This window comes from Lissotriton helveticus, chromosome 4_2 (assembly GCF_964261635.1).
Source record: "Lissotriton helveticus chromosome 4_2, aLisHel1.1, whole genome shotgun sequence".
NCBI lineage: Eukaryota > Metazoa > Chordata > Amphibia > Caudata > Salamandridae > Lissotriton > Lissotriton helveticus.
Window position 1 is genome coordinate 60,719,467 of NC_136064.1, and position 72,089 is coordinate 60,791,555.

Sequence of the window (72,089 nt, forward strand, 5' to 3'; positions counted from 1 at the left end):
ACCACTTGTCTCTACCTTGCGGTTAATACCGCTCCTCTCTCCCCAAACAGTGATGTAAAATGTAAAATGTAAATTGATACTTGAATAGCGCACTACTCACCCGCAAGGGTCTCAAGGCGCTTGTACGAATACCGCTGTGGAACCCATCCTGGCTTTCCCTGTGAGGTGTTCACTCCTGGGCACCCCCAAGGTGGAGGCCAGGCATCCTTAGCGTTGTGGGGGCCGTTGTGGAGATTAAGCAAGCTATTGCCCAGAGTTGCAGAGTGGGCCTCCATGATTGGAATAGGCACCGAGGCGAGAATGATCAGGTCCGTGGAATGTTTGAGCCCTAGACCCGCCGAGGCGGGGAATTGAACCCTGGTCCCGGGCTAGACCTCTGCATCAGGGTCTGCCGCTCTAACCATTGAGGCACACTTCTCCACTAAGATGTGACACCATGTGTTGATGAATCTGCATGGGGGGGCAACAGTATGTAGTTTCATACACAGTCCAAAGTATGCTGGCTCCCACGTTGCGGCATGATCTAGAGGGGCTGCCGGTATGCCAGTGCCTGCAATACTGGCTAACTATGCAGGCCAAATACCCACTCACTCCTAAGAACGGACACAACACCACCTGGTAGACACAGAAGGATTTATTCAGGATATTTTGTCAGCATAGGAATCTGTGGTTGAATGTAACCTCTAGGCAGATGCGTTTCAGCATGAGGGTTTTCTTCAGTGTCGGTTACAGAGGCAGGACCTCACAACTGGGGGCAGTTTCTAATCTTGCTGATGCCCCTCCCATTGGAGCCTCGTCACGACCCCTCCTCTGTCTCACAGCTGTGTTTTACGCTGTGGTAATATATATTTATACACACATACATATTTACAATATATATTCCAAAACATAAGCATACAGTAATTATGACCATGAAAATACCTTTTCCTTGTAGTCATGATAATAACAATACTTCTTCCACAAAAACTATGTTAAGAAATTCATATCTAGAAATGTTAAATAACTCCGTTTGGATTTGTGTACAGTCGTCTCCATCACTCAGATGTGGCAGGTGATAATTTATTATACAGATCTAGAGACTTTCCCTATTTCAATTGTAGTCTCCATGCTCATTGACCTTGCGATTTGCAGAATGTAAATGTGTGTAGATGATGAATCACCACATCTTCACAGAAAGTCCATGATGCTTTATGTCCTTTGGTATTTGTAGAGGGCAACCTTAGAAAATCATATGCTATATTTTCACAGACGTTGCACTTTATGATCTTGTAATAGAAAATACACAAAACTGATTTTTCATTTAACTTTTTAAATGTCTTTCCTCCAATGTACTCTGAAATGCCACTTTTTACACGAAAACCTTGTTTATTAAAATTTCAAGCTGAAGATGTGACATTAATTTTCCAAAACAGAAACTGCCCCAGGTGCTTCCTTATTACACCACATTTCTAAATGAGATACAACAATGAGATATTACTTTACAAATTGAAAAGTGATAGCATAAAACAGCACCATCATACATGACTCACTTTCATCCAACATGCATGATCTATTGCTGATGTTCTTATATGTATTCCACATGCCCTCATCAAATAATTATATAGATGGCACTAGCTATCTTTACAAGTGTGACACTTTCTTCACTACTCCAGCTGAAGAATATCCCTGACTCAGTGTTTACATAATTCATCCCATGAATTCTTAATCCTGGGCGTAGTTCGCGTAGTCATGCTCCGCGTAGCTCCGCGAAGTGCACTTCGCACTACGTAAGCTACGCAAAGCTACGCAAACTGCGTAGTGCGGAAGGAAAAATGCTGTTCACACTGATTGCACAGTGCCGGATGCTTGTCCGCACTGTGCAATCATTGCAAACGGCATCTTGCACAGTGCAAGAGGCCGTTTTCTGCCGCTCAAGTAGATTTGTTCTCGACTGGCAGTTTTCTTAACACGGACTGGTAGTTTCTCATCGCGAGCTTACGCGACCCCTCGCAATGAGAAACCTAACCTCCCCGTATTGAGAATCTCGTCTGGAGGTTTATTTTCCACGCTCGCGATCGGCAACTTGATGATGCTAATCGCGAGCGAGGAAAAAGTCTTGCCGGGATGTCATTTTGCTCGCTTGCGGTCGGCAACTTGACGTTGAGGACCGCGAGCAAGCAAAAAATGCCCGCTACGCATTTTTGCACTGTGCTACGTGCAATTCGCGTAGCACGTGGTTGTGCAAACTAAGCAAACTATGCGGTCCTACGCCCAGGGTTACCCATGATGTGACCCTCAAAATTCAAAGTATGGTGATGCAGTGGATAAATAATTTACTCCAGAGCATGTAGCAGTGATGCCAAAAATGTGAATTTTGTGTTGTTCCACATTTAAAGCTGTAAGGATCTGTCTGAAACTGTCCATGTCAACATTGTGCATAAAGGAGGCATATGAACATAAAGGTCTAATAATTTTCAAATTCCTTGTTACAATGGACTTGAAGATTATTTAGCTAATTTATCATCACCTGGGTACATCATGGGGCAAGGCTTTAACAATCCCTGGCCCTTCCAGATACACTGGCTCTTCTCTGTTAAAGGTTCTGGCTCTGTTAAATGACTAGCTTTGGAATGAAGTGGGCTGGCTAGGGTAGAGTTGGGGGCCAAATAGAGTTCTTCTGGCTGTGAGAGACTTCCATCCTATTCAAGTGTGTCTGAAAAGTACTCTGGAACAATTTTGATTTCATATGTCACTTTAGGGAAAGGGGAATGATAATTTTTCTAACTATATATGCATTGATTGTAAGGTCACTGGCTCACAGAATGTTACATATGCAGGTTAAGAATTAGTCAGCCATGTATACCTCCCAGTTAGCACTTTAATTGTGAAGAGTGGATGACCTCTTGCTCAGCTGCTAAGTAGAATGCATTCATGCTACCAGTAACATGTCCAAAACCTTTAGCTTCAATCTCTGTGCAGTAGCGGCTCCTGGAGGGAGTGCTGCGGGCAGTGAGGCAGGCGGGGGGTAGTAAACTCTGGAATATGGCCGAACGGAGGTAAGTGCAGAAGCTAATAATTAAAATGAACACATTGCGCACGCTGCGTCGCCAGTTAGTGTTACAGCATGCCAATTATAATTCGATTTATTTATTTATGTGCTTACCTCCGTTCTGGCGTGTGCCGGAGTTTAATACCCCCCACCCTGCCCCTACCCCGCCCGCCCCTCCACCCCGCAGCACTCTCTCGAGGAGCCGCTACTGTCTCTGTGTTAACATAGTTCTGAATGAATAATTGGGTCTAGTTGGGCAACACCTTCTTTTATATTAGGGAGGCTTCCTCCTACTTTCTAAATTTATGGGTCACTGGTAAAGTCATTATCCAGAGAATGGTCCTTTTCTCTGTGATTGCAATTAGCTCTTGTTCTACTGGGCCAGTATTATTAATGGCCGCAATGTCCATGCCTGCACCACAGCGCACAATTAACTAGGTGCACTGGGCGCGAACAAGGACAGTGCACCTTAATATAATTGATGCTCTGCCAAAAGGGCAGACAAGAACTAACGGCTGCCTTGAGGACTGTGTATTGGTGATAGACGGAGCGGCTGCTTTAAGCAGCTGCTCTGTTTCAAGGTGCAGGTGACATCCGACTTACACTTAAAGTGGTGACAGAGGTGAACCTACGGGTAGGTGCAGTGAGTGACTGTCTGCCTGATGAGTCCATGGGACTCCCTTTTGCTCCTCCGGCACTAGGAATGCACCACCTATACATAGTGCACTGTCAGTGTACCTACAAAGAGCCTGGTTGAAAGTGATTTCCTCATTTGCATGGGATAGGCCCCATGCAAATGAGTTAATGTCCTCTCAAGATATTACATGTGCTTCATGTGTGCTATCAGTATTATAGAAGAGATAACAAATGCTTTGGTTGCCCCCTTCTAAAATACCATAGTGCCCTGAAGTGAATATAAACACCTGTTTTGGATATTGGGAGACTCACTGGGGCCAGTTCAGAAGAAATGAGTGACATGAACAGCTTGTAAAAACTACTTTGCTTAATAATATACTCCCACAGGATATTCTCCATCTTTATGGCATATAAGAACAATCTTTTTTCATTCTGGGAGACCAAGGGATCCAAGGAGCATCTTTTTTAGGTCTCGCTGAGTCAGTGCATGCGCTGCTCTGCGAGATGCGCTGGCTCAGCATGGCATTTAGTGTACGGTTTTTCAAAGTGCTGCCACAGGCTTTTGGTGGCCTAGCGATTGCGTTCACGCGCGCAGCCGCCATCTGTCTTTTGATCGCAATCCCTTTCCTTTCACGTGCAGCGCGGCCGTGTCACTTTCACGACTGCGCGGCCAATGCTTGTTGTTAAGTTCCCTCCCCTTAAATAGCGCTCGCTGCGAGATGCCGACCTGTCCCACAATGACCGTGTTGTAATATGTCGACTTTACAAATCAATCGCACAGCAATGCTCTGTTTACTTTTGTGAGTTACTTAATGTGTGGGTACTTGTTCTACTGATTGGCAGTTTAGTGCGTTCTTAATGAGCAGCGCAATTTCCAGTGTGGCAATGGAATAACGAATTACAAATGTCTCCTTCTGAATAAATAGATCGGATGGAACCAGCGATTCTATCTTCCACAGACTGAAATCAGCGAAATGTTGACACATTACTTCATCCTGACGGTATAGATATTATTCACACCGCGCTTCTCTGTTTGACTTCCATTTTGAGCACCCTTGCTTTGTAAGCAGTGTATTAAGCCAAGGCATGTCCAGGCATGCGGATAGTTCTGCTTGTGACTTGTAAATACCACCTTCTACCTGTGTTCACAGCCTGCCATCAGTGCCAATGGAGCTGTGATTTATTTGCACTTGATTTTAACGTTCTCACCAACAGGCAGCATTAACTGTATGTTGTCCAAGACCTATTCGCGCCAATATAATAGAAGATCAATAAACATGGCGTGTGCATTGGGGGTTTCCTTTCTCATACTTGGATAACTGTAAATCCAAATTCTCCTTTCTATCATTTTGATTGGTCTAGTTATAGGCTTACCCTGCTGACATCATGTCATGTGACTATTTTTCATTAGACTTTTAGCTTTCCATATGAGCACCACCCTGCTCCTCTCTCTCTCTCTCTCTCTCTCTCCTTCTTTCCCTCTCTATCTAGTTAGATTTGTAATATTTGTATTGTGCAGACTGCTACTTCTTAAGTAGTGTCCCAGTGCTTGAGGTAGATATATGTTAGTGATCAAATCAGTGGGGTAGGAAGGGGGTTGCGCTGGGTTTGGCCGCCCCAGGTGTCATCACTGAGGAGGGAGACAAAAATATATATATATTTTTTCCGTTTAATAATTTCAATGTGGGGGGGGTGACATTTCAATGTGGGGTGAGGGAGTGACAAGAACCGCATGAGGTACCACCTGACCTTGCTACCCCCTGAATCAAATCAAAAAGAGGGTGAAGAACAGGGAAAAGATCCAGATGAATTCCATATTTTATGGCTACACAAGTCCCTGAATTTCAGGAGATGTGGTTGCAGCCGGATGGTTACGGAAGTGTTCCATATTCTTGCTGTCATGACACCCATAACTCTGTCTCTCTCTTTCTCTCCTCCTCCTCCAGATGCATTTGCTCATCTGTATTTCCCTGGTCACCTCCCGCACCTTTGACTTTATTCTTTTCTTTTATGTAAAACTGCATTTCGTTTTTTAAAATATATATTGAAGATACAAAGCCGTTTGTTACTTTAAAGGGTATCACGAATACTTATTTTGCTATTTCACCATTCTGAAGTGGGCATTAGAAGTTGTGGAATGGTAAATACAAGTTTCAAAGAAAATGACACAGCGGTTGCCAGCGCATACAGGTGCGCGAATATGCATGCTTCGCTGCCATCTCGGAATTCTTTATTCGATAAAAAAAATCCAGGATGGCCCGCCAAGTCTGCAAATGCATATGCCTGTCCCCAAAAATGAGAACCGGTGTCCCCCATCGGCAACCACTGACTCGAAATTATGCACTATGCCTACGTCACTAAGCGTCAACCATCAATTTGGAATTCTTTCTTTTTTTCCTTCAGCAAATGCAAAGAAGCTTTTGTAAAGTCTATAGCTCAGCCTTTAAAGGCAATATCTCTTGGCATTACCAATGCTTGCATCCTTTGCGATGACAACAAAGTACCTTATTCAGCAGGTTTTTTCTTTTCTTCTGAGTGGAATTATGCTTTCTATTTGGATACTAAGCCAAGCAAGCAATAGGTCTCGCTTTTGGGACCTTATAAGTATTTAGTTATGCAGCACAATATCATTGGTGCAACTCAATCAACCGTTGCATGGCTAAACACTTATAAGGTCCCAAAGGTCAAACCTATTGGCTATGCCAATGCTTGTTTAAAAATGGAAGTGGTTCAGACACAGGTCTATCCTTGTTCCACTTTTAATTGTGGAGTTCTGATCACTAAGAGGTCTGTGTAAACCTTTTCTGAGCACATATGGAAGGATCGCTTCAAGAAACAACAATTTCAGCTACATGGCCTGTCTTCCCCAAAACATGTTGCCTACTTGACTCCAATTTTTGCTGTAATTTGTTTCTGTTTGCCTTTGTACTCTGTGTACTTTACCGCTGCTAACAGTGCTAAAGTGCTTGTTCTCACGCCACTAAACATGGTTTGATTCGCATAAACCTAATTGGCATATCTAATTTACCTATAGGTTCCTTGTATAGCGATATACCACATACCCAGGGTCTGTAAACTAAATGCTACCAGAGGGCCTGAAGCACTTATTGTGCCACCCATTACAGAGGCACCCTAAAAAAATTCCCAGGTCTACCATTGCAGCATGAATGCAGTTTTAAACTGCCATGTCACCTTGAGATTCAACCCCCTTGCTAAGCCTTAAACTCTCCCTTTATTACATATGTCACCCCTAAGGTAGGCCCTAGGTAGCCCATAGTGAAGGGTGCTGTAGTTTAAAGGTATTTTAAGTTTTGCATGTGTTGGTAGTGAAAAATTCCTAAATGTATTATTCACTCCTGTGAGGCCTACCCATCCCATAGCATAACAGTGGGGATTCCGTATTACATTTATTAAGCTGTAATTCCTAATTGGTGCAGGTAGATATGTCATGTTTAGTATCCTATGAAATTGTAATGATAAAACCTCTTTAATGGTAAAGTTGTAGTTTTCATTACAATATTGAAAAATACACTTTTAGAAAAGTTGCCATTTTCCTGCCCTTAGCCCCTTTTGCCTGCAGCCTGTCCTGAGTCACATGACTGGGTGTATCTGAAAGTTAGAATTTGTTTCAGACAGTCACACAATAGAGAAATTAGGTGTGTCTCAATGCGCTATCAGTTGGCAGGATGGGGGGCGGAGATGAGCATAGCTGGTGCTCTGCCTTCACACAGAGGGCCTAACAACTCTGTATTGTAACTGCAGCCAGCTTGGAGTCTGAAAATTGCATGTACTTCAAAGAAGCTTTCCCAACTACCAGAAAAAATGTGTGCCAGTTGTAAAAACATTGAGTTGCTTATCTAGGCCATTATGTCTGTATGATATTTCCCCTTAAAAGTGTGCCTCTCTTTTATGTGTGCATTTCATTGCTATAATCAGACATTGTTGGTAAAAGGGCATAGTATCCAAATGTTATTGCCAAAGTGTCTGAAAATGCTTAGACTTGTAGTGCCCAATGCTTGTTGCTTGAGGTTGATGACTTGTACCATCAATAGGACTTGTGACACTTGATTCGTTACAACGTGTATGCAAAAGACCACGTTTCTGAGCTCATGCTAACCGCCTTCCCCAACGCGTGCAAGGAAGTCTATTTAAACCCCACCCGTCTCAAAGCTCAGCGCTTCGCTTTGTGCCGTCAAAGCGTCTCTCACCTGTTTCCGTGTTTCCTCTGTACCACGTCTCTAGTCCCCAGGAGTAGGCATCCGGCTGGATCCATTTTTCGCCTGGCGCACTTCTCTCGATTCGGCTGCTCTTCCCCTGCAGGACTTCCGGTTGTTTTTTTCTTATTCCTATGGAAAGACAAAAGCAAGAAAAGCAAAACTAAGGGTTTCCAGGCAACGGAGTGCGAATCGCGGTACTGCAATCATCACTCCTGAGAATTCTGGTAAGGTTTTTGAGCTTGTTTAAAAAATAACTCTTATTATTATTATTATTATTATTATTATTATTATTAAGGCTTTTATATCGCGCTCTATTACTAAAAAAATAGTATCCTGGCGCGTTGAAGGCCGAGCAGTGTGGGAGAGAACAAATGACTGGAATTACTAAAAAAGGGGAGTTTTAGACAGTGATATTGAAGAGGTAAGTTTTAAGGCCTTTCTTGAAAGCACTAAGAGTCGAAGCAGTTTTTAAGGAAAGAGGAAGAGTGTTCCAGGATTTTGCTGCTCTCACTGAGATTGATTGGCCGCCGAGTCTGCAGTATTTGAATTTGGGAACAGACATTTGACACAGATTGGTCGATCGCAGAGGGCGGTTAGGGACATACAGGTAGAACCTTTTTCTAAGGTAGACAGGGCCAGTTTGGTGGATAGCTCGATATGCCAGTACTAGAATTTTAAACAGAATCCTGTGGGCAACTGGAAGCCAGTGAAGAGCATGGAGAAGGGGACGAGCACTGGAACGCCTTGGGACATTAAACAAAAGTCTGGCAGCGGCATTCTGAATAACCTGAAGACGGTAGATCAGGTAAGCCGGCAAACCAGAAAACAGTCCGTTAGCGTAATCCAACCTAGAGAGTATTAAAGCCCGAATAACAGTCTCTTTGGCTTCTTTTGGTAACACGGGAAAGAACCTGCGCAGAGTTTTTAAGGTAGCAAAGCAGACCCCAGTGACTTTATTTATGTGGTCCTCAAACTTAAGGTTCTTACCGAACCACACCCCCAAATTTTTTACCGGACCCGATGCGGCTTTTGGAGGAGGTGGGTCGGTAGGCCAAAGACACACACTAAAATCTTCAGGAAAAGAGCCATAGAGCAGGATCTCGGATTTGCTTTCGTTACATTTTAGTTGGGCTTTGGCTAACCATTGAAAGACAGAGGATAGGCAAAGTTGGGCCGCCGACGTATCTAAATTATCTTTGGGCCAGGTAAACAAAAGTTGAGTATCGTCGGCGTATGCCATAATTTTTGCTCCTAGCTGTTCAGCAAGGTAAATCAAGGGGGTAAGATAAATGTTAAAAAGCAGGGGGCTTAACATAGATCCCTGAGGGACACCAGTAGAAAGTAATTTGGGGGTGGAAGCAAAGGGAGGCAACCAAACTTGTTGCGTGCGGTTATTAAGAAAAGAAGTAAGCCAGTCAAATGCAGAGCCAATGATACCTATGTCAGCTAGTCTAGAGAGTAGAAGGGAGTGAGGCACCGTATCGAAGGCAGCAGAGAGGTCCAGTAAAACCAGAGCCGCTCTGCCACCTCCGTCGAGACACTCCCGAATAGCCTCCGATATTTCGACTAAAGCTGTCTCGGTACTATAGGCGGCCCTAAAGCCAGACTGAGCTGGGTGTAGGACCTCCGTAGTTTCCACAAATTTCTCCAGCTGATTAAAAACAATTTTTTCACATACCTTTGCAAGCGCTGGAAGCAATGATATTGGTCGAAAATTGGACGGAGTAGCCGGGTCTAATCCATTTTTTTTTAACAGTGGGAGCAATTTTGCTTGCTTCCAGCAGTCGGGGACAGTAGCCGTGTGAAGCGAGAGGTTAATGATCTGAGTTACCTCATTTCCCACCGTTTCTGCTACTCCCGCAAATACTCTGGCCGGGCATGGATCAGAGGGGGATCCAGATTTTAAAGCAGCAACAATAGCAGTGATGTCCGAATTTAGTTGGGGGGTGAATTTAGCTAATTGGGCGGTACGCCTGGGCATTAAAGGAAGCGGAGTTGTAAGGAGAGATGAAGGGCCATTACAAACATTTTGCAAGTCCACCTGAATTTTGGCAATTTTTTCGACAAAGAACTTAGATAGTTCTTCACACCATTCCTCTGATGCAAGCAGCAGAGGTTTAGACGCGCATGGAGATACAAAGCTTTTAACAATCGCAAATATTTCCTTACTATTGTTATTAGCTTTGCTAATGCGCCCAGCATAGTAGCTACTCTTAGCAGATCTGATGGCTGCATAATACTTTTTTTGTGCAGTCCGCAAGTCCTGCTTTTTCTCAGGAAGGTAATCTTGTCTCCACAACCTCTCCAGCTTTTTACAGCCTGATTTGAGGTCACGGAGGGCATGAGAAAACCAGGGTTTAGAAGGGGTGAAAACCAGGGTTTAGAAGGGGTCGAACGAAGTCTACAAACCAGACTACTCTTAATTGTTGCAGCAGTCGCGCACTCCACCCATAGGTTGAATGTGCTGGCAGCAGCCTCAATATCGGGAGGGAGCAGTGGGCGAGAAGCAGCAAGACCATCTGAAAGAATATTTATATTAATCTTCTGTGTATGGGCAATTTGGGGATGGGTCGCAGTTGAAGTCACTAGAGGCCAGGAGAATCTGATAAGTTTATGGTCCGACCAGGTTACTGGCTCAGGATTGACCATGTTGATCTCAAAATTCGTGCATACCAGATCCAGAATATGGCCTCCTAGATGCGTTGGAGCCACCACCCATTGTTTTAGCTGGGCCATAGAGAGAGTTTCAGCTAGGCGAGCCACCTCAGGTAGGTCCAAACTATCAACATGAATATTGAAGTCCCCCAGAAGAAGGTACCGGGAATGACGTAAAATCCTAGGGATTATAGTTTCCTCTAAGACCTGTACAAAATTGCCGATATAGCCAGGAGGGCGGTAAACCAGCGTGCCACCAGTGGATGAGTGAGCATTAAATATCAGAGAAAAGTGGAGCATCTCCGCTTCTGCCAGTTGTTCTTGGGCATCAAAGGAAAAAGTCCACTGTTCTCTGAAGACCACTGCGGTCCCGCCTCCTCTGCCCAAAGAACATCGGAACAAAGACTCTGCATACCTTACTTGGCAAAAAGACTTTTGGACAATATCAAAAGAGAAGGTCAGAATTTTCAATTGGACAACAAATCAAAAGACTCATGTTGAGTTCAAGAGTTTGTAAAGGCTGCAAGAGAATTAATATTGTCAACCTTTGGAACAAGTACAGCTTATTTATGATAGTTGTTGTCACTTGAATATTTTATATACATATTTCTTTCAGAACCCCCTCAAGAGGCCAGAATCTGGTGCTGAGAAGGTACTATAAATCCTTGATGTATATTTTAATGTTTTTTGCGCTACTACTGCATAATTGACAAATGCAATTGCATATTATTGTTTTATGTTTCTGAAAGGTCAAAGCTCAAGAAAGAATTCACTTTTGTGCTCAAGTTCATTAGAAGTACAGGTAATTCTGAGTGAGAAGTGTAAGAGCATCTAAAAGACTCGCTATTGGGTATGTTATAAGTGTGTAGTGATAATGATAACACATCTGGAAATCTAGTTGTCATTTAGAAGATACCAATTTGTATGTTGTTTCTTTTAGAGCACATTTCTATGCGTTTGACCGAAGATAAGCACCAGAGAAGTCAAGACCCACTCCCTAGAACCCAGAGAGGCAAAAGCTAGAAGTCATTCCCAAAAAACTCCATCAAGTTCGCAGTGTTTGTCTCTCTCTATCCCATTCCTCCCTTCACCCAGGAATCAAGCTGGGGCAGCAAGTGAATAGTTATCTTGCTGTCTCCGATTCTTTTCAGGTGGAGTTGGGGGTCAGCAGCATTATTAAAGGAACAAAACAACGGATTGCAGGGGAGAGCTAGTTGTGACAGTGCCAGGGTATAAAAATAGGACCTTCAGACCCACTCTTCAGTTCACTACTGGACCTGGGAAGGACTGACTGCTGCTGTGACCTGCTGGGCACTCTGCCACACTGCTGCTGTATCTGGAAGGAGCCTGGAGCCTACCTTGAGTCCTCAGAAGCCAGCCCTGCTATTGAGCCATCTCCACCGGCAGCCGACTACCAGAAATAACATCCTAGGGCTAGTTTGCTGGCCTCCTGTTCAGAGCCACAGGGGCATTAAAGGCTCCTGGACCCAGCCTGAGTGTTCCCGGTTCAAGGACGACCTCGCCTGGAAATTCCGACTGGACTGTTCCAATGGGGAGCAGGGTCAAGACTGATTTGCATAGGGCTGGGGCCAAACTGGAAAGGTGTGGTGAGCAAAAAACAATGGATTTACGCCCACACTGGGGAGAGTGTTTGGCATTGTTCAGCATTCCATCAATCAATTGTTCTTTTTACATTTGTCACCCCAAGTGGGACTGGTATGCCCAGGTGTTGGTCGCATGCTCACCATGCCACTGGATTCAAGCTATCCTGGCTGATGTGGAGTGATACCCTGAAACTAGTCTAGGGATGCTTGTTTCCAGTCAAGGGAGGACCTGGCCTGGCAATTGAGGCTGGACTGTTCCCATGGGGAGCAGAATCAAGACTGGTTTGCTTATGGATGGGTCCAAACTAGAATGGCGTGGTAAGCAAAAAAACGATGAATTTTGGCCCAAATCTCGGACTGGGGTTAGTGTTTAAAATTGTTCAGCATTCCATCCATCAATTGTTATTTTTGCATTGGTCACTCATAGTGGGACGAGTATGCCCAGATGTCAGTTCTATGCTTGCCATGCCACTTGATTCAAGCTATCCTGGCAGAGGAGGGGTGATACCCCGAAACTGGTTCTGGTATGCTTATTTGCAGTCCAGGGAGGACCCGGCCTGGCAGTTCAGGCTGGGCTGTTCTTATGGGCTAGTCTGTTCCTATGGGAAGCAGGGTCAAGACTGATTTGCATATGGCTGGTCAAACTGGAATACCATGTTGAGCAGAAAACAATGGATTTAGGCCCAGATTAATGTTTGACATTGTTCAGCATTCTGTCCATCAATTGTCCTTTTTGCATTTGTCAAGCGAAGTTGGACTGGTATGCCCAGATGTGGTTCCTGTGCTCGCCATGCCATTGGATTTAAGCTATTCTGGCTAATTAGGGTGATACCCTGAAACTGGTCCAGGGATGCTTGTTTCAGGTCCAGGGAGGACGTAGCCTTACAGTTTGGGCTGGACTGTTCCCATGGGGAGTAGGGTCAACACTGATTTGCATATGGCTGGGTCAAAACTGAAATGGCATGGTGAGCAAAATATAATGGATTTAGACCCAGTTCTCTGACTGGGAATGAGTGTTTGACATTGTTCAGCATGGTGTCCATCAATTTTTATTTTTCATTGTCCCCCCAACTTTCCTGAGATGGGTTTTGATAAATTCCTTTCTAACTGTTTTGTCTTATAAACTCGACATTATGCCATAAATATTTTCCTGGTGATCAAATTATTTGTGATAAGGCCATACCTCATGGTGTTAGAAAGAAAGCCTATTGCAGTTTTCAATGCTGCTTTATTGAAATAGGTCCTAAAACTATCCCAAGCAGAACTCATAATTATCTGTCTTATTGTGGGCAAAGGAGGTCGGAGAGAAGAAAAACACATTGATTTACCATCCCTTCTTTGGCAACATCTGATTGCCAGCTCTTTTAGACATCAACTACTAGCAATAAGATTACCACTCTTTCCAGACTGATGCGCTCCTTGTCTTATATGCATGCTTTCACTGTTAAGTTCTTTTTGCATGCACCCCACCCACATTGAGAGGTGGATTCAGGACTACAAATTATTGGTACTTGTTAGACCTGGCTTTTTCAGCGGGTTTACCTCCAGACCTCTTGCTTTTTGGCCTCCTGTTCCTGGCCTGTTTTTGTTGGTTTTCTATCTCTGGGCACTTTACCACTGCTCATCGGTGCTAAAGTGCACCTGCTCTCCCTGTAAATTGCGTTTATGGACGGGCATTTCCATGACTGGCTTATTTAATTTACTACAAAGTCCCTAGTACAGTGCACTGTTTGTGCCCAGGGCCTGTAAATCAAATGCTGCTAGTGGGTTAGCACCCCAGAATTTTAGAATACTTCTGGACTCAAGAGGAACCTCTGCCAAGGAGAAGAGCTGGAAACACTGAAGAAGTACTCCCACTTTGCTGTCTGTTGTCTTATGTTGGCCTGCAGTGGCTGTTTCTGCCAAGGAGAGGGTACAGACTTTGCAGTGTGCTGTGTATCCTGCTTGAAGAAAATCTCCAAGGACTTGAAGTATAGCTTGCCTCCTGTTCTGAAGTCTCAGGGACACAAAGACTTCACTACCAGCACCCCTGAACTTCCCTGCTGTGAGTTATGACCTGCCAAGAGGTGCCTGTTGCTGTGTTGGGCCTCTGGAGTATGTTCAAGGTGTTGGGAGCTGGAAAAGAGACACAACTAAGAGAGGCGCGACACATCCGCACTGGTTTCCGCCGCATCGCCGGTGTGCCGCTGAAGAATCTGATGCATCGTCTACCCCGGCTGAAGATATCACCGCACACCACTGAATCCTGTGCGATTATTATAGTCAGATTTGTATTGCGCGTAGCAGCCCCAGTGAAGGGGCGTCCCAGCGCCACCAAAGACCATAGACGTGAGCCAAGAGGGAGAAAGATGAAATGTTAGACAGGAAAAAGCAAGGTCTTTATGGCTTTACGGAAAGCAAGGTGGTTCTGGATCGCTCTGATAGAAGCAGGGAGCGCATTCCAGAGTTTCGCAGCAATGCTACGAAAAGAACGGCCACCAGCTCTAGCTTTCAAAACTTGAGGAATACAGACCAATGCTTGGTCGGCAGATCTGAGGGTGCGCCACGTAGAACTCTAACAAATCAGCCAACCCCAAAGGTGCCTGTAGGGTCAAGATCCTGTGCGACACACAAAGGGACTTGAACTGTATGGGCTTTTCAACAGGGAGCCAGTGAAGCTTAGGAAGGACATGGGACACCAAGCAAGATTTCGGAAGTGCCACCAAATTGGGTGCCACTGTATTCTGTACTCTCTGCAGACGCCTGATACTGGATTTATTGGTGCCCAGATAGAGGGAATTGCCATAGTCCAGTCTAGATAGAATTGTCGCCTGGACAATGGTGTGATGCACTTTACGGGGGAAAAAACCCAACAACGGTTTCAAACCTCGCAGAAGCCCAAAACAGACTCCTGCCACTGCTTTCGATTGAATGTCGAAAGTCAGGCCGCTGTCAAACCACACGCCCAGGTTCTTCACAGCCTCCTTGGGCGATGGGGCTGGTTTGAGACGATCTGGCCAGCACTGCTCGGATCACAACTCCTGGTCCTTCACGAACAATAAGACCTCAGACTGACTGGCGTTCAATTGCAAGCAGTGTGCCGCCATCCAGTCCGCAACCACTAGGAGATCCTCTTTGAACTTTTCCAGATTGACGCTACATTTCTTAGAGAAGGTGATCACCAATTGGGTGTCATCAGCATACAACACAAATGACAACCCCCTACCTTTGACTACCGAGGCCAGGGTTCGTACATAGATGTTAAACAGTAAGGGGCTGAGTATTGAGCCCTGCTGCACCCTCTGTTGCAAAGCAAACTCCTGCAAATGAAAAGGTGGCACAGAGACCTGAAAAGACCTCCCCTCCAAAAAGGACCGAAACCAGTCCAAAGCCACATGCCTGATACCGATTTCCTGCTTGCGCTTTAAAAGTATCGCGTGAGAGACGGTATCGAACGCGGCACTTAAGTCCAAAAGGACTAAGGCTGCCGAGTCACCGACATCCAGACTCCCCCGAATTGCTTCCGTCACTGCCAGCAGGGCAGACACTGTGCTATGGCGCGCACGGAAACCATTCTGCGAAGGGTCCAGGATGGCTTTCTGCTCAATGAAATCAGAGAGAGTGGAGTTCACATGAGATTCAACCAGCTTCGCCAAAAAAGGCAACTGGGAAATTTGGCGATAGTTGCCCGACTCAGAAAGATCCAGAGACTGTTTCTTTAGCAGTGGAATAACTTTGGCGTGTTTCCATGCCCCTGGTACAGATGCTGAAGACAGAGAAAGGTTATCCAGATCAATATTCACTGGATAAATGAGAGCCTGAAACTGGCGAAAATGGGTGGGTGTCAGAGGGTTGGACAGCGAGCCCGATTTAATTTTCAAACAAAGGGACTCGAACGCCGTCGGGGACAAGGGAGGGAAAGATGACAAAATGTAGCCCGCCATGGGACCAATAACCCCCGGAACAGCCACCTCAGCAAACGAGGCCAAGGTAGGCAGGCCAAGGTATATCTTCTCTACTTTGTTCACAAAGTACCTAGCCAGCTCATTACACTGATGATTCGAAGAAATAGGGGAAACCCCCATTACACCCGCGCTCTTCATGCCCTTAAGCCGAGAGAAGATGGTCTTAGCGGGGATAGTACTGACCGAGATTTTATCGGCGACAAACTCCGCTCGTGCTCTCTGAATTAATTTGTGATACTGCTTAATAGCCGCTCGATATTTACTTTTTGCTGCCACGTCATAAGAGCGTCTCCAAGCGTGCTCAAGCTGTTTACAACCCTTTTGGGCTCTAGTTAACGAATCATTAAACCAAGGGTTGGTCGGCCCACGATTCTTCCCACCCAGTTTAGCTGGGATGCAACTATCCAGGCCTAGCGTCAACCATTCATGGAAACGCGAATTTGCCATCGCCACATCTGGTGGCAACTGAGGCTTGTGGCTTGACAAAAAAGCTGAAAGAAGGCCGATGTTCAGCTTATGCCAGGGATGTTTTAAAACTGGGACGGGACGGTTCAAGTCTGACTTTCACTTAACCGCAGCGAGAAAGAGACCAAAAAGTGGTCTGTCCAGGCCTGCGGGACAGGCGGCAGAACATTTTGCGAACTTAAGTTAGAGAATATAGGGTCCAGTAAGTGTCCTGCCACATGCGTTCACTCAAGGACACGCTGAGCCAGCTGATACGCCTCATATGGCAGCCAGAAAAGTGGTGATCTCTTCTTTCCCACTATTCTCAAGATAGAGATTAAGATGGTGAAGTTCGCTGCACTGCTTGCGTGTAGCATGACTCTGTTCAATAAATCTTCCCTGAACAGGCTAGAAGGACCTGGGGGACAGTAGATGAGGAGGCCAGACACAGTGAAGTTGTAGTTCAGCATGATTTTGAACAGTGCACATTCGCAGTCCATTATGTTCTCCTTGCTAAAGCTACAAGTATAAACGTCCTTAACAATGACTGTGATGCCGCCCCCTATACAACCCCACTCTTCATCACAAAACTTTGGGGAAGGGCCAAAAAGAGCTCCGCAACAGAGTCTTGAGTGAGCCATGTCTCCGTCAAGAATAAAACAAGAATAAAACAACCGGAGACTCATCAACCCGAAGATCGAAGACCTCGGCATGATGTTTCAATAATGACTGGCAATTCAGACTTAGAAACTTAAAATCCGTGTGGTCAGATGGGCATAGTACAGACTCCTCCAGTAGGAGTTGGAACACGCAAAAGTTACATTTTATAGGCCTTCCTGGGGAACCCAAGCTAAAGAAGGGGAATTTATCTCCAATGTCAGGAGCTTGTCACGCGAGTACCTGAGAGGATCAGTGGGAAAATGTGCAGGGGTTCTGGCGACTGGCGACGGTCCGGCGTGGACGTGCGCAGACGGGCTTGCCTTTGGCGTGTGGGTGGCACGCCCACTGTGCGCATCCGCTGCGCTGTCACAGCTGTGCCTCCATTTGAAGAGTCAAGGGAGAAAACTACTATCCCGCTGACCTGCACTACCCCCAAGATGGTGGTCTCACTCCTGCCGTCCCGGGGCAAACTGCAGCCTTTACCCCCAACCAAGCCGCCTCCAAACATCACAGTGCCCTCCCTGCAGTAAACCAGTGCACAATAAACAGGTGAATGCTAAAATAGGATTTAATACGGCGCAGGTCAAAAAATGATTAAAATGATGTCAAAGAATAAGCGCAAGCAAAGAAAGTGCAAGTATGCAAATCTAACTCCCGGCTCATGCATCAGGAGTCGAGGGTGTGCGCGGTTGTAGCTGTACCTCCATTTGAAGTGTCAGGGGAAAAAACAACTATCCCGTTGACCTGCACTCCCCCCCAAGATGGCGGTCTCACTCCTGCCGTCCTGGGGCGAACTGCAGCCTTTACCCCCAACCAAGCCGCCTCCAAACAGCACAGTGCCCTCCCCGCAGTAAACCAGTGCACAACAAACAGGTGAATGCTAAAATAGGAGTTGATATGGCGCTTGGCTAAAAATTATTAAAATGTTGCGTAAGCAAGGAAAGTGCAAGTATGCAAATCTAACTCCTGTCTCACGCCTCAGGAGTCTGGGGTCTAGGTAATAATCTCTGAAGTCTGAGATCACTGCATGGATTCCAATGCAGGCCCTGCTGTGAAGGCTACAAGACCCAATGCATCGTGGGACCACGGCTGGAGAGACCAACGCAGCGCTTTTGCCGCCGATGCCAAATCTAGAACTGATGCATCCCCGATCCCCATGCATCGCACCGGGGTGCCAAGTCTTCAAGAATGACAGGCCTCAATAAGAAACCGACTCATCACCTCCCCGCAGAGAAAAGAAACCAATGCCTTTCCTTCCCTCCAGTAAGAAACCGACGGATCACATCCCCTGGGCCCTGAAGTAAGGAACCAACGCATCACCTTCCTTGGGCAAAAGGAACCGACGCTTTACCTTCCCTGTAGCTGTTTTCATTTATGATTGTGATGCATCCAAGGTATTTTGTGTTGCATCTATAGTTTGACAGAACTGTTTCTACCTTCTAAAAGTCATATTTTGATTATTGTATGTTGGATATTTGTTGTTTTGTTCTTGTTTGGTTTGGATTAATATTACTTATTTTTTCTAAACTGGTGTGGTGTCCATTTGTGTGTTTTCACTGAATTACTGTATATGTGACCGTCCTGACTTGTGCAGTAGCGGTCGCTCCCCACGCTCCCTGGTCACCACCTGGTATCGTAGCGCTTTACCGTTTTACCAATCTCAGCTGCAAAATCCTAATTGTGCTCTGCTTTCTTTAATTGGAATTGTAATTGTGCCAGATTAATAGCGTAACGCTATTTAGCATAGCCCACATTGCGTGCATTTTAAATTGTGCCTACCTAACCTCGTAGCGCTATAGTACAAAGTGCGCATTGATTGCTAATTAATTTTTTGCCTGATTGTGCCGGTGCCTCTGCCCACATAATAGCGATAGTCCTGCTTGGGCCTCAATCTCGTCCTGTTTTCACTTTTGTTTTGCTGCCATCTTGTTGTGTCCCCCAGCCCGCCTCTCCACCCCGCTCCCGCCTCCCAGCTGACCCTCCCTCCCACTGAAACTAAAGGACTGACTCGTTGACTCCTGCTCTGTGACCGTCCTGACTCGTGCAGTAGCGGTCGCTCCCCACGCTCCCTGGTCACCACCTGATATCGTAGCGCTTTACCGCTTTACCGATCTTAGCTGCAAAATCCTAATTGTGCTCTGCTTTCTTTAATTGGAATTGTAATTGTGCCAGATTAATAGCGTAACGCTATTTAGCATAGCCCACATTGCGTGCATTTTAAATTGTGCCTACCTAACCTCGTAGCGCTATAGTACAAAGTGCGCATTGATTGCTAATTAATTTTTTGCCTGATTGTGCCGGTGCCTCTGCCCACATAATAGCGATAGTCCTGCTTGGGCCCCAATCTCGTCCTGTTTTCACTTTTGTTTTGCTGCCATCTTGTTGTTGTGTCCCCCAGCCCGCCTCTCCACCCCGCTCCCGCCTCCCAGCTGACCCTCCCTCCCACTGAAACTAAAGGACTGACTCGTTGACTCCTGCTCTGTGACCGTCCTGACTCGTGCAGTAGCGGTCGCTCCCCACGCTCCCTGGTCACCACCTGGTATCGTAGCGCTTTACTGTTTTACCGATCTTAGCTGCAAAATCCTAATTGTGCTCTGCTTTCTTCAATTGGAATTGGAATTGTGCCAGATTAATAGCGTAGCTATTTAGCATAGCCCACATTGCGTGAATTTTATATTGTGCCTACCTAACCTCGTAGCGCTATAGTACAAAGTGCGCATTGATTGCTAATTCATTTTTTGCCTGATTGTGCCGGTGCCTCTGCCCACATAATAGCGATAGTCCAGCTTGGGCCCCAATCTCGTCCTGTTTTCACTTTTGTTTTGCTGCCATCTTGTTGTTGTGTCCCCCAGCCCGCCTCTCCACCCCACTCCCGCCTCCCAGCTGACCCTCCCTCGCTCCGCCCCCCCCACTATCCACTTATGTCAGAACAGCTGACGCGCAGCGTTTACACGCAGCGAACGCGCCCCATGCGCGCCGAAGGTGCGCCAAAGGTAAGCCCGTCTACGCCCATCCGCGCCTGGACCGCGCCCAGCGCCAAACCCCCTGGCCCCTGCGATATCTCCTCCACCCGCATTACGTACGACACCGCTACCCTCTCAGCACTCAACCCCGGCCGTCTTCCAGACTGCTACCAAGCCGCCCCAGGGCACACCCATGGACCCTTCACCTGCCACTCCGGCAAGTTCGACTGCATTAGGATTCACACCAAATCCACAAACTCCAAACAGAGCTCCGGTGCTAATCACCTGAAGTGTATCCTGCTCAATACCCGCTCTGTTCACAAACACGCCATTGAACTATGGAACCTACTAGACACCACAACACCGGACGTCGCCTTTCTTACAGAAGCCTGGATGAACGCCTCATCAGCGCCCGACATCGCCATAGCCATCCCGGAAGGCTACAAGATCATCCGAAAGGACCGCATCAACCAAACAGGTGGAGGCATCGCCATCGTCCATAAGAACACCATCCGCATCACAACCAGTTCTGACGACACCCTCGCAGCTGCCGAACACCTTCACTTCCAAATTCACATCAACCCCAAGACCACTCTCAGAGGCACCCTCATCTACAGATCACCTGGCCCCCGCACACAATTCAGGAAAGACATCACTGACTTCATCAGCCCACACGCCCTCCCCTCCAAGGACTACATTCTACTAGGTGACCTCAACTTCCACCTGGAAAAGAACAACGACAGCAACACCAGCACCCTTCTGGACAACCTCGCCAATCTTGGATTAAAACAACTTGTAGACACCCCCACCCACCACGCCGGGCACACGCTCGACCCAATCTTCTCCTCCAGCAAGCACATCTCCTTCAACCACGCCACAGGACTCCATTGGACGGACCACAGCTGCGTTCACTTCAACTACAAAAAGACCACGACCCACAACCACCCACAAAGAATCCCCCGCAGAAACTGGAATGAAATTACCACCGACCAGCTCCTCACATCGCTTCACCAAAACCCCCCTACCAAATCATTGGACCCAAACCAAGCAGCCATCAACCTCACACAATGGATCACCCACAGCGCTGACGAATTAGCACCCTTGAAAAACAATCAAATCATACAAGGTAGCAAAAAAGCCCCCTAGTTCAATGATAACCTTAAGAAATCCAAGAAGTTCTGTCGCACCCTCGAGAAAGCATGGCGAAAAAACCCAACCACTGACAACTTGGCCACCTTCAAGAACGCCACCCGCAAACACCACCAACTGATCAGAACCACCAGAAAATCAGCACTCAAGGATCGACTCGACAACAATGCCCACAACAGCAAGGAACTATTCAACATCGTCAAAGAGTTTACCAACCCCACTGCCGGCACCAACGACATCACTCCCTCTCAAGATCTCTGCGACTCTCTAGCCTCGTTCTTCCACAACAAGATCGCTGACATACATAACAGCTTTGGCGACCAGTCCACCCCACCCACCCCACCAACAACCTATGCGCCTGGAATCCAATCACCACCGAAGACACCATCCGCCTGATGAACTCCATCCACTCAGGATCGCCAACCGACCCATGTCCCCACCACATTTTCAACAAAGCAGACTCCATTATCGCACCCCATCTCCGAGATGTCATCAACTGCTCCCTCAACTCCGCTACCTTCCCGGAAATCTGGAAACATGCCGAACTCAGCGCCCTCCTGAAGAAACCCACAGCAGACCCCACCGAACTTAAGAACTACCGCCCCATCTCGCTCCTCCCATTCCCTGCCAAATTCATTGAGAAAACCGTCAACAGTCAGCTCGCCGCCTTCCTCGAATCCAACGGCTCCCTCGACCCATCACAGTCCGGCTTCCGAGCCAAACACAGCACCGAGACCGCCCTCATCGCAGCAACGGACGACATTCGAACTCTACTGGACAACGGAGAAACAGCTGCCCTCATCCTACTTGACCTCTCCGCAGCCTTCGACACAGTCTGTCATAACACCCTCATACAACGCCTCAGCAACGTCGGAATACAAGGAAAAGCATTGGACTGGATCATCTCGTTCCTCGCTGGAAGAACCCAGAGAGTGCGCCTCCCCCCTTTCAATTTGGAAGCCACTGAAGTCATCTGCGGTGTTCCACAAGGATCATCACTCAGTCGCACCCTCTTCAACGTATACATGAGTCCCCTTGCATCCATCGCGCGCCAACACAACCTCAACATCATCTCCTACGCAGACGACACCCAGCTGATCCTCTCCCTCACCAAAGACACAAACTCTGCCAAAACCAACCTACACGACGGGATGAAAGAAGTGGCCGAATGAATGAAGAACAGCCGTCTAAAACTGAACTCAGACAAAACGGAAGTCCTCATCTTAGGATTATCCCACTCCGCTTGGGATGACTCATGGTGGCCACCGTCCCTGGGAAACGGACCCAAACCAACGGACCACGCAAGTAACCTGGGCTTCATCCTGGACTCCTCCCTCTCGATGACCAGACAAGTCAACGCCGTCTCATCATCATGCTTTAACATCCTACGCATGCTCCAAAAAATCTTTCGCTGGATCCCCACCGAAACAAGAAAGACGGTCACCCATGCACTAGTCACAAGCCGACTGGACTATGGAAACACCCTTTACGCCGGAACCACAGCCAAACTACAGAAAAAACTCCAACGCATCCATAACGCATCAGCCAGACTCATCCTAGACATCCCCCGCCAAGCTCACATTTCCGGTCACCTGAAAGACCTCCACTGGCTCCCCATCAACAAGAGAATAACGTTCCGGCTCCTCACCCACGCACACAAAGCCCTTTACGACCTAGGATCCGAATACCTCAACACGCGCCTGACCTTTTACACCCCCACCCGCCAACTACGATCGTCCAATCAAGCCCTCGCCGCGATTCCACGCATCCAAAGATCCACCATGGGGGGAAGATCCTTCTCCTACTTAGCGGCCAAAACCTGGAATTCTCTCCCCACCCACCTCCGCCTTACACAAAACCACCTCTCCTTCAGAAAGCAACTAAAAACTTGGATATTCGATAAGTAAATTCCCCCCCCCCCCCTCCCTCAAGCGCCTTGAGACCCTCTGGGTGAGTAGTGCGCTATACAAATTTTTAACTTGAACTTGAACTATGTGCACAAATGGTTTACACACTGCCTCTGAGATAAGCCTGCCTGCTCGTGCCAAGCTACCAAGGGGGTGCTCAGGGGTTATATTAGAAGTGCATGCCCCTTACTCTGACTAGGAAGAAGGGTAGAAGAAGGTTAGGAAGAAGGGACCCTCATTTCTAACAGAAGTCTGCAAGACACTTACCTTGGAAAATGCTACAACACAGAATGATGTATTTTTTAAGGGGCTCAGACAGTTCCATCCTTAGACCTTCTAGGCTGAGGTTATTCGAAGGAAATTAACATCAATGTAGTCGCATGCCAGCTAATGACTGTTTGAATCATTACTCTAATTTTAGTATATTTGGCAGTAAGTGCCATAAACATATTTTTCTTTGCTGATATTAAGTGCCTAAAGATTTTAGATTTTGAGCATGTTGGGCTTTTGAGGTCCAAACTATGACTGAAGGAACAACAGCAGAGCCCACCACATTGGTGCAAGACAGACATCTTGTATACAGGGTCTCATAGAAGGAGTGCTTAAAAACTCCCACTTAGATTAAGATAATAACATACTTGCTTGGCTTATGAACAAACAATTTAGTAGTGTCAGGTTTTTCCACAATTCTAGTATATGCAGGGATAACCAAGCCCTATCAAAAATGAGAGTTTTGATTCTATCCACTAAGAAGACACTGAGTACATGATCTACAAAAGAAAGTTGCCGTCTTTCTGGATCACCATGGTCAAGGCCTAGATGACAGGTTTCAAGGTTTTTTTATTAACTGTACAATTAATTAAAATCTTTACAGTAAAAAGAGAAAGTTCAGAACAGTAATTCTAAAAAAAAAAACTTCTTTGCTTGTTTAAAACATGGTGTACGCCTGTGCTAATTAAAAAAATGGTATATAAAAAAAACTGAATGAGAAAGAAGGATACAGCTCCCACAGTCTTAGACCCATTGATTGGCCTTTCCCAGCCATTGTATGCGTTGGGACAAGTCTTTACTGTCTTCCATATGGGGGCGTGCAAGTGGCACTGTCAATGAAGCTACATGACGAGTGCACTTCAACTCTGATCATTTGCTTTTGAGGTGAGCCTCCTGAGTGATGAAATACTCTCATTATGGGTTTTTAGTGCTAAACTAATTTGGTGAACGAATTTCGCTGATCTCGCTAGGAACATAGTGTTGGTGGTTGACAAACACAGGGCTGATGCTTCCGAGCATGTTGTTAAGCTCCGATTGAGGCAGATCGGGCGCAGCAGTCGCCGGCGTTCATTCTTGAAATGAGGACAGCAACAGAGAATGTGCAGCCAGGATTCCCTTTTGTACGTACATAGCCTGCAGGATATGGAGTCCCCTCTTTGGGCCCAAGTGGGGTTGAAATCTGCTATCCCGAGCGTGATCAGCCTCATGGATAGAATTTTGCTTTGCGCCTGTGTTGTGATGGCCTCGCTTAGATATGATTGTGCTTTGCCCACAGTGTATGAGTGGTTTAGGGGTTCCAAATTGGGGCTACGGCGAAGGGATTTATAATCAAGTTCAGAGGAGATTTCGTTCACTTGTTTGTTAATAGCTCTCTTCGAAACGTTCAGCGGGATGTCCTGCCGCACAAGATTTTCTTCCAGTATCTTAAGAGATTTAGTTGCAATTCCCAGCCTTGTGTGCCATGTCGATGCTGGGTCTTCAAAGATGTATCTCAAGTGGTATTTTAGGGAGTTAGCCGGGGCCTTTAATATCCTTAGGTACAACTTGATAAGGTCCCCCTGGCCGATCACATCAGGCCTTGCTAGGCCAAGCTCCAGTCTCAGCCTGGTTCTTCTTGCAGACCTAGGTATATGTAACACCGACTTGTAAGCCTTAACTTGGGCAGAGTTGAGAAGTGCGTCCAGCTTCCCAGGTAATGCCAGATGTCCATAGGAGATTGCAGGAAGAAGCTTTGCTCTTAAGGCTATCAGAATTGGGCTAGCGGAAGGGCTGATCAGGTTCTGGCTTAGTTGTCTTAGCAAATGTGTTAGCTTGTTGGCTTTTGAAGTCATCTGATTAAGGTGGACATTTGCTTTGGCCCGTTCCGAGAACCAGACCCCCAGGTAGTTGTAGGAGGCCACAGAGTGTATTTGAGCATTTCCCAGCTGCCACTGTGCTTGCCGTTTCTGGTGGTAGGATCCGAAAATGATGACCTTAGTTTTCCCTTGGTTGACTGTCAGGCTATTGGAGATGTTGAAGCTATTTAGGGCCGTTAGAGCTCTTTGTAGGCCTATCCTCGTGTGATCCATGATGGCTGTGTCATCAGCGCACTGTAAAACTGGTAGCCTCACTCTTCCTAGTCTGGGGGCTACTAGACTGGCACCTTTTAGGGCCTCACCCAAATCCGCGGTGTAAAGGTTAAATAGGATGGGGGCCAGCACGCACCCTTGCTTCAGCCCGTTTGCTGTGGCTATTTTGCGAGTGACAGTGCAAGTGCTTGTTTTAACCTGCACCCAGGTGGCCTCATATAGTGACCTAATAGCCTTCAAAGGTTTTGGTGGTATCCCCCATTTTTCTAATTTCCACCATAGCCGTTTTCTGTCCACTTTGTCAAATGCTGTGCTGTAGTCCACAAAGCAGCAGAATAGTGGGGGATTGTTCTTCAAGGTTGCCTTGGCTGAAAGATGTGCTAGCGCCAGGACGTTGTCCATTGTAGATGCCTTGGCCCTAAAACCAGTCTGATACGTTGGTATTATATTTTCCTCTTCAGCCCATTTTTCTAGGTCGCTGAGTAGTAGGTGTGCATATGCCTTGGCCTCCAAGTCGAGCAGAGCGATGAGCCTGTAGTTCGAAGGCTCTGAGCGGTCACCTTTTTTAAAGATGGGAAACAGTATAGAGCCCCTCCAAGAGTCGGGGATTGTAGCGGTCAGGTAGGTGTGGTTAAAAAGCGGAGTTAAGAGTGATGCCCAGAACTCTGTTGCCTGTTTAAAGACCGGCGCTGGAATCCCATTGGGCCCCGGCGCACCGTCATTCCTCATCCGCTTGATGGTATTGATGACCTGTCTGGTGTTTGCCCAGGTTGGTGTGGTAACATCAACGTCGGCCGGGGAGCTTCTACCCCTTGTGTTGTTGCCTGGGCTTGAGATGGCTGCTTCTGGCTGGAGGCGGGACTGTTGGACATGCTCAGTTAGCTCCGCCTTGTCTGTTGTCGAAGGTTCATGACTGGGGGCTGTTTCGTAAAGCTGTTTCACGTGTTGGATCCAATCCCGTTTTCTCTCGTTGGCCCTCGGTTGCTAAGCTGATTGATGAATCTCCAGAGTCGTGCCAGGTTCTTTTGTTTGAGAAGGAAGAAAACTTTTAGCCATTTGCTTTCCATGTCTGTTTTTTTAAGTTCCCATAGCTTCTTCCTTAGGGAGGCCCTCAGTTCACATGTTGAAGGCCCTACTGTTTGGCAGCCCCCTCTTTTCTTTGTTGCGCGAGCCTTGCGCAGGAGTCGTTTAAGTTCCCGTATTTCCTGAGGGCATGTCTTCCGGTTCTTTAGGGGGGCTTTTATCATTGAGTTTTGTGGTTTGGGATTTCCGAGTTTGTTTTGTAAATCCGCAATGATTTGCACCCATCCTATTGTGGGGGGATCAGATGCAAGCAGACTCCCTTGCTGTGTCTGACCCAGCCATGATTGAAGTTTCCCCTCTGTCTTGTCTGTCCACTTGATTCTCCGCAGGACGGTGTGTGTCTCCTCCCCACTTGACTCCCCAATGGGTTGGTAGAGGGTAGCGGCCGGTATGACCAGCTGGAATGATGCTCTTAATGGCCTGAGGTCGCTATCCTGCCGGTCCACAACTTCAAAATCAGTCATTCTAGACACGTTCCGAAAAGTGGGCTGAGGCTGCCAGGCACTTGAGCGAGATCTTTTCTGTGCATGAGTTGATGTCAGTTTGTAGCTGAGAATAAGGTCACGCAGGGGAGCCTCCCTTCCCAATCCTCGGGGAGGGGTTTCCAAATTGTCTAGATTTTTTAGGTTGAAGTCCCCTGCTAAGATGACCTGGTTTGTTTTATATTTATTTAACAAGTCCTCCAGTTTTAATGCCAGTGCCTCCAGATGGTCTTTCATTAGAGTCTGTGCGGGGTTAATGTAGCAGTTTAGTACTAGCAGATGGATTGGATGTTTGGTGAGACTCGGACCCCTTATCTGTAGCGCTTGTAGACCAAGCATGTTCACGTTGATGGAAGTAGCTTCGAGGGCACACTCATGTTTTATGAAAATTGATAGTCCGCCTGCTGGACGACCGAAGATGTTTCTTTTCGTTGCTTGTACTTGGAATTCGTAATCGGGGTGTGTGGGTCAAGTCCCAGGTTTCTTGGAGACAAATTAGGTCCCCACATTCCAGGAACTGCTTCAGGTTTTCGTTGTTGCGGATTTTGCTAATCCCTGCTATGTTCCAGGAGATTACTGTTAGATGAGACTTCGCAGTGGTACTGAGCCTGACGTCCCCGCAGGGGGGCAGACTTTTGTTGCGGCTAGGAGTACTGTGTCCTCCTGCTTCTGAGTCCCTTTTGCTCAGGGGTGGGAGAGATGTTGTGTATGACACGTTGGTCATTTTCGCATAGGATTCTGATTCCTGTGGGTGCCCTGTAGCCCGTCTGGCTTCTGTTTGGGGGACCCAAGTTGGTTGTCCCTTTTAGGACAGATCGGGTGGCCTTTCTCCCGCTGTCTGGGACCAGAACGAGTGGATATTTTGGGGGCGATAATATCTGAACTTCGATGCCCCACTCCGCAAGTAGGGCGGAGTTTTGCTTGATGGCTTGCTGTATTTCTTTGATCTTCAAACCCACCATGGTGGAGTCTCCATGTGTGTCCCCTTTCAAACTCACGAATTTCACCCATTCTATATCCCCTGATTGTGTCTTGTCCAGGGTGTCCAGATGTTTGAAGAGACGTAGGAGGTTGCTCCGGTTCAGGATGTCACGGCGTCCTGTGCTGGAAAATCTTGGAGTAAGAACCACCTCAGAGACGGCTGCGAGTGCATTCAAATTTTGGGCCCCACCTCCCTTTTTCTGGCTGGTTCTCCTGGAGTGGGCGCTGACCTGTGACTACCTTGGAGAGTTGAGGGCGGGCCTCCTTGCGGCCTCTTGTTTTGATCCTCGCTAATCCTAGTTGAGAGCTGGGGGCTTGTTTGAGGTTGATGCAGAATCGCTCCTTGTGGCATCGGTATTGACGGAGTCGGCTGCAAGGGCCAGGTTGGCGCTGGTAGGCTTGTTCCAACCATTGGCTGATTTACCGTGGGGGTAGTTTGCATTGCTGGTGCCTTTTCATCCTTTGAGCTGGGGGGACTTGATGGTGTGGTTTGTTTGTGTTGCTCTCCCTTAGGGGGGGAGACCTGGAGAGTCATTTTGCCCCGGTTTTTATCTGTAAATAATGGATACAGCTGAGTTGCTTTTGTCCCCTCCTTCGAACGTGGGTACGTGAGCTTCAATAGCTGTGGTTGTCTCACTTTTAGCTTTAATTTTTTCTGTTGCTTTTTTAGCTTCTTTTTTGCTCTCCTTGACAGTGGGGGATTCTGCGTGTCTGTTATACCTGCCGAATCTTCCGGCCTAGCTGTTCCGGTGTCTTCACTGTCCCTGAGGTTTGGGCGGTTATGGATTCTGATGAGCTGCTGACTGACTTTATGGTCGTCTGCTCTACACTTTTGCCATTGCCAGCTGTGTCATTCTTCCCCGTTGGGCCCATGGAGTCTGTGTCACCTTCGGGGTGTGTCTGTTGTACTTTGCCCACTCTTCTTTGTCGTTCGACGTTGGTGCCGCAATTCTCCCTTTCGCTATTTCCATTATTTCAGCTAGTACCTCAGGCAGAGAAGCCCACTTCTCGATGAGGTCTGAGCAGCGGCAAGAGCAGGCCCCAGAGTTGGAGAGCTCGTGCTGGGAGATCCTGGTAGTCAGGGCCTCCACCTTAAAGCTTACATCTGCTAATCGCCCCGCTATTGCCTGTAGGAGGTCTATCTGTAGTTCCATCTTAGTGGATTGCCACAGGAGAGCTTTGTTGGTGACACTGTTTGTCTCCAGCTGAGATGGGTTGTCTGTACTCGCGTCTGTACTGCTATTGCGAGCTAGATTCTCAGCTTTCGTTTTATCGGCCCAAGGAGATTCTTGGGGCCACGGTGGAATAGGGGTAAGATTGAGGGTTCTTTCGATCTTCTGTTCAAGGTTATAAAGAAAGGAGCCTGTGAGCTCCCCGGCAGCGGGCACCACTGGAACAGGGGAATCCGTTTGGAGGACCGTTAAATTAAGATTCTTAAGCTCGTGTTCATGATCGTGCTGGGAGATGCTTGAACTCGGATTCTGAGAAGATGGGCCAGAGGCTTTTAACTGGTGGATTTGCACTTTTGTAGTTGTGGTAGGGCCACTTTCGGTCGAGACTGTGGCTATGATCTTGTCGGTCGTAATGTCCTGTGTCTCATCTGTGGACGGGGGGGAGAACTGGCCCAAAGTTGTCCTGCTGTTAACCTTGGGTGTGGTTGACCTTGGGCTATACCGGCCTGTGCACTGGCCTATTCCTGGGCGGCCCTGAGTTCCTCGCAGAGGGGCATCGCAATTTTAGGAGTGCAGTTGAAGTTGGACAATCGCCCACTGTGAGTGAGTGTACTGTAGTCTTGAACCGGGTTTTGGGTGCCAGAGGTAGTAGTCTCGCTACAGCTGTGGTTGCTATTTGGGGGATCCCTTTTCTTGAAAAAGTTTGTAATCATCCCTCTTTGGTCTGCCTCTTGTGGCCTTTCATTTGGGCTGACAGTTAGTGATTTACTCCTTGTCATCCGCGTTGTCTTACTGGTCGGTGGATGAGTCGTGGGGCTTTTTTCCGGGGATGTGGCCTAGCGGCCCTTCCTTTTGGCACCCATGAGCAAGTATCCTCCTAGTGTTAGCCTTGCCGCTGGTCAACAGCGTTGCTCCGGGGCTTTGCCTTCGCTGCGGTATGGCCTTTCCTTGCCACGATGGAAGAACAGATGAGGCAGCATGTGGGCGTAGAGGTAGGGGTAACCGCTACTGTTACTGCTTGGCAGCCAAGGCGGGTCTCTCCTGCGCCGTGCTCTTTCACTCCTTCACTTCTTTTGCGCCTTCTTTGCGCCTTGAGCAGGGGGGGTGGCCGCTTAGCTGCAGCCTGCTGCCCCCCTCAATGCCTCGTGAGACGGTCCGCAGGGTGGACTGAGGTGGGGGCTGAGGTGGGCTGAGGTGGATACAATGCGGGCAAGAGTGCGACGGCCTTCTAGCCCTCGGACTCTGCCAGGCCGTTGCTGCGGCACCCGCTGTGGCTCCCACTGCGACAGCTCTCACCTCCTGCTCCAGCTCTCACCTCTTGCGAGTCTAGCAGCTCTCACGCCACTCTATGCTGCTGCTCTTCTGGGGGGAGACGAGGTGAGGTGAGGTGAGGTGAGGTGGGGAGGCTGAGGAGGAGGCTGAGGGGGATCACTCCGCTCGGCCGAGTCTCAGCTCCGCTCCGACGAGACTCAGCTCCGCTCCGTTCACGTCTCTCTGGCCCCCCTCAGACGCTCTGCTCTGCTCTGCTCCGGCGGCTCCGGCCGTGGTCGGTCGGCGGGTCGGCAGGCGGGCAGGGCTCCCCCAGTCCTAGGGGCCCGCTATACACTGCACTCCTCCGGCGCAGCTTCAGCTTCAACTCCGATGCAGCTTCTGCTCTGCTCTGCTGCTCTGGTGCCGCGCACGCGATCGCCACCTAGTGGTCACCGGAACAATTGGATAACTACTTCAGCGTCCTAGATGACAGAAATTTTCATTTAGTTGAGTCTCGGTACAAAACACCACAACACAATAAAACACCATACTTGAATAATATATCTAAATGTACTTTACAGCAGAAAGTATGGTGATACAATAGTTGTAGAACAGTAGGACCTGCTTTCATGGGTACCCCAACTTTTTGCTGGTGTCATACTGTTTTTCTGACTAGTCATACTGGTACCCTGCTAATCAGGACCCGAGTCACTGTGCTTTCTCCCTAAATTGGCTATGGTTAGTAGCTTGGTAAATTCCTAATAGGCTGCTGGTGTACCCTAGTAAGTCACTAGTAAATCGTACTAAGGAACCTATTGCCTAGGTACACCAGGGTTCCCCCATGGGCTGCAGCATATGTTATTCCACACATAAAGGACCCTCCAAACTGTAACGTGAGGCCTGTCATTACAGCCTGTGTGGGTTGGTGCATGCACCTCTCACGAAAGATATGTGTTCTTATATCGACCATCACTGCACTTGAAACCTATAAGTCACGCCTCTAGCTGGCCTTTCAGCCCCAAAGGCAGAGTGCTCGGTTCCGAGTGTCAGGGTGGCCCTGCATCAGCAGACCACCCCTACAAACCTTCTAAACTGGCTGGAGCAGACCTGGGCATGTTTGGTATCAAACATGTTGGAATCATACCCCAACACCGTATCCGGTGTTGATGGTATGATTCCATCCACGGTAGGGCCTCTCCGGGGATCCTCCATACTCCCGGGCCGATCTTACAGAGCCTGACAGCAAATTAGGGCTGCTCCTGACCACAGGCCGATTCTCCCCTCCTGCTGCTGTTCCAAGCCCAGGCAGGAGAAGGTAGGACAATAGGCATCCTGTCACAGGGAGGTGTGGCCCCCTCCCAGACAGGACTTAGTGTATTAGGCCAGGGTGGGGGCGCTTGCTAGCAGCACATGGTCTGCTGGAAGAGTACATATGTTGCCCTCTTTGCATACTCTAGTACAAACCAGATCAGGGGTCTGTACCACCGAACCCCTGTACACCGAGTCGTCGTATCGCTTCACCGAACGGCAACCGCATCGGTTGGCCCGACCGGCTCGTGCCAACAGATTCGGACGCCTCGAAAGGTTCTGTCAATGAGTCTGTCCCCGCTATAACTGATTGGCGCTGACTTGGTTGGTTGGAACGGACGGACTCTGTTGTCTTCAGTGTCTTGTAGAGTTACTGAGTCGGTACAACAGTGCTTGAAGCTCCTCATCATCTTTTTGCCAACAATCTTGAATTCGAGTGGCTGTTGTCTTCCATGCCTCATGGGCACCCCTGGGTGGCATGGAGTCTATCCCCTCTGCTTTCGGGTACTCTTCAACTCGAACTTGTGTGGGTTCCAACTGACTCTTTGTTTTTATTCTCCAGTGGTAAGACTGCAACACAACATGCCCAATGAGTAGTATTGAGTACGCAATAGTGCACCCTCTCTGCACACGACCGTCGTGGAGTTCCTAGACTCTCACCTGGGGTGGTTCCTTGGGTCCCCAACTCTTCTACTTCTCCTGTGTCCAGACTCGACTTATGTTGTGGTTCGTATTCCACCATTTTCATATATATGGTCTGGTCTCCCCCCTGGGGACCATTGCGTATTGGTGCTACTTACTGTTCTACGTCCAAAGTATTGTGTGCACTGTGGTTATATCTCCGGGTAGGAGATATTGTCACATGTTAGTGATTAATTGTAATAAATAATTGTTTTCTGTAAGTACACTGTGTGGTTCTTTTTCATTTAGCCTGTATTAAAGGATTAGATACTAGTAAACCGAGCTGCTTTGCACTGCTCCTAGATTAAACCTGAACACTGCTCTCCACAGCTACCACTTAGAGAGATTTCTATGGTTATCTAAACCCCTAAAATCACCATAAGGCTCGCCCGGGTTAGTGCAAGGTGCTACACTTACATAAGTGAGTACCATATAATGACCCGGCTACTCACAATAGTAAAATGCATACAAACAGCACAAAACAAACCCATAATGCAATAAAGTGTAGTTAAAGACAGGACCAATATTATACACAGTTTTGAAAACCAAATTACTGTGAACCTTGGAACATTCATAAAATGAGAAAATACAACACAATGATTAAATATCAACTGGAAGGACAGAATGGTTCCACGAGTGTTCACAAGGGTGTATTGTTCTAGTTGCTACTCTGTTGTAAAATGGAAGAAAAAAACACTCAAACCATATATGAGTTACCATGTTTTGGTTTGTAAACGTTTGAGGTTTGAAATCCTACTTACAATAAACATGAAAAAGAAGCTGAAACAAATGGAACACATTTGGCATTCGAAATGATGAGTAATAGTAAACCACAATTTTGAGTGAGAACTTGGGGCCGGGGGGGATTTCCCTTAGTAAAGAGGATTATCAGGAGAAACTGATTTATCTCCAACTTTCCTTTGCTATGTCTCATTCCTTCCTGGTATTTAATCCTGGTAAAATGTCCAGAATTTGGTGCTAATTGGTAACTGGTGGCACAAAGAATTCACAAGTTTACGTTAGCAATAAGAAATGTTACATGGTCAGATGTAAGAATAATTTTAATTTGATGGTCTTAGGTATTGAAAATGTGGCGTTAATACATGTTAAGAGGTTGTGTTGGATTGCAACATTTAATGAATGATGGTAAAAGATCCCCCTTGTATATTTTCAAATACATTATTCTTAATCTATAACGCAATACTATGAAGCATATTTAAAGACATTTAAGGAATAATAAATGAATGATGGTTGAATCCTTTCACACTTTGAGGCAGCTCCATATCATGGGCTCTGAGCAACTTCAAAAAATAACCCTTTAGCTGCCATGGGTATGGTGAGTCTACCAGTGAAATGCTTGATTGGAGATGGTGTAGGCGAAGCACAAACTCAAAAACGAAAAACTAATACACCAACTGCAATAGCTTTTTGACAAGACAACTCTTTGAATTCATTCATAAATTATTTATCTACATACTAATGCAAAACAGAATATGAGCTATCACAAATTACCTACAGAGTCTTCATAAGGTAGGTACACTAGTGTTCCTGAGTCATCTTTTGAGCACCAATTTCCTCTCTAATGGCCTTGGTTAATACGCATTTCTGTGAGACATCAGTCCTATGACCAGTTACTAATTGCAAGTATTGAAAATTCTGTAATGGCCTTGTGACACTCAAAGTGATTCTGTGCTGTATCAACCCAGGCAGAGCCAGTTCTCCCAGAGGCCCAGCTGCATGTTGTGCAGTTTCACCTGCTCTCACTGGAGTGGGAGATACATTTTCTTAGGTTGGTGCCTGCTGCCTGGCAGTGATCATGAGTCTGAAAGCTGCAATTGAGGTGGCTATAGTGTTCCTCTGGTTATGCGGTAAGTCTCTCTTGGCATTGGCCAGTAGTGTTGGGTTCTGCTTTATTTCTATTGATTTCTGGTTCCTCTTATTGCAAGGGACATCTTGCACTCCTTTGTTAGGGCTGAGCTTGCTCAGGGTGACAGCTATTTCACTACTCCATGGCAACTTTGGGACATACAGGGTAGTGTAACAACACTCACAGGGCAAATACACCCTCAGACTAAAGATTTTCACAGGGTAACCTTCCTCTTCAGGATCTTGGACTGCACCAGGGCAACAGCCCAAACCCATCGACGCAGCGGACACCTGGAAAGGGGATGCATACCATCAAAACATCAAACTATGTATTAAACATATTAAACAGGTTGAAACTCATTAAATAGACCTTGAAAAGAAGTTAGAAAGAGAGAGGGTTCTTCTGAAAATCGCCTTGACAGTGGATTGCTGTGCATGGTTTTCCGTGTCAATCCAGCCACAAGTGACCTCCATGGATGTAGCTGCTCGAAGGCTTCAGGGTGACCTTGCCATGCAGGAAATACTGCAGTCTACAATGTGGTCCTTATTCAGCCAGAGTGAGTGTAAAGTGGTCATAAACCGGGGAAGAGAACTTTGTTATAAGGCAAAAGCCAGATATTCTTCTGGAGCTTTTCGGAAGGATGAACTGCAACTGCGGCAAGGGTTATGGATGCTGGTTTTGGGATTTTTGAGAAGATAAAAGCAAGTGCCTGATGAACAGGAGCAGGCAGAATAAAAGTGATACACAGTTCTTCAGGGCCTCTCCCAACAAGCTCACTGGTTCACAGGGGTTCATCTTCTTCACTTTTAGGAATTGGGTAGTTGGTTGACTCGGGGTGTGCCCGGGTCAAGCAGCAACAACAATCCTAGTCAGGGTATGAGACAGAGAAACTCTAAATTAACCTGTGCTCACCCTCTGGTAGCTTGGCACAGAGCAATCAGGTTTAACTTGGTGGCAATGTGGAAAGTATTTGTGCAACACTTCAAACAGCGAAACAGTGAAAACACCAAACAAAAGAATTCACAACAGGTTAGACAAATAGAGCTAAATTTAATAAATAAAACAAGACCTAAATGACAAAAAAACAATAAGTAGTTTGTGAGATATGATTTTGTTTTTCAAATAAACCAAAGGATAGTGCTTAGAAGCAATAAGTTCTTACTTGGGTTATCTGGAGGTGCAGGATCGAGACAAAGTCAAACATTCAGGTCGACCATGATAGAGCATGGGCCGTATACAGGGACCAAATTAGGCTCGCTAAACAAAGTAACTCCAATCCTGGCTACAGAGCGTTGCATGGATCCAAGTCGAAGAAGTGACGTGCAGCCGAAGCAATGTGTTGGTTCCTAGATTTGGTGAGGCCGTGGTTCTAGGTCCTGTTGCATCGACGTGAAGAATCCAGTTGACAGGACTTGCGATGCGAAGTCTGGAAACAGGGATGTAGCACGCAGCTGGCGATGCTCAGTTCAGAGGAGCTGTGAGGCTGCGATGTGTAACCCAGTGTCGTTTGCGAGCTGCTGTCGACAAGAGATGTGAAGACCTGGCCCAGAGATCTGCTGTGGTGACGGTGATGCATCGGTTCAGAGAACTGCGAGGGTGATGTGGGCCTTCTGCACTGGGTCCAATCCACACAGCAGCAGCGATGCATTGGGTCTGCCAGAAGATGCGCCGCTCAGCCAAGGAGATGCAAAGGTTTGGCTAGAAGATGAACTCTCCAGCAGAGAAGATGCATTAGTTCCGCTGGTAAGCACCTTAGGCCCCCTTCCAACTGTCCAGGACTAGGATGGCACCACTTTGCACAGTAGACTCACAGATGGCAGAGTTCAGGTACAGAAGCAAGGTTGCTGGAAACCTTTTATGTACCTGAGGCTTCAGGTAAGGAGGCCAGCTAACTAGCCCTTGGAGTCACTCTGGGTTCTACGTTCAAGAGATGCAGGCCCAGTTCTTTTCACCCTCACCCAGGCAAGAGGGCAGCAGGGCAGCAGGTCAGCACACAGTGGCGGCCGGCACGGCTCATGGGTGGTGAGGTGGGCATGCGGTGGAGGAGATGGGGCGCAGGCTGCACTGTAAAAAAGACACTTACCTTGCCGATGGGGCCCGCGTCCCTGCGTCTGACTCCATGAACAGGAAGCAGGTAGCCAGGCTCCCTCCCCAAAACCAATGACAATGCTGCAATGCGTGGTGGGCATGTTCTGTACTGCAACCTGCATGGAGAATAGAAAATTGTGCAAGACTGTTTTGGGTGGCCCTAGAAGGCCGATCAAACAGTCATTGTGCACTTAGGAGTGGGCAAACCACTCCTCCCATGCTCTGCAGCCCTGCCCCCTCACACAAAGCTGCCGTAGCAGGAGGACAAAATAAAATGAAAATAACATTGCGATATTATCATTTTATATTTTCCCTTTCTTAACTGCTGAAGAGTAGTGGGGCGATGCTCCTCCACCTTAGCAGGGGAGAAACTTCTAGAGGCAATCCTTTGAAGTGCACAGATGCCCTACCCTGCCAGCCCTGGCTCCAGACTAACTACAGGGGATGTGTAGACCTTTGTGTGGGAACAGGACACCTCCCAACCTGTCAAGGATAGCCAATTCAGTCACACCTAAACCTCCCATTTTGTGTGGATTTCTAGGGGCAATACAGAAAGTCCAACTGCCAACACTACTACACCCAGTCATGTGAACTGACAAAGGCTGCAGGCACCAAATGGCTAAGGCAAGAAAATGCCAACTTTCTAAAGTGGTATTTTCAGAATAGTAATTTAAAATTCGACTTCACCATGAGTTAGATTTTAAATTAGGTTTACAGAGACACCAATTGGGAAACTGTCATATCTTCCCATTTGAAAACAACACTTAGAAAATGTGATACATTAATCTCAATGTTATCCTAAGTTTTTTATTACCAGGACATGTAAAACTTAGAAGTACGTGTCCTACCTTTTACATACACTGAACCCTGCCTTTGGGGTTGTACAGTACCTACCGTCGGGGTGATTATATATATATATATATATTAAAAATGACGTTTTGGGCCTTGCAAAGGGTTCACTTGACAGGTCGACATGGCAGATTAAATTGCATACACAGGCTCTGCAACAAGAGGTCTGAGACATGTTTAAAGGACTATGTCATGCTTAAAGGACTATATGTGGGTGGCACCATCAGTCTTGCAATGTTGCAGGCCCAGTGGTAGCATTTAATTTACAGGCTCTGGGCACAAGTAGTGCAGTTTACTAGGGACTTCTAAGTAAATTATATTCCAATTGGGAATAAATACATATTACCATGTTTAGAGGCGAGAGCACAAGCACTTTAGCACTGGTTAGCAGTGGTGAAGTTCACAGAGCCCTAAAGCCAGCAAAAACGAGGTCAGAAAAATGGAGTGGGGGAAGACCATCCTAAGGCTGTCAGGTCTAACAAGCAGCAGCACCAATGTGCAAAATGTGTTAAGAACAGCATTAAAAGTATCATTTATAAAGCGCACTACTTACCCGTGAGGGTCTCAAGGCACTGGGGGGGTTCGGGCCGTGCTGCTACTGCTCAAAGAGCCAGGTCTTGAGCCGGTCTTGGGTCTGCCATAGGTGGATGGGGAGGTTGTTCCAGGTCTTGGCGGCGAGGTGGGAGAACGATCTGCCACCGGAGGTCGTTTTTTGGATGCGGGGGACTGTGGCGAGGGCGAGGTCGGTGGAGCGGAGCTGGCGGGTGGGGGTGTAGAATCTGAGTCGTCTGTTGAGGCACGCTGGTCCACTGTTGAGGAGAGCCTTTTGTGCATGGGTGAGGAGCTTGAAGGTTATCCTCTTGTTGACGGAGAGCCAGTGCAGGTCTCTTAGGTGGGGTGTGATGTGGCTGCGGCGAGGGATTTCGAGGATCAGGCGTGCAGAGGCATACTGGATGCGGTTTAGCCGTTTCAGGAGTTTGGCCGAGGCTCCAGCTTAGAAGGCGTTTCCGTAGTCCAACCGACTGATGACGAGGGCCTGGGTGACCGTTCTTCTCGTTTCGGTGGGGATCCACTTGTAAATCTTGCGGAGCATGCAGAGGGTGTTGAAACAGATGGAAGAGACAGCGTTGACCTGCTTTGGCATGGAGAGGGTGGAGTCGAGGATGACCCCTAGGTTGCGTGCATGGTCGGTGGGTGTTGGAGCAATTCCCACTGCGGTCGGCCACCAGGAGTAGTCCCAGGCCGAGGGGGTAGATCCGAGGATGAGGACCTCCGTCTTGTCTCGAGTTCAACTTCAGTCGGCTGTTCCTCATCCATTCGGCGACGGCCTTCATTCCTTCGTGGAGATTGGATTTGGCATTGTGGGGGTCCTTGGTGAGGGAGAGGATCAGCTGGGTGGCATCGGTGTAGGAGATGATGTTGAGGTTGTGCAGTCGGGCGATGTGGGTGAGTGGTGCCATGTAGATGTTGAACAGCGTTGGGCTGAGGGATGAGCCCTGGGGTACGCCGCGGATGATCTCGGTGGCTTCGGAGCGGAAGGGGGGCGGACACTCTGTGTTCTGCCGGAGAGGAAGGAGGTGGTCCAGTCCAGGGCCTTCTCTAGGATTATGGCGTCGTGGAGGCATATGCGTAGTGTGCGGTGGCAGACAATGTGTCGAAGGCGGCTGACAGGTCCAGGAGGATGAGGGCCGCGGTCTCTCCGTTGCCTAGTAGGATCCTGATGTCATCAGTGGCAGCAAAGAGGGCAGTTTCGGTGCTGTGGCTGCTGCGGAACCCGGACTGGGACGGGTCCAGGATGCTGTTCTCCTGGAGGTAGTGGGTCAATTGTTTTTTGCCGGTCTTCTCGATGACCTTAGCCAGGAACGGGATGAGATGAGGTCCTAAACCACAAACACCTCTGTGTAATCACAAATCTGACCTAAAACACAAGGAAAAATGAGGAACTATATAACCCAAGCCTCCACCATTCCAAAATGTCCAATGCCTTGAATCATATCCCTTTAGTCCCTACATGGCCCTTCCCCGCATCGCCTTCTCCAAATATCCAGGCCATCTGGTAACAATCAAAAAGAAAAATTACCACAAAATGAAGAGGCATGCCATCCTTCAAAGATTAAACAGTTTGCAAAGTACTGCACTGAATGTGCTTGAAGCTCTCCAAAACAATGCAAAACGTCTAGCGTGGATGATGCCACAGAGATTACAGAAACATGTGAAGGGATACTTTCCCATCAGAATCAAAATCCATTAGGACCAATGACTTTTCAAAGACAGTGAGTCTTCAAGAGAGAAAGAGAAAGTTCATACAATAGGTACAGTATCCATCTTTGCAAAAAAAAATATATACAAGTAGATGGATTTTGCTACAAAAGAGTTACCTGAACTTCCCTCTAGAACAAAAGTTCAACTCAAAATGAATTTCAAGTTATAATTGGCTGGCGTTCAAAACAACAGTGCTTGTTATCACTAAAGCATTCTAGCATTGCTGCGATGTTCCTGTGATACGTTTTTTACCTGATAAAATCTTATTTACATGACACCATTTAATGAGGTAAACTCCGGCATTACACGTCACATCTGTAACATGATAAGGTGGAAATCCCAGCCCCGGCATGTTATGTCTGAAACAGACCTGGAAAATCCAGAGTATAATGTTGGATGGGGTATTACTGTCTTGAATTGCCCAACTTATAATTGAGACAAGTGAGGAGCATATTTATAAGATTTCTCATGTAACTCAGCATGTCATCTTGCTGCACTACACTGCATGACAGGGAAAGGGCAAGAATGCACTGTATTTAAAAGAATGTGGTGCACTGTGGTGCAAGGGTAGCTGAGTTGCCCGCAGCATTGTTTTAGTGCAGGAAGGAACCGTCTCACACATATACAATCAGCATATTATTCTATGTGTGCTGCATTTTCTAGCACACATTGAAAGAGGAAGTAATGAGGAGAAATAAAGATATTTCTCCCAGGTCCGGACTGGGAACAAAAACCGGCCCTGGCAAAGTGCTCGCCCCCCCCCTTCCCACTCGGGGGGGGTTGGAGGTGCCACCGAGCGCTTTGCTAGAGCCGGTTTTCGGCCGATTTTGTTGCAGGGACGATTTTGCAGCTATGCTGAAAACACGGCCCTGTAACAAAATCGGCCCCCAGGGGCTCAAAACCGGCCCCCACCCCTTGCGGCGCACCGGGGGATTGCCCGGTGCCGCTATGGCCAGTCCGGGCCTGCTTATTATGCCTTTCCAGTTCTGGTAAATCTGAGAATGCGTCAAAATCCGCTAGAGTAGCGTGGGAACACCCGCGCAATGCCCATGGATTCATCCCTATAGCGGAGTAAAGCAACACAGTGATTTATGCTGCGTTGCTTTACTTGAGATTTATGAGGCCACTCAGGGCCATGCAAGGGGGCCTTGCGTGGCTTCATCAATCTCATTTTGAGTTGGTCGCTGTCGTACCACATGGCGTGGTGGAAGAGCAACGCAACTGGGATCATAAATACGGCCCTGAGTATAGGAGGTGGGCAAGATCACTTTTACACCAGATGCCTGCCCACCAATAAAGAGGTCTACTGCACTCATGGGGGTGAGAAAGAGGCATAGGGTGAGAGAGAAAGTGGCATAGTGTGAGTGAGAAAGAGGCATAGTGTTAGTGAGAGAGAGGCAAAGGGTGAGTGAGACAGTGGCATAGGGTGAGTGAGAAAGAGGCATAGTGTGAGTGAGAAAGAGGCATAGGGTGAGTGAGAAAGTGGCATAGTGTGAGTGAGAAAGAGGCATAGGGTGAGTGAGAAAGTGGCATAGTGTGAGTGAGAAAGAGGCATAGTGTGAGTGAGAAAGAGGCATAGGGTCAGTGAGGAAGTGGCATAGTGTGAGTGAGAAAGAGGCATAGGGTGAGTGAGAAAGAGGCATAGGGTGAGTGAGAAAGTGGTATAGTGTGAGTGAGAAAGAGGCATAGTGTTAGTGAGAGAGAGGCATAGGGTGAGTGAGACAGTGGCATAGGGTGAGTGAGAAAGAGGCATAGTGTGAGTGAGAAAGTGGCATAGTGTGAGTGAGAAAGAGGCATAGGGTGAGTGAGAAAGTGGCATAGTGTGAGTGAGATAGAGGCATATGGTGAGTGAGAAAGAGGCATAGGGTGAGTGAGAAAGTGGCATAGTGTGAGTGAGAAAGAGGCATAGTGTTAGTGAGAGAGAGGCATAGGGTGAGTGAGACAGTGGCATAGGGTGAGTGAGAAAGAGGCATAGTGTGAGTGAGAAAGAGGCATAGGGTGAGTGAGAAAGTGGCATAGTGTGAGTGAGAAAGAGGCATAGGGTGAGTGAGAAAGAGGCATAGGGTGAGTGAGAAAGTGTCATAGTGTGAGTGAGAAAGAGGCATAGTGTTAGTGAGAAAGAGACATAGGGTGAGTGAGAAAGTGGCATAGTGTGAGTGAGAAAGAGGCATAGGGTGAGTGAGAAAGTGGCATAGTGTGAGTGAGAAAGAGGCATAGTGTTAGTGAGAAAGAGGCATAGGGTGAGTGAGAAAGAGGCATAGTGTGAGTGAGAAAGTGGCATAGTGTGAGTGAGAAAGTGACATAGGGTGAGTGAGAAAGAGGCATAGTGTGAGTGAGAAAGTGGCATAGTGTGAGTGAGAAAGAGGCATAGTGTGAGTGAGGAAGAGGCATAGGGTGAGTGAGAAAGTGGCATAGTGTGAGTGAGAAAGAGGCATAGGGTGAGTGAGAAAGTGGCATAGTGTGAGTGAGAAAGAGGCATTGGGGGAGTTTGAAAGAGGCATAGGGTGAGTGAGAAAATGGCATAGTGTGAGTGAGAAAGAGGCATTGGGGGAGTGAGAAAGAGGCATAGGGTGAGTGAGAAAGTGGCATAGTGTGAGTGAGAAAGAGGGATAGTGTTAGTGAGAAAGAGGCATTGGGTGAGTGAGAAAGTGGCATAGTGTGAGTGAGAAAGAGGCATAGTGTTAGTGAGAAAGAGGCATAGTGTGAGTGAGAAAGAGGCATAGGGTGAGTGAGAAAGTAGCATAGTGTGAGTGAGAAAGAGGCATAGGGTGAGTGAGAAAGTGGCATAGTATGAGTGAGGAAGAGGCATAGGGTGAGTGAGAAAGAGGCATAGGGTGAGTGAGAAAGAGGCATAGTGTTAGTGAGAGAGAGGCATAGTGTTAGTGAGAAAGAGGCATACCAGGAGGCTCTTAAAAAGACAGAACCCTGCAGATTTCGACAGAGCTTTGGCTATTTTGCACAGAGGTGAGTGCTTTATTCGAATACAGTTGTGATTTCAGTCAGCACAGATATGGGACTATATGTTTAATAATTGAGAGTTTGTTTGTATCCTTGTACATTTTTCCTCCATAAACTCTGATGGTACCGGTTCCTCGCGTCTGTTCCTACCAAGCATTCAGAACACTAAACCATCAAATTCATTAGACTGAGCAGGGCTGTTGCCAGGCATTTAAGCCGTACTGGGGATGTGCACCAGACAGCCTTGAGGACACACAGACTTTAGAGAAGGGTTTATGTATCCATCCACTAAATTAATTAGCTGCTGTATTCATCCAAGGTTTCTTGTTGTTTCACAGTCAATTCATTGCCCAAGGAAGATGTCCAATCAGAAGGATTACAATTTGCAAAGAAATGAGATACAACAGGATTTTTTTGTTAAAGCAAAAGAAAGCACAAGCAGTGATAGTGTGGTGTTGTTGATGTTTTCAAAAGAGCAACATCTGTCCTTTCCATGCTTTGGTTTATCTGACCTGAGTGTGTTGCTGAAGGGCATCCCGCCCCACAGCCTTCTAATTCATTAATGTAATAAAAATAAAAATCAAGCAGTAAAATGACAAAACTAAATAAGTAGGACAAAATAAAGAACAAGCCTTTGCAAAGCCACTAGGTCTCACCGTTTTGACCAAATGGCGTAGTCATAGTTTTTAGCATTCTTGATACCTATAGAATACAGTCACTGCTTTATGTCCTACATGGATTCTAAAACGAAGCAATAATCTTTTTCTCAAAGTCACATAAAAAAAGCATTTCAATGTCTTGATCAGGCTACAAGCGCAAGACTGACACTACCATAGTCAGCTTATTGTCTGTTCTTTTTCCAGATCAGGGGAAGCCTCATCACAAAATGGATGTTGCAAAGTCTTTGCAGTCAATAGCAAAACTCACAAGCTTGCAGGACATTGGGGCGCACATAGGGCGTTATTTACAAGATTTCAGCGCACAGTAGTGAAGCAAGCCTTCCTGCTGCACTGCCGCGTGTCAAAATAATATGGCAGGAATGGGCCGTATCTACAAGGTACAAGGGACCTCATTTATGAGGCCTTGTGTCAGTTTTGCGCTTCCGATGCGTCACTTTTTGTGACGCATCGGCAGCGTAAAACATGCCTCCTGTTGCGCACTATTTACAAAGTGACGCAGCTAAGCAGATGCATCACTTTGTAAACTCTTGTGCTACATTATACCTGCGTCAGGTATAATGTATGCAGAGTTCCTCCTCAAAAAGCCTCGTAGAAGTGACGCAGTGAAATCTATGAGATTTCACAGCGTCACTTTTAGGATGCTGTTGCGTCAAAATCTTACGCCTGCCCCACAGCAGGCGTAAGACTGACGCAGGCCCTTTCACATAGGGCTTGCCCCATGTGAAAGGACGCATTGCTGGAGTTGCGTCACTTTTGTGACACACTCCAGCAATGCGTGACTTTTGCGCCTACAGATACGTCAGAAATACTGACGTATCTGTAACTCTTTGCGACATGATGCGTCATAGTGTAAATATGACGCATCAGGAATGTCGCAAGGAGTGCGCACTGAGAAGTGGCGCATTGCTGCTTTCACGCAGCAATGCGTCTTTTCTCATAAATGAGGCCCCCTGTACTTTTCCACTGCACCAGCGCACAAAAAGCAGCCGTGAGCCAGCGCAGACACTGTTGCGTCATTTGGCATGGGTGTCTGCGCTGAGGAGATCATTGTTTTGGGGCAAAGAGGGACACCTTATTGTGCAAAAGCAATCATTAAAGCCATTTTCCTCTTTCTTTGCATGCTGCAGAATGCAGCACACGGAGAAAATTAGGAGAAATAAAAGTATTTCTCCTTGTTGCGCCTGATTACGCCTCCACTGGGGAGGCGTAGGATTCTGACACATTCCCAGGTTTACAAAATGTTGTAAATCTGGGAATGCAGCTCATTCCACAGATGTTGCGTGGTAACACCCATAGCATCACCCATGGAATGCTCGTTGCACGCAGAGTCAAGCGTGAAAGGGAAACATTTACAAGGGCAGGAAAAGTTACGCAGTGTGACTTTACGTGGTGGTGTAAATATGAAATGATTACGCACTTGTATAGCGCACAACTACCCGTAGGCATCTCAGCGCTTGTACGAATACCGCCAAGGAACCCTTCCTGGCCTTTCCCTGTGAGAAGCCCACTCCTGGGCACCCCCAAGGTGAAGTCAGGCATCCTCAGCGTTGTTGGGGCCGTTGTAGAGATTAAGCAAGCTATTGCCTAGAGGTGCAGAGTGGGACTCATGATTAGAATAGGCACCGAGGGGAGAATTATCAGGTCAGAGGAAATTGAGCCCAAGACCCGCCGAGGCGGGAATTGAACCCTGGTCCCGACCAGAGTACTGCATCAGGGTCTGCCGCTCTAACCATTGAGCCACACTTCTCTACTATATGGGGAAGCCCATTGCACTGCTGGTGCGTCAATAAAAGTGATGCACGGCGGTGCAATGGGCTTGTGAATAGACCCCTAAGTGAGGTTAGCCCCAAACTCAAAGAGATAAAACATGCAGACCTTTGAGTCCAGCCACCTCATGTCCATGATGGGTACCTTCTCTTGGAACTCGGCGTCATTTCTTTCACCATTAAGGCTCCATTAGGAAACAAGTAAACCATCTTACACAGGCATTTTGTCTTACCACCTTTAAGAAGTGACATTAAAAATATGTTTTTCTTTTTTAACTATTTGGAAAACAACACTATTGTTTAATTTGAGCCAAAATATACAGAAGATTTTTTTCTAAATATGTACACATTCAAAGTCAACCTTTTCCACTGTCTTTAAATATAGAATGACAAGAATTACATTTTAAAGGAAAAGGCTTGCCAGAAATGTAAATACATGTGTTTCAAAAAACAAGGGAACCCTAAAGGTATAGCGTAGGGACCTTGGGCATTACATATTACAAAGAACAGTGGTCCCTATGTGCATTAAATATACAGTCCAAAATAATCATATACTCAATCAGTAATATGTCTTCTGTCCGTCCGGACAGGATTTAATAAATTCCAAATCCAAAGATGAAATATTTTACGAAAAAGAATGTCAAGTGGGCACAGCCGTGACCCTCAACATACAAGACAAAACAACAGAAAAGCAATGTAAACAAGGCAAGGGAATAAGTCTGCGTACTTGTACTTCAGTAAGGCAGGCATAAGTTACAGAAAAACACTCCATTGCATTTCGTAAATTTTGACACAGATAATATGCATATGGGGTTTAAAGGTCGACGACGTTTCGATGCCTATAGAAATAGAGGCATCATCATCAGGACAAGAATTGGCACTATTGTTGTCTTGAACAAAAAGCAATATAGGGTGCCTATCAATTACATTTATTGATTCAATTGAAACCGCTCTCCGTAATTTCAGATCAGTGGATCTGGCGGTGCTTAAGGGTTTGGTCGGCGGGTCTGATTACCCGGTCGGGCAATACAGTGTCCGTGGGAGTGAAATTATTGCCGGGACTCTCGCGCTCCAATGGCGGCGTAGCGTGATAGCTACCTGAAAATTGAGCAGTGCGGCGGCACTATGGCAGGAGTGGTGATCTGGTGTAAATACAAGCATGTTTGGGGGGCAGAAGTCCTTGCTTACGGTTCACGCATGCAGTCAACATTCGCTGTGTTATCGCAGATGACAATTGTTGCTTACACAATTAGGAGCCCATTTGCAGTGGCATTTTTAAGGTACCTTAAAACATACTCATTTAGTAGCCTTTAACATACTCTAAGATACTGATAATGAGTTGCTAGTTATTATCTGTCATTGTCCGTAAACCCCTGCTTACGCACAGGTCGGAATTGTGACTTAAAAGATATTTAACGCATCTGATAATTATCTGCTGCGTTAAATACCCCAAGCTCCATTACATTTCTGCAGGTCACACCTGACAAAATATAACAGGGGATTTATTTTTGGTATTTACCGTACCAGGCGGATTTTAGTGTGTTAAACAAAAAATCTGAATGTTATTCCCCATAAGCTCGTAATATATGCTATTTATCTCACATGGGATAAATAATGTGCAATTGGTACAAACAAATATGACTGTGCCGTCTTTGCACTTTCACTAATAGGTAGTTGGACATTTGTAGGGTAATTGTATGTAATAATATGTAAAGGGGTACTGCAGGACTTTATTTTAATGTATTCCATAATGTCTTTTTGAATAGGCCAGTAGAACAGTAGCAATCTCTAGGACTGCAGGCTTGTGTTGCACACTCTCCACACGTAGTTACTGCTTGTGGAACTGCAGGTGTGTGCTGCTCAGGACACCTAGTCCTCTTCTAGTACTGCAGGCTTCTGTGACTCCACCTTGGCTCATCTAGTAACAGCCTGTAGTACTGCAGGCTTCTGTGACTCGACCACGGCTCACCTAGTAACAGCCTGTAGTACTGCAGGCTTCTGTGACTCCACCGCGGCTCATCTAGTAACAGCCTGTAGTACTGCAGGCTTCTGTGACTCGACCACGGCTCATCTAGTAACAGCCTGTAGTACTGCAGGCTTCTGTGACTCGACCACGGCTCATCTAGTAACAGCCTGTAGTACTGCAGGCTTCTGTGACTCGACCACGGCTCACCTAGTAACAGCCTGTAGTACTGCAGGCTTCTGTGACTCAACCACGGCTCATCTAGTAACAGCCTGTAGTACTGCAGGCTTCTCTGACTCGACCACGGCTCACCTAGTAACAGCCTGTAGTACTGCAGGCTTCTGTGACTCAACCACGGCTCATCTAGTAACAGCCTGTAGTACTGCAGGCTTCTGTGACTCCACCGCGGCTCATCTAGTAACAGCCTGTAGTACTACAGGCTTCTGTGACTCCACCATAGCTCACCTAGTAACAGCCTGTAGTACTGCAGGCTTCTGTGACTCGACCACGGCTCATCTAGTAACCGCCTGTAGTACTGCAGGCTTCTGTGACTCCACCTTGTCTCACTTAGTAACAGCCTGAAGGACTGCAGGCTTCTGTGACTCCACCTTGTCTCACTTAGTAACAGCCTGAAGGACTGCAGGCTTCTGTGACTCCACCTTGTCTCACTTAGTAACAGCCTGAAGGACTGCAGGCTTCTGTGACTCCACCTTGTCTCACTTAGTAACAGCCTGTAGTACTGCAGGCTTCTGTGACTCCTCCTTGTCTCACTTAGTAACAGCCTGTAGTACTGCAGGCTTCTCTGAGTCCACCTTGGCTCACATAGTAATGGTCTGTGGTATGCAGGTGTGTGCAGCTCAGGAAAGCTAGTCTTCTTATTGTATTGAAGACTTCTGTGGCTCCATCTTGGGTTATTCAGTAACAGCTTGTAATACTGCAGGCTTCTGTGGCTCCACCTTGGATCACTTAGTAATAGACAGCTGTATTGCTGGAGCCGTCATTTTTTGGTGAGTGCACACTCCACAATCCCGGGCCCTGATGTATTTGAGGAAGGATGCAGCGCAGACACACCGTGGACACGGGTAGAGGGCTCGCCGAAAGCACGCCAAAGGCAAGACTGTCTGTGGTCGCCAGCATCCCAGAAGCATCCAGCACCAGCCACTATGCCTGTACGAACTCTAGGTAAATTAACGTATTCTTATAGTTGCTCTCGATTACACAGACTTGCTCAAACATGAACTTCACACCTCTCAGACTCGACTTTCCGGTCTGTACAGAGGCTAGGTGCACTCAATGCAGTTTTCACACAAACACAAGGGACTATGATAAATTGGAACAAATATACAGCATGGTCCCAAGCTTCGTGACAGCCTTATTTAATGTGTGTCCACTCCGGTAAACATCCTTTACAACGCAACTTTTACCACGCAGTGCCTTTACGACGCAACTTTTACAATGCAAACCATTATAACACATTGCGCTGGGGGGCGCTCTAGGATAGGGAATAGGTTTAATGTACTATTCAACACCTTCCCTACTATCCACGGGGACTGGAGTTGGAATAGTAAATTAAGCTAATCACTATCCAGCGCCTAAAAGCACTATGCGTTGTAATGGTATGCGTTGTAAAACTTGCGATGTAAAGGTAGGCATTGTAAAAGTATGCGTTGTAACGTCATACATCCGATCACTCCCTACACTTGCAGAAAATATCCATGACCTGTTTTGCAAGGAGGTCTTAGATGTAATATTTGTTATAGAAACATTGCTAACAGACTCCTCTGGCCCTGACATTTGTTCTGCAGTTCCCAATGGGTATAACATTTGTAGTTCAAGGAAATGGCAGAGGGGGGAGCAGGGAGAAGCTATATTCTACATGGAAATTTCACCCTTGCACCTTTATTCATAGTAGGCTTGGAAGGAGCAGAGGTTATGTGCTTCCGCTTACCCTGTGCCCCATGCAATCAAAAGGTGGAGCCCTCATCTATACACCCCCTGGCCCAACATTGATCTTTTCTCACCTACCTGTGCAATGCTGTTGCTCCCTTAGCTCTTATATACTCCCACTTCATCCTTCTTGTTGATTTTAACCTGCATATGGAGTTAGATGAAGGAAATAAAATAACTTAACTGCAGGAGAGTATCTCAGCTATGGATTTGACCCAGAGAGTATTTACGGCCACACATCTGGCTGTACATACTCTCGATTAGATATTCTCTAACTTACCCCTAGAAATAGACGGCCGATCCCTTTAGTTTGGTCAGATCACTACAAGATTAAGTTCAGATGGGCTCGGGTGCGGAGGTCTATATCTTAAAATGGCTTCTTATCCAGAACGGTAAGAGCCTTTCATAAATTCCAACCAGAGGTTTTTTGAAGGGCTTTGGGAGAGAAAAAGCTCTCTCTTACAGGTGATGTGGGCCTGATTGTTGGTCTTATAGACAACTGGATTAAGGTCATTACCAAAGCCATAGCCCCAGAAAGAGTACTACAGTCACATCATACTAAGCCTTCCAACCCATGCTATACTAATTCTCTTAAAGAGACTAAATTGGAGTGGAAGCACTTAGAGAGGCAATGGAGAGTGGCACACTGTCCTATCACCAAAACCTGGTACAGTGCATCCTTAAAAAAGTATCATAAAGATATTAAGATAGCAAAACAACAGTACTTTAAGGCCAGAGTCTCAAAAGAGGTCTTCAAAATAGTAAAGCCATCTACCTCCCCAACAGCTGCCGACCACAGAATGGTGTGAACAACTGGCTAGTCAAGACAGCCTCCCCTCCCCTTGTTGGAGCGAGGAGGGTCTTGGCGTTAGAGGGGGAGAGGAGAGTCCTGGCGTTAGTCTGCAAGACATCCATACCCCAGACATTACCACTTTCTTAGAGGTATTTGCTCCAATCTCCCTTGAAGAATCACTATATGCTATAGGGAGTCTTAAATCAGGATCACCATCTCATCCTTGCCCAATAAATCTTCTTTCTTAGGGGGCTGAGGCTATCAATCCTATCACGAACGAGGGTTCCACTGGATGCAAAGTGGTTGCTACTGATGGTCCCGGTCAAAGAAGACTGACCTTCTCACAACAAGCTCTGTTTGGCATTTGTGGCAGGGGTACCTAAACGAAATATGCAAGGAGGTGGGGGGGCCTCATTTACACCATTGGTGATGGAGTGGGAAACTGATTTGGACTGGTGTCAGAGGGCAGAGGAAGTGATCAATGAAGTTAGAGGGTGCCCCAGAAAATGGGAGAAAATATAGCCCCCCCTGGCAGAACTAGAGGAGAGCACCATTGGGGCCATGACATTCCTCAGTATAGCAGAAATTGAAATGTATTGCAACATTGATGAATGTGGGCAGCCTCAGATTCACACAAATTGGGGAGTTCCTGTAGACAAGTCAGACTCCTTCAATTTCTGTACGTTGACCACTCTCATTGAAATATGTGTGCCAAAATGTAACATTGTGTTCGCAGTGAACCTTCAGATTATATACTGTTTGATGAGCTTGTTTAGTAAAAAAGACTAATTAAAAAAGAAATCCTATTGTGAATCATCTTCTTAATACTTCACTCTCGACGGCTTCTGTCCCCAAAGCATGGAAACAGGCTAAAATGTGCCACTCAGGCGGATGCCATAGATCCAGCGAATAATAGATCCACTCTAATCCCGGCCCTCTGAAAAGTTCTTGAAAAAGAGATTAATCAGCAGTTATGCCAACACTTGGAAAGCAATGACTTGCTACACTCAAGCCAATCTGGGTTTAGTCCCAGTTGTAGTACTGAAACTGTACTGGTGGAGGTGGTCGATTTCATCAGATGCAGCCTCGATGCTGGTGGCAATGCTGTGCTGGTTATGCTGGTTTTGTCAGCAGCATTTGATACGATTCCCCACCACACTCTCTTGGCACAACTCCAGTCTATTGGGATTTGAGGACGGGCGTGAAAATGGTTAGCCTTTTCCCTCGAAGATAGAGGTCAAGAGGTATGGTGTTCTCCTTTCTTGGCTGGACCACAGGAGCTCAAGGTGGAAGTGCTGCAGGGCTCCGCCTTGAGTCCTGCACTATTTAATGTGTAGCTGGCTCCCCTGGCATGCTTGGCAGAGGCCTTGGTGCTAAAGTAGTCTCTTATGCAGATGACACCCAACTGCTATTTTCATGGGGAAAGAAATGAAACATTTCCTGGTGTGAAGATCACAAATAGTTTGACCAAAGTATTCCAATGGCTTTCCTCCAATCAATTGAAATGTAATGCGGGGAAAACTGAGCTCCTCTTCTTTGGTTTGAGATCAGAAGAACCGTGGCAGACCTTTTGGACAAAGGACGCTCCCCCACCACTTACTCACACCAAATCTTTTTAAAATGTAGGTATCGAGGTTGAAGGAGAACTCTCTTTTTGCTTACAAGTCAATGCAGTGGTAGGAACCTGTATTTTATGTCCATGGTGGCTAGTAAACAGGAAGGCCAAGCTTTGATTACATCAAGATTAGACTATAGCAATTCACTGTATTTGGGCATGCCTGATTGTCTGATTAATAGGCTGAAGATGGTTTAGAACACAAGTGCTTGTACAATACTTTGCCTTCCTCAGAGATCTCATGTGTCTCTTCTTCTTACAGACCTGAAGTGGCTCCCTGTTGGGAAGAGGATCACCTTTAGAGGATCCTACTGCTTATTTACAAAGCATTGCATTGAACAGGCCCAGGGCATTTAAAAGCGAGAATCGGGTTCTACACTCCACCTATGTGTGGTGCAGTCCATGGCACACAGACATAGACAATCAGCCCTCCAAATGTTCATGCGGTGCAAGAAGGGGGCCCCTCATGCACAAAGTAAATCACACATGAAATGCAGCCACACAATCCCCACGTTGAGATTGTGCCTGTCTCGGTGCAACTCATCACAAGGTGTGCCAGTGCTGCTTGAAAACTCAGCACTGTGCTATATGGCCTCAAATACGTCCTACACTGCCCTCTCTCATTGAGGCAGTGCAGTGCTGATGATTTAAAATGTGGGCCCCTTTCTCCTATCCACATAGCTGGCCCAATGAATTGCAATGTATAGACAACGACATTCCATATGGAAATGCGACCACTAATCTATCATTGTCAGTAGCTACTGAACATCTGTGACTACTACTGTCACATTTCTGTGTGAAGGAATGGGACCACATCATCTAACGGATGTAAACTAAGATATATTGTAGCTATTGTAGGACAGAAAAGCCAACACAATAGAGAAGTGTGAGATAAGTGTCTCTTCATTGCCATACCTACTTTCAGTCAAGACTCCTAGTTTTCAGGATTGAGTAAAAAATGTCTAAAAATTAGTAAGTGTGTCACACAAGGCAGTATACATGTACTAAAGTGGCTGGAATAATAATTGTGAAAGGCCATGTGTGCCATCCAATGTCACTGTAGGCCCCAGACATAGGTAAATGTCTATACAGGTTCACAAAGTGACATAAACAGTACAATAACAACAACTCTCTCAGCTATACCGACAGTACATGTATAGCCATACACTCAGTAATGCAGCCACCACAACAGATGCAAAGATTGTGTTGGTACACCTGTTCTGGTGGTAAATTGACCAAAGGGAAACCATATGTAATCATCAATGTGCAAGTCCCAAACACCAAGACAATGTATCCAAATATGGCATTCAACAATCATCAACATAGAGTCTAATGCAACCTGGAAAAAGTACCACAGTGTACCCAGGATACCAATTTCAACATTCCCTTGATACAGACGTGATGATAGCGCCATTGCAAATAGACACATAATCCACATTAATTTACAGTACAACACATATGTGTGAAGACCAATGCATTGTGTATAGGTCTGTGCTAGACAGATCTCAGTTACAACACCATTGTGTCCTACCTAGAGATGGAACCTGTGTAGAATGCACCACATGTACTCACCATATTTCACTTTTTAAAGGAAGTGAACATTTCCAAGTCTTTGTCATTGGCAGGTAATGCAGCAACAGCATCAGTGGTTCCACAGGGACACTTGTATGTGTCAGTGTGAAACAGGTTAGTACTGGTACAGCCTACCTATGGATGACAAAAATAAGAATAGTGAGCAACATATTGTCTCTTACAGTGTCATTGGACCTGCAAAACACCTATCACACTAAGCTACTGGCCAACTGTGGTTGTCCTTTTGTGGCACCGTCATAAGTAGCAGGGCATGCACATCTTTCAATAACACACAGAGAAAAGGAATGGACATAAGCATGTGGAAATAAATGTGCTAATCTAAATGTAACCAACAGTGTCCTATACTGGTAGACAAGTACTTGAATGTGGGTTGATCAATCACAATGATCACTGAGTGCCTTTCTTTTTTGCCTTTTCAGCTGACCAAGGATATGGTCTGCAGCAATGGGTCATGTCCTCATTTGCACATCCCCAGACCGAGGTACAGCGGGCACCTACAACAATGCTCTGGGCAATACCCGGGGTATTGTAGAGTGGACTTTCAGGGAACTGAAGTCTTGCTTCTGCTGCTTTGACATGTCCAGTGGGGAGATTGCTATACTCCCCCCTATGTTCTGCAAAATGATCCCAGTGTATTGTATATTGCACAATATCTGTGTGCCGACAAATATTCCATGGGACCTGGGCCATGAGAACCTAGAAACCACTGATGAGGATGTAGATGAGGACAGAGGGGAAAATGTAGCCACAATTGCTGGAACCCCGCGAAGGAACATCGGTCAGAACTTATTCAGTATTTTATTTTAATCTTATATTTGTTTTCAAAGAGTGTTCAAAGATGTAATTACATGATTCAACACGTCCTATGTGTATACAGTTTCATTTCACAGCCACTGTAAACATCAAAACACTCACATCTCAATAAATAGAATTTGACCCAACACAAAGATATGTAGCTAGGTGTTACACTCACCCTAGGACAGCATCTTGTGAACCAAAATATCTGTACATATGGAGAACACATGTGCCAAATGCATGTGCCTCGAAAAGACATACACCAAACAAAGGTCGCAATGTGGAACAATGTGCACCTGTTGTGACTATGTGTGCTGCCACAGTATACTGACTGTCCAAAGGGAGTGTAAATGTAAACTGTGTGCAATGAATAAGTGTGTGTGCTAAGTCTTGACATTTTTTACTTCCTTACACTTGTGGAGGCCAGTATAGTGACCATATTGTCATATGACTGTGAACATAAGCCCATATGATGTGCATGGGCACAAAGTGCAACCCAGTTAGTTTCCATATGCTACATCAAAGTTTGCAAGCACATAGAAAAATCAGTGTGGCATCACACATAACACATATAAATGTGGAGTCCTTATCTGTGCAAACTGGCCCCTCTAGGCAAGGATGAAACTGTTACTTGCAGGAATGGATGTGACCGTGTTGGGGTGTCATGCTCTGAAACAAAAAATGATGTGACTCCTATAGCTCAATCTATGTTTGCTATTAAAACAGGACACATAGAAAATCAAAAAGGAGAATAGATGTCAAGGTATAACTACATGCAATATTACTCCTGCCAAGGTATCATGCATTGAGGTATCCCAGGTTAGAGTGCTGTGATCTGTCTGTATGTTATGTTATGTTATGTTAATATAATTTATACTGTCTTTCAAAAAAGAGTTTGGCCCATGTGGACAGAAGTGGGGTAAGGGCCCGAATACTTTATAAAAAAGAGGAAGGAACCCACACTTCATAACATTTCACACCATACAATTTCGGATGAAAAGGATAAACACAAATTACTATGTTTATCTTGGCGATTAGTTGCGCCGTTTTATTCATCAATTTTGTAAAAAAGCAACTTTTAATGAATATTATTTAAGTCAAGAGAAATACCATTGCCTTTCACGTACTGACCATAAATGTCGTGATGCCTAATCTTTACAACAAAAAGCTTCAATCAAAAATATGTGATGCATAATCTTTACGACACAAAAACTTAAATCAAAATACATATACAGTGTAGAGACATGTAACTAATAGATAATGTACAAAAAAGTGATACCATATCACATAAAAGGGAAAAATGTCAAAGTATTTTTCAATAACATCATAATGAGCACTTAATCACAAAGAAAAATATTTGACCGACAAGCAGACTTCCAATGAGTCTGCTGAAAACACGACAACCTCTCGGTGGAAGTGTTAGTAGGCTTCAAATTCCTAAACGTTTTATCTATATTTCAAGACTTAGGACTTTATCCTGTTCGCCTACGCGTTTCGAGTTTGGGAGGTTTCTTCACAAACTCTCTTCAGGGCCAAATGAATTCTTTCCCCCGTTTCTTAAACCTGATGGTAAAGACATAAACAAATTGTGGACACTCGTTATAAATTGCTCCCCTCAACCTGCTCCATCCTTCTCCTATGTACAACTTTAAAAATGAAACATACCTCTGGGGACTTGAGGTAAGTTCAGTTCATCCAAAAAACTTTTCATGGATTTGTCGAGTCTGTGCGCCTTTCTAACAAAAACACGTGTTTTCACATCAGGTACTGATTATGTGCAGTTTTTGCAAATTGAAGTACAGATAGGAAAAAGACCAATTTTCTCATACCTGGATCTAAGATAAGGGGAGAGCCTGCTGTTTTCTGCTATTTCCTGTTTTGATGTTGTGCCACTCGTTTTTCACATAAATCACTGAAAACAAAATGAGCGGATTACTCACTTATTGGTAATCGATTCAACCTGGCTCCAAGATGTTATGTGCTGGGGCCTAAAGTCACTTACTGAATTTCTTTATAGTTGTCCAAAGTTGTGGGTGTGGACAGCTCGCAGAAACCTCAAGAACGTCTTCGTTTCCTGAAGGTACCGGTGTGTGCCGGTTCCCCTTTTAGGCTGCCATCGGGTTCTGTGATCCTATCTAAAGAAACACGGGCGCTGGTTATTTGAAATGCAGTCTTTCAATGAGCTTGTGAAGGGCTTATCGTTTGTTGAAAGCCGAACACTTGCCTCGGCTTTAAATTATTGTGACGAAAGGCGCGCGCTAGATTGTTTACAAACGGCGCGGCGGCACTTTCACAGCCAGATTATGAGAATGGATTTATAAAAACGGTGGCGCTGTCTAGTTAATAAATAATATGAAGCCTGATACTCTGCTACCGAGACACAGGCGCTGTATGTTACAGCGTTACCGCTGGCTCACATTTCCTTATTCAGTCGAAATGTCTACACGTACCTTTCAATTTGGCAGCGTGTTCTACTTCCTCATTCCATCACATGAAGTGAATCGGATTCAGTTCCACCGGCCTCTCTAAGAGGCCCGGTGTTTTCTTAACCAATCACGGGTGGGATGTATTGGTCTCCCAAAATGGTGCATTGTGGGACCTGAAGTTTGAGTAGTTATGAACCATTCTTAAAGCCTGGTGATTTCACTAATTGAGTTGAGGCCGGTATTGATGGTGTCAAAGCGAAGTATTAGGTAGGCCTCTTTGCGCAACAGTGCCTTCTCAACATTAGGCGATCTGTGCTGTGGGTCCATCCCAGCTAGAACTGTCCATGTGAAATCTGTTTCTTTGTGGTTAGCAGCCATAAAATGCTCAACCATTGGGGCATTTTGGACTTTTTTCTTTAGTCGTGAACGGTGTTGCGTTATCCTGACATTTACTTGCTGGCATGTTTTTCCTATGTAGCTGTCAGCTCTAATGATCTGTTGCTGAAAATAAAAAACTTGTCTGTGTCACCACCTATGGGGTCCACACGAACAAATTTCGACAAATCATACTGCGCAATTGGCACTTGTTGGAGGGATTGGAATTTCCCTTGCAAAAGCCAATTTTTGCAATGAAGAAAAATCCGAGCGTTGGCCAACAGATCATTAGAGCTGACAGCTACATACAGAAACCGAAAAGTGATCTGATAGCTAAATGGAACCTCAAACCCATCACAGGCCACCATAAATGTGGCACTTGTGTGGCCTGCAATAATGTTGTAGAGGGAGATGAATTTTGCCATAATGGCAGGAAATGGAGACATAGCTTACACACAAACTGCAAAAGCAAAAATGTCATCTATGGGATTCTGTGCGCATGCAATAGATTGTACATAGGAAAAACATGCCAGCAAGTAAATGTCAGGATAACGCAACACCGTTCACGACTAAAGAAAAAAGTCCAAAATGCCCCAATGGTTGAGCATTTTATGGCTGCTAACCACAAAGAAACAGATTTCACATGGACAGTTCTAGCTGGGATGGACCCACAGCACAGATCGCCTAATGTTGAGAAGGCACTGTTGCGCAAAGAGGCCTACCTAATACTTCGCTTTGACACCATCAATACCGGCCTCAACTCAATTAGTGAAATCACCAGGCTTTAAGAATGGTTCATAACTACTCAAACTTCAGGTCCCACAATGCACCATTTTGGGAGACCAATACATCCCACCCGTGATTGGTTAAGAAAACAGCGGGCCTCTTAGAGAGGCCGGTGGAACTGAATCCGATTCACTTCATGTGATGGAATGAGGAAGTAGAACACGCTGCCAAATTGAAAGGTACGTGTAGACATTTCGACTGAATAAGGAAATGTGAGCCAGCGGTAACGCTGTAACATACAGCGCCTGTGTCTCGGTAGCAGAGTATCAGGCTTCATATTATTTATTAACTAGACAGCGCCACCGTTTTTTATAAATCCATTCTCATAATCTGGCTGTGAAAGTGCCGCCGCGCCGTTTGTAAACAATCTAGCGCGCGCCTTTCGTCACAATAATTTAAAGCCGAGGCAAGTGTTCGGCTTTCAACAAACGATAAGCCCTTCACAAGCTCATTGAAAGACTGCATTTCAAATAACCAGCGCCCGTGTTTCTTTAGATAGGATCACAGAACCCGATGGCAGCCTAAATGGGGAACCGGCACACACCGGTACCTTCAGGAAACGAAGACGTTCTTGAGGTTTCTGCGAGCTGTCCACACCCACAACTTTGGACAACTATAAAGAAATTCAGTAAGTGACTTTAGGCCCCAGCACATAACATCTTGGAGCCAGGTTGAATCGATTACCAATAAGTGAGTAATCCGCTCATTTTGTTTTCAGTGATTTATGTGAAAAACGAGTGGCACAACATCAAAACAGGAAATAGCAGAAAACAGCAGGCTCTCCCCTTATCTTAGATCCAGGTATGAGAAAATTGGTCTTTTTCCTATCTGTACTTCAATTTGCAAAAACTGCACATAATCAGTACCTGATGTGAAAACACGTGTTTTTTTAGAAAGGCGCACAGACTCGACAAATCCATGAAAAGTTTTTTGGATGAACTGAACTTACCTCAAGTCCCCAGAGGTATGTTTCATTTTTAAAGTTGTACATAGGAGAAGGATGGAGCAGGTTGAGGGGAGCAATTTATAACGAGTGTCCACAATTTGTTTATGTCTTTACCATCAGGTTTAAGAAACGGGGGAAAGAATTCATTTGGCCCTGAAGAGAGTTTGTGAAGAAACCTCCCAAACTCGAAACGCGTAGGCGAACAGGATAAAGTCCTAAGTCTTGAAATATAGATAAAACGTTTAGGAATTTGAAGCCTACTAACACTTCCACCGAGAGGTTGTTGTGTTTTCAGCAGACTCATTGGAAGTCTGCTTGTCGGTCAAATATTTTTCTTTGTGATTAAGTGCTCATTATGATGTTATTGAAAAATACTTTGACATTTTTCCCTTTTATGTGATATGGTATCACTTTTTTGTACATTATCTATTAGTTACATGTCTCTACACTGTATATGTATTTTGATTTAAGTTTTTGTGTCGTAAAGATTATTCATCACATATTTTTGATTGAAGCTTTTTGTTGTAAAGATTAGGCATCACGACATTTATGGTCAGTACGTGAAAGGCAATGGTATTTCTCCTGACTTAAATAATATTCATTAAAAGTTGCTTTTTTACAAAATTGATGAATAAAACGGCGCAACTAATCGCCAAGATAAACATAGTAATTTTTGTTTATCCTTTTCATCCGAAATTGTATGGTGTGAAATGTTATGAAGTGTGGGTTCCTTCCTCTTTTTTATAAAATATAATTTATACAGCGCACAAATCACCCAGAGTTGGGTATCTTAGCGCCTAGCCAGAAGCACATACCAAGTTACTGTTCTAAAACAGCACTGTTTTCAAATGTTCTCTAAATTGGAGATGATCTGTTCATGTACAAATGGGCAAAGGTAACCTATTCCAGTAGAGAGGGGCAAAATAAGAAAAGGCTCCTCCTCATGCACGGGTCCTTCTGAGATGTCTAGACGATAGATAGCGGGAGCCTTTTCCCAGTAAGGAAATATGTGTCCGAGAAAACATTTCAAAAATAATCCTTTTACAACTGGTAGCCAATGCAGAAAGCGCAGAAGAGGGAAAGAAGCCGTTCCAGTTGGAGAATTGCAGATGAGACAGAAGGTGGTGTTTTGCACCACTTGAAGTTTAGAAAACAACATCTAATTTGCTGATTGCTGGGAGTGCATTGCCATAGTCTAAACGTCTTATGACCAATGCCTGACAGAGGGCTCACCTTACCGAGAGGGGGAGGAGGGTAACACCTTTCCTCAAAAGGTGCATTGTATAGAAGCATATGCCAATTTTAATTTAGACCAACTCCTTTATGGAGAGAATTTGGTCAATTGGACACCCAGATTTTCACCTCAGGTTTAGAACTTGGAGCTGTGCCAGTTTCTGAAGGCCACCAGTCAGAGGACCAAAGCTGTTGGGCCATGTCATACAGCATGATTTTAGTTTTGCCAAAATTCAACATCTGAAGGCAATTGCATCTAACCAGCAATTGCTATCATCCCGGCTGAGAAATGTTCTTTAGTTTTGGCCAGATCTTCATCACAGGAGATAATTAACTGTGTAATTAACTGTGTATCATCAGCATATGATAAGCATAAAATGTTACCTCAAATCTGAAGCCTTTGATGATCTTGGCAAGAGGGGCCATATAGATGTTAAATAAGGTAGGGCTAAGACAGGAGCCCTGTAGCACCCATTTGCTCATCCCCAGGCAGTGGCACAGCGCACATACAAAAACGCTCTTGGAAATTCCCGGGGTATTGTGGAGTGGACTTTCGTACAACAACAATTCACAATATGTCTGAGTATTTCACTGAAATATATTGCCTGTCCTAGTGTCCTCACCAGGAGGGCAATAAGTCACACATATGCGCACTGTTAACATATACATGCAACACATCCCAAGTCTACAAGCATGTCAGCAAAAAAAAATTCAGCAAGACAAGTGAGCCCTGAGATTGTTCACCTGAATTGTACGATTCAATACACTGTACCACACACAATGGGCTAGTTGTGTCAATCAAAACACATGCATTGGTCTTTTGCGTGACGCATTGTATCCGGAGCGTCAGTTGGAAGCCACGCATCAACCCAATCGTGCCAAATATCAGAGGAGGAGACAGAACGAGAAAACTGAGACGCTTAGAATCAAGACTGATTATCAGGTTCCAAACAAAACAGCTGATCGGATTAAATGGGGACGCAGAACTCCATGTACACCTGTAAATACTCACCAGAAACATTCTCACCGTAATTGAAAAATTCCATGTGAAGGAAGGAAAGGGCATGTATCATCAAAATATGAATGGAGACATTGAACACCAATGAAGCACTTATAGAGTACTATTGTAAACAGTACTGGTCTCAAAAGAAAAATGAGTCCAATGGCACTAAGCCTGTAAAACAAAGATGTGTTAGTAAAGATAGCTAATACTCAGGTAAACATACAATTCTTAGGCACTAAGCCACTACTTAGTGAGCCGACATAACAAACGTCGATTCACTAAAAATAAATTATAAATATGAAAAATGTGCACTATAAACATTGTCACTTGCTACATAAATAGAACCACATTTCCCATAATGCTTCATAATGGCCACATGGGTAATTGTGTGTATATATAGACCCCAAATGTGGCCTATATAACGGAAAAGATTTGATAATAGTAACTTGTAAATATTAAGACTGTGCACTGTAAATTCTGTCATAATTTATATGTTTCTACATAAAAAAACATATTTCCCAGAATGCATTATAAAGACCACATGGAAATTTGTGTATATAAGACCAGAAATGTGGATCACCGCTAACCGTGATCAAGACCAGAGTGGTCGAAATGCATTCGTTTGGAGAGGACCTGATGGTGATGGCTGTATCATACTGAAGTAAAAAGTCTTGATACAAAACTCCTGGAGTGCGAGTTATTCTTTTGTTTGGTGAAAAGAATATATAGACAGACAGACAGACAGACAGACAGACAGACAGACAGACAGACAGACAGACAGACAGACAGACAGACAGACAGATAGATAGATAGATAGATAGATAGATAGATAGATAGATAGATAGATAGATAGATAGATAGATAGATAGATAGATAGATAGATAGATAGATAGATAGATAGATAGATAGATAGATAGATAGATAGATAGATAGATAGATAGATAGATAGATAGATAGATAGATAGATAGATAGATAGATAGATAGATAGATAGATAGATAGATAGATAGATAGATGGGGCAGGACTATTCATTTCGTGGCAACAGACTCATCTCCTGATATATTCTGGGCGCTGAAGAGGCTACACAGCCGAAATGCATTCGCCCCTCTGTGCCGATTTTGAAATAAAAAGACTCCGAAGTATTCCCCTAACGTGGCCTCCGCCTTTCCTTGCTGAGGGGGTACTTGTCATAATTATATATATATATATATATATATATATATATATATATATATATATATATATATATATAGATATATATATATATCTGAGCATCCCTCAGGGCAGTGCATATCAGTATATCAGTGACATGTGAGATGGAGTGACAGCAGAACAATTGGCAAAATGCCATGGGAGTTTTAAGGATGTTGTCAAGAGACTCAATGTGACTATGACTTTGGAGAATTCAACATCAATCTGCTTGTTGATGCACATTGGTAGTGTAGTTTTCCACATTGCAATGTATGGATATTTATATTGTGTGGTTAAGTCCACACATGATGTGAGGATTCCTACCTTAGTGTAGATAGAATAGGTATGACTAGATGTTGCACATGTCCCCAGCCCATGCATGGTAATGCAGTTAAATGCCTGACTCATGCACTAATATACCTAATATTATTTAATCAACATGTGATCATCCCTTTGTGGTGTTTTCTGAAGTAAAAAAGCTCAATGTGTAAATCCCACATGCATGTCTGCACTGTGTCATCATACGGCCCATTACTCAGTCCACCTACTGGTGGCAGTACCCATACTGCCTTCCCCAAAAGAATCTGTCACCCTTGATTGGTTTTTGGCAAATACCTGCAATATACAGCACAAGATACTCACATATATGAGATCTATAGCATCACATGGATATGGTTTGAATTTATGTGCATCAAGTTAACATTCTGTACTGACATGTATGGACAGACCCTATGATATGTAAAGGGCCACATGGTATTGCTTGAATTTCATTACATGATCTATGTACTAGGGTTCCAGGTACTTCCATCAGTCAATATTGGTGAAGTATCCAACATGTCTGTTCAGCTGGAGGTAGCTAGCCACCCATCATCTATGTTTCAACTTCCTGATACAGAGTCATTCTATGATGCATCGTACATGGCCTTGTGATTTCGACATATCAGTTAAGCAGTGCTGAAGCACAATACCTGTACTTGCTAGACATTATTCATTTCACATAGGTTATTGGCCAAAGAATATGCCCTCTTGCATGCTGCATGGCAAACCCCAAGGAGTACCTAGGTGGACCATGTGTACCATTCCTAATCAGTCTTAGTATTCTTATGGGTACACTTTTATTTTGGCAGACACTGCCATTTCAAATAAAAGTATGTTTTTTATGACGGGTGGGTATTTTACAATAAATATAATTTTTGGGGGGCTAGACATGCCACTTGTGATGTTTTTGTAACTTAAGCCTAATATTGATGATACGTACAGGTTCAGCTTTGTCTGAGACATGTCCTTCCTCTCCAACAGACAACATGACACCTGACCAGGAAAATACCTATGCTATAAGGTTAGAGAGGTACTCCCACATAAGGCACGTTGCCTGGGCCTACTGGTGCATGGTACAAGCATATGTTGAAGGGAAGGCAGACAGGACATGGAAGTCTGTACCTCAGGGCCAACAAGGACCAGAAAAGGGAAGCACCAGCAAGGAAGTCAATGTGCCCCATGGAGGCAGATAAGTTGTGGTTCCAAGCACTTCTACAGCTCAGCCGGTAGAAGCACCAAAGCCTGTGACCACACTCCCAAGACAGCCATCGGAATTTGAAAAACAGGCCATTAAAGTCCTTTCAGGCCTTAAAGCACGTGTAGCTGGCATTGAGCTACAAGTTGCAACTCTAATGCAAATTGTGCAGACATTGCAGCAGTTGGTGGATAGGATTGCGTTGCAGATTTAGGCCTACCTCTGTTTTTTTTTCCTGCTTTTATAAATTAGTATTTTGGCATAGGTTAGGATAGGTTGTAGCATAGTGACAGTTTACTTTAGTATTAGTAATTTTAACATTTTATCAGTTATTTGTTGTAAGGTGGGGATATGGGTGGCTAGGTTATTGAACGGGTGGGGGTTGGATGTTTAGGATATATTTATGAAAAACATTTATATATATATATATTGGTATTGCAGGAACATGAGTATTAAGGGGTGCTAAAGTTTAACATGTCTGCTGTGGTTTATGTGTAGAGTAGTGTGAGTTGAGGTTAGGTAGGTTAAGATAGTTTTAAATTAAGGTAGTGTAGGTTAGTTAGCATAGGTTAGTATAGTCATAGTTCAGATAGGACAAGTTAGTTAGTGTAGTGTAGTTAGTTAGTGTTAGATTTTGAGAGTTTCATAATGATAATAATAAACAATGTTTTCCATTTTCATGACTGATTAATGATTAACTATGTAGGAGTTGTCTTATATGCTTAGGTTGTGTTAAGCAAATGCTGTAGCATTTCCAAACAGTCTTTGTATACATGTGTAACTAGGTAAAACACCTATGGAGAAGATCCTGTCAAGTTTGCAATGGAGTCACTTAAGGGATCTGAAAACATGATTTTGCACTGTAAGTGGCATTTGTGCTGTGAATGGATACAGCCCAAAACAGGTTTTCATCTACTGTTGCACTGCGTGTGTAGGTTATGCTACATGTATTGTATGGATTACTATGTCAAACCATTGTGACTAATCAAGCATGTGTTAGGTCACACACTGATGCCAGTCACTCACACATTCTCCTTTGCACCATTTTACTGTCACATCAGTGTTGTTTGTGGGCTAGTATCCATGGAAGTAGCCCCTACCTAGGCAGAAACTTCATCCAGCCTTACCATTGACTGATTGCTAATTGCTGCACTTCATGCATGTGACCTTGGGTAAGTACTTGTCCTGTGCAGATTTTTCCATGGGTCAATGAAACACAATTCCCTTTAGAGAGTAGGTAGTGTTTTTAGGGTCAGCACATCCACCATGGTCTACTAAATCCAATCATCAAGAGACATACTACACACAGGTTAAGGATAGTACATTTATTTACATCTGTGTAACTATGAAGGATCACTGAAGCAGTTCTAGCAGCAAGAACCCCAACATTGTTTGAGAGCTAAAGGATGTCCAGACAGAGTCCTTGGGGGATACATGTCATGTGGCATGTTGAGGAGAGGAGCGTTCCAGTGAGGAGGCGGTCCAAATTGCCACAAGGGAAGGTAGGCCACACCAACACTCTGCAAATAGATAGGATCAACAGGTGGGAAGGAAAATAGGGGGCAGTACCAGTTGACAAGTGCACTTGCGATACCAAAAGGACATGTCAAATGCGAAACTGGCCAAGTGGCACAGACAAATGTTACTGGGCAACTGTTTGGTGGACAATGTAGGAGTCCACATCTTCATCGTTTGATTTGTGTGCTGCCGCCCCTGAGGGGTGTAATCTTGGTGGAGGAGGTGACGGAGGCACAAATACATCAGGGTCAGAAGATGTGGATCCCCTGTCTCCAGCAGCATTTGACTGTGTCAACAAGGAAGGCAACACAGCGCTGAGCACGGCATCAACATTGCGGTGTAAGGCACCCATTGTTGCTTTGTAGGAGTCCAGCTTGAGCTCCATAGATTCGAGGATTTTGAGAATCGCCCCCAGCTTGTTGGTTGACTCATTGGTGCAACTTTGGCAGGACCTCTGCCTCATGACACCAGCAATGTCAGCCAGGGACAGATTCAATCCATGGAGCAGAGGGTAGGTGCCTCATTGGGAGGGAGACACCTACGAACTCCATCTAGGGTGCCCGCCTTGTTTCTCTAACCCCGCCCACACCTCATCTACCAGCTGCCGCTGGACTCCTACCGCACCCTATTGGAAATCAACCTGAGGGCCCTTGGAGTGCAGGGCTGGGGTTGGGCTAGCAGATGGAGACCCTGGGACTCTGTTGGCCCTTCCCACAACCAGAGAGGGTGAATTCAAGGAGGCCATGATTTGTCGGAGGGTGTCTTGGTCCAGGGTTGGTAGGCTGTCGTCCTTAGCAGGTTCCTCATCTGAAACAGGCAACTGGTCAGGAGGTATTGTTTCTCCCTCTGCAATGGAATAGAGATATGTTAATGATAATCATTGTTAGATGTTGACATGAGTTATCTGGCTGACATACAGACTTTATTCTCATTCACTTTCAGTGCAACATTGATACGTAGGATATATGGTACTCAAGGTATTGAGGGCAAGTTGCACTGTAGTTGCCTTTTAGATACCAGGATCTCTGCATTGTTCACACAACCACAGTGTGACAAGGGTGAGTGTTTGAGGTTCATGATCTTAGTTCCTTAGCGCCACTGAGTTACTTTGTTCCAGTCTCCATCTTTGCTTTTTAAATTCTGCAACAAAATCTTGAAAGATTTTCACCAGGTGGATTTGAAACTGATCACGGTGAGGGTATATTGTTTATCATGAAAAGAGTGTTTTTTGCAAGCTGTGTTGCCACCAAGAGGATCTCTTTCTATCTACCCATGGGTTCACTTTATTGAACACTTGTGTCCATTATGAATTGGCACACTCAATATATAGAACATTTCCTATGGGATAGCCTCTATTGTAAACCATGCAGGCGATTCTGCTTCTTTCTTTATCTCACTTGTGTATTACAATTGAGGCGTATGCCTCAAAGCTATAACGATGAAGCACAAACCTGTCAATTGTTAAGCGCAATAATTAATTCATTTTATTATCTCTGTCCTGTAGATTTATTCTTTTTATTGATTTGTATTGTGATAAACATTTTGTTAGAGGCCACTTTGCAGATCAATATGACATATAAATAGGTTCATGTTTGTGGTAGTTAGAGGATGGAGAACATGGTCAGTCCTAAATGGCTCAGGGGCTCTGTCCCAGCATTAAGGGCAGGTGTAGGGGCACCCAGACCATGTTTTCAAAGAGTCTCTTGTTCAATGATTTCTGGAATGATTCTAGAGGGCAGGAAAGTTTCAGAAAAGACACTAAGGGGCAGATTTACACATTTTTCATGCATCAGGGAAACCGAGATTGCTGCACTGTATTGTGCTACTAGAAAACCACAGTGCAGTGCCAAATTTAGTGGGATTGGCCTGAAGCTGCTGCCCTCACCTGCACTGATTCACTAATAAGTCTGTCTTGTGTGATGCACGGTTAAGTTTATCCTTCCAGCACAAATTTGTATCCCGAGACAGACCCAGAAAGATTCCACGCATTGGATAGTTGCTGTGAAAGTTTTTTTTTTTGATGCACGCAAACATTTCCCCATGTTAACCTGTTTCAAAGAAGATTACGTTTTTGACGCAAGCTTGATCTTAGTCGATCAGGCTTTGCATCAAAACCCAGGGGGCCTCATTTATGAGGCTGTGCGTCACTTTTACGCCGCTGATGCGTCACTTTTTGTGACGTACCAGTGACGTCAAAAATGCGCCTTGTTGCGCCATATTTACAAAGTGACGCATCTATGTAGATGCGTCACTTTGTAAACCCCTGCGCCACATTATACCTGCACCAGGTATGATGTATGCAAGGGGGGCGTATTGACGCAAGAAAGGGTCGTAGAAGTGACGCAGTGAAATCTATGTGATTTCACTGCGCCACTTCTAGGAGACAAATGCGTCAATTTCTTACGCCTGCCTCACAGCAGGCGTAAGACTGACGCAGTCCCTTTCACATGGGGCGTGCCCCATGTGAGAGGATACATTGCTGGAGTTGCGTCACTTTTGTGACACACTCCAGCAATGCGTCACTTTTGCGCCATACAGATACGTCAGAAATACTGACGTATCTGTAACTCCTTGCGCAATGATGCGTCATACTGTAAATATGACGCATCATTGGTGTTGCAAGGAGGGCGCAGTGAAAAATGACGCATCGCTGTTTTCACGCAGTCATGCGTCACTTTTCATAAATGAGGCCCAGGGTTTTTGCACTATTCTGGTTCAGTAATGCACCTTGAGCAAAATAAAGTTTAGAGCACGTTGAACAAATAACACTTTTCCAGTACAAAATACCTTTTGCGCTGGAAAGTAAATGCCAATGCGTTTCTTTGTAGCACTTTGCATTGAAATGTCTTAAATTTTGATTTGACCTAAATTTTGATTTGAAAGTATATCTAGAAGAGAAGGAAAAATAATTATTTCCTGGTGGCACAATGTGGTTAAATTATGACTCAAGGAGGCTTGTGTTGAATCTTAGTCAGAAGAGTATCAGGTTGACACGGTCAATGTAGAAAAGGTGAAGGCCTCCCTGGTGGCCCACAAGGTAGATCAGTGGTGGTTGCAAGTGAAAATAAGTGTTGGGGCAGCGGTGAGGTGCGTGAGAGAAAAAAATAAAAGATTACCGGCCCGATTCACAGAACTAACTTAGGACAAAATCCTAAACCTACTACCATTTTGGTATTCACAGAAGGCACTTACTCATTTCGATATTCACAGAAGGCATTTAGGAGTCCTAAAGTTAGGAGTCCTAACTTTACTACTCCTAAACTGAGACAAATCCTAACTTTAAGACTTTCGTTATTCACAGAAGGCATTTAGGAGTCCTAAAGTTAGGAGTCCTAACTTCTGTGAATACCGAAAGGAGTACGTGCCCTCTGTGAATACCAAAATGGTAGTAAGTTTAGGATTTTATCTTAAGTTAGTTCTGTGAATCGGGCCCTACTTATCTGCAGGCCGCTGCCCCTCCTCCGTCCTCTTCTGTTCCTGACTCCCGGTAGCACACAAGCTCCCAGACTCCCCTAAGCCAATCACAATGCTGCTGTTGTGCAACACAGCCGGGTGTTGAAATGCTACATCCGCATGTCAGTTTGCCTGTTCTAAGATGGCCGGCCAAACCGTATTGCGCACTTATAGTGGCCACCACCCCTCCTCCCTGCATGACGACAGCCCAACCCAGTCCTAAACTGTCTCAGTACTGAAAAATAAAATAATTATAAAATAACATTGTGTTATTATCATTTTATTTTTCCTTTTTGCACTGGTCAGAGAGCAGTGGGGTGACACTCCTCCATTTTAACAGAGGAGCCGCCACTGAGGTAGATGATAAGAGGAAGGGACTGTCATCCATGGTAGAATCAAATGACACTGGTCAGTTTGGGAGTGTTTCTTCTATTTAAGCCTATGTGCAAATGGCAGGTGCTAATATCCTTGGTATATTTTTCCACCAACTAGATAAATATCAGATTCACTTCCTCCTTATTTGAACTATTCCATCTATACACCTACAGAAATACATTATACACTTCTCGGAAAAAGTGAAGTCAAGAAAGTTTATTGTGGAACATGTCTGTCAAACTTACTCACTCAAAAACAAATACAATTTCAACAGACCCATAAATTACAAGTCAAATAAAAAAAAAAGATCATCTAGAGTTTGGCAGACAGGTATATAGAATACATCACTGCTAAGCAATCATCTTAAGTAGTTCCTTCTTTCTCTATGTTTACACATTATAATTTGCCAGAGAGCACTATAAAAACAACGCCATCTTAACAGCGTAATATATTATGACCGGGAGCTAAGGATAGCTAGGGTGCTGCAACACCCCCTTACTCTTATGACGTAAGTCACCATTTGTGCTTTAAAATGTCAATATTGCCATTAGTAAAATTATTCCACCAGCACTGCCCTCTCTGTTTATATCCACACTCTGTGGTGGATTAATTAAATTTTTGCACAGTTGTTCCTGTGGTGCAAAGCAGCATACATCATTTTGTCAGTCTTTCTACTTGTTTAAGAGCTGTAGGCACATCCCAAAAGTCTCCGCTTCAGGGCTGTGAGCATGTTTTTTCATCTTAAGACAGTGTTGACAAAATGAAGAACATTTGCGCACTTGGAAGGATGGATCACCTTCACATGCATTGACGTCCTAATATCAGCATCGCAAAACTTGATATTTGAAGATTCATTTGTGTTATGGAATTCTAGCACAACACAAAGAGTTTTTGATTCTTGGATCCATTACATTGGAATCCCAGCCCATGTCCCACACCGATTCTAAACCTCCCAGAACGCAACCTCCAGACTCATCCTGAACATCCTGTGAAATAACATCGCTCCACATCGCAACAATCTCCACTGGCTGCTAGTCCGGGAAAGATGTAAGTTCAAGCTACTCTCCCACGACTACAAAGCTCTCCACAACACCGGTTCAGCTTACCTCAACCACTAACTCAGATTCTACCAACCAACCAGACACTTTCGATCTGCATCCTAGGCAAGAATTCACCTCCCTCGCATCAAGAAGACCAGAAGCAAAGGGCACTCCTTCTTATACTTCGCATCCAAGACCTGTAACAACCTCCCGCAACCCCTCAGAACCTCCCCTTCCCTCATGAACTTCAAAAGGAACCTCAAGACATGTCTCTTCTAGATGAAACAGGCATGATCTCCTTCTCCCTCATCAGGCCTCCCCTACTCATTGCCTCGATACGCTCACAGGTGATTAGTCGGGCTCTACAAATTCACATACAATAACATTATGGACTTGAGCTGCAGCCTTGTGGTTTCCATGATCACATCTTTGCTTTAGAATCATTTTACTTTGACCAAAATAAAGTCAGGAAGGGCAAACTGTTAGACAAATCACGTACAAATCGAAGGTAGCTGGGGCAAGACAATAAATAGCTGCACATCCAACAATAGTAGTAAGAGGATATTCTAAATACATGTATCTGTCAAGAGGCAAAATGTTGCTACCACGATGCCAAAAAAACTCACTATCTTAGGGTGTCATACACGCTGACAGCTGAAAGGCTCCAGTTATCAAAATATGGACAGGTTATTCCATGAGACCTCTCATAAGTTTGTCAGCATTAGGGTGGTTTTCTCCAAGACTTTTTGCCATACTGCCCCATATTTTTTCTGATCTCAATTTTGTTAGCCTTAGGACTCGGTACACTTTAATACTGCGATCCAGTGCTACAGTGTGTGTGCTTACTCCTTAAAACATGGAAACACAACACTGGCTTATCCCCAATTGACTTATTTAACTTAATTATAAGTCCATAGTAAAGTGGTACTTTACCCAGGGTCTGTCAATTTAATGCTACTAGTGGGCCTGCAGCACTTGTTGTGCCACCCACTTAAGAAGCCCTGCAAACCTGTCTTAGGCCTGTCATTGCAACCTGTGTGTGCAATTCTGAACTGTCATGCCAACCTGGCAAAATACACCTTTCGTCAGGCCTAAACCTACCATCTTTATACAACAAAATCACTCCTAAGGTAAGCATCAAAACCCGACAGGGCAAGATGCAATGTATTTAAAAAGTAGGATACATACATTTAAGTTTTACATCTCCTGATAGTGAAGAACTCTTAACTTCATTTTTCATTATTACAAGGCCTACCTCTTCCCTTGGATATCATTGGAGTTACCTTGTTACACTGAATCTTCAAAATAGGAGCCGGTAAACAGTTCATGTTTGGTGTCTTTAAAACTGTAATGAAAAAGCCTCTTTTCTGGTAATGTCATATATTTAATTAAAATTAAGAAAATGCCACTTTTAGAAAGTTGTAATTTGCTGCCTTAGCTATTTGGTGCCTGCAGCCTTTCTCCAGATCACATAACCAGGTATAGTTTACAGTTGGTATGTGTGTATTCCTCCTAGACAGCCACACACAATATAGAGCTTAGGTGTGCCTGGATGAGCCATCATTTGTAGGCTGGAAGGGAAGAGCTGGACACAGCCCTACTTATACCTGAATAGCCTGTGTCCTGCCTTCACACAAATGATTGCATACCCCATGTAGTAAGCCTGGAGACAGAGAAGGGGAGGCAGGAAATATGTGCACTTCAAAGGTAAACCTCAAGAAGCTTCTCCCACCTCAGACACCCATTCTTTAGTACGCTTCTGGACCTGTGGAAGACTCTGCCAGGAAGGACTGCTGTGCTGCTTAAAGGACTTCCACTCTGCTGGACTGTTGATCTGAACAATTACTGCCCTTCTGTGCTGACCTGCTGCCATCTTGCCTGGGTGAGAAGGATTGTACCTGCAACTTGTACCCAGGACCATCAAACTGACTCCAAGGGCTAGTCTCCTGTAACCAGCACCTGGACTCTGCAACTGTGAGTTCTACCCTTCCAAGTGGTGCCACCCCAGTCCTAGACCCTTGGAAGTGGGCTTGAAGGTGCTCTGCCAGCTCATCTGTGGATCCAGCAGAACCGACTCATCTCCTCTGCTGCGCGGCACAACTCGGAGCAGATCTTACACCCCATGTCTACTACGAGGAGTCTTCCAACGCTAGGACTCCATATCAACCTGCAACCTCATCTGAACTGCTAATGCGCAACCATCCCCAATGCAGGCCCTCGTGTCGGTAGCCCATCATCAACTGCAGCCTCAACAACGACGCATGATTTCTCATCATAAGCCCCAAAATCTCTTCGGATCCAGCTGGTGTGCAACACACCCTTGACGCAGGACTTCCCATTTCAAACTACCCTCGTCAACTGTCTCTTCGACAGCAATGCAGGACCTCACATCCTACCTTGCAGCTCCGCAGAACCGACGCTGTATGACACATCTCAGACCCAGACATTGCAATCTCTTCAGCCGCGCCTCATACTTGATGCGGTACCTCGCAACGCTCCGCAAGCAGGATCTAAGGTACTCTTGTTCAGTGGGCTTAGCTGGGTCCCTGT